Source organism: Rhincodon typus, chromosome 19 (assembly GCF_021869965.1).
Source record: "Rhincodon typus isolate 14 chromosome 19, sRhiTyp1.1, whole genome shotgun sequence".
NCBI lineage: Eukaryota > Metazoa > Chordata > Chondrichthyes > Orectolobiformes > Rhincodontidae > Rhincodon > Rhincodon typus.
In genome coordinates, this window is record NC_063350.1 from 51048062 (window position 1) to 51120150 (window position 72089).

At 43.4% G+C, this 72089-nt stretch overlaps 1 protein-coding gene across 2 annotated transcripts; it reads right to left on the bottom strand.

Moving 5' to 3' along the window:
• Nucleotides 1-3499: 3499 nt before the first annotated feature.
• LOC109913578 (tumor necrosis factor receptor superfamily member 5-like) lies at nt 3500-59569 on the bottom strand. Of its 2 annotated transcripts, XM_020513114.2 has the most exons (9): nt 59130-59568; nt 42593-42677; nt 31109-31237; nt 22826-22969; nt 20809-20905; nt 13061-13122; nt 11441-11539; nt 10016-10053; nt 3773-9115 (listed from the first exon to the last, which is right to left on the bottom strand). In XM_020513114.2, exons 1-9 carry the CDS (start codon nt 59169-59171, stop codon nt 8885-8887), a joined length of 927 nt encoding a protein of 308 aa, XP_020368703.1. In that variant the 5' UTR covers nt 59172-59568; the 3' UTR covers nt 3773-8884. The 2 variants fall into 2 exon arrangements, with proteins under 2 accessions (XP_048464062.1, XP_020368703.1); XM_048608105.1 differs by lacking the exon at nt 10016-10053 and having other exon boundaries at nt 3500-3889; nt 59130-59569.
• Between the last annotated feature and the right edge of the window lie 12520 nt (nt 59570-72089).

Sequence of the window (72089 nt, forward strand, 5' to 3'; positions counted from 1 at the left end):
AGTTTAATTTGAGATTATGGTCGGCATGGACTGGTTGGACCAAAGGGTCTGTTTCTGTGCTCTATGACTCAATGATTCTAAGTGATACTTCACTTGTTCTCATAACATATGAATTAGAGGTGAGTAATGAAAGATTCAATAGATGATCATTACAGCTCCTGATATCTACATAGATTACAGTCACAGGCACATGTCTGAGCAATTTGGTTACAAACTGTTACACATTTCCCTCAGCATGTCATGCTGCAAGTGATCCCAGTGAGATGGAGACTGAGGTCATTATACATTCAGGTCCCATGCTATGGTACGCTGATAATATTTTGAGTATTTCTATTAAAGGGGTGTCATTACTAGCTGTGAGGTATTATAACACAAGTACAGTCCTGGGCCTGGATCAGCAGTGAGCAATGCCAGGGATAGAAGTTAAGAATCTATTTCATCTGATGCAGATATCAAGGGCGTAACTTTAAAGTCAGAACTTGGCCTTTGAATAATGAAATCAATAAAAGGATCAATGAAATCTAGACAGCGCTCCCTCCAAAACATCTGACAACTGAAGCTTTCAATGTTGAGTTTGATAAATTGGATATGGCACGAAGGCAGGAAAATTAACTTCCTGCACAGAATGAAATGACAGGAAAACTTGAGGATTAGCCACGTCTCATTCCTAATGTCCCAAACTGGTTTTCATATGTTTCCCCTGTGCTGGGAGAAAGAGCAGACATTATGATAAAAGACAGCACTCAAAGACCAACCAGTTTGTTCAAAGGAGGTCCTCATTATTTATGGAAAGTTAGTGCTGTTTGGTAAGAGTAAGGGCATTGTTCCACTTTAAATGTCACAATATAGTGCAGCTCCAATTTTTAAATTCTTTTATGATAATAGGTGTCACTTTAGTCTGGCCCTAACTGCTGAGTAGCTTCCCAGGCTGTTTCACAGAGCAGTCGAGCCTAAAGTCACATGCAGGTCATACCAGGTAAGGACAGTAGATTCCTTTCCCCAAAGGGGTTTAAGTGAACTAACTGGGGCTTTTATGACAATCACCATTTGTGAGTCTAGCTTCCAATTCCAGGTTTTATTGAATTCAAATTCCACCATCGCCATGGCGGGATTTGAACCCATGTCCTCAGCCTCACGTTCTGAATTGCTAGGCCAGTAATGTTACCAGGCCATCATCCGTCACCCCAACTCCAGATCAGAGTGATTGATTTGAAATTCCACCAGCTGCCAAGGTGGGTTCCCAACCCAGGGTATTGAAGAGGAATCATACCTATCTCAAAACATTACCTTTCATTTCTCTCTCTCGACAGCTGCTGCCATACCTGCTACATTTCTCCAAATATTATCCGTGTTTGTTTCAGATTTCCAGTATTTGTAGCATTTTGCCTTTACTTTAGCAGGGGCATTATATCACTAGTCAGTGATATTACCATCTCCCCTCATTTATTCCTAATATGTGACACTCATCGGTCTGTCTGTGCCATCATCCCACAGCCATTGAAACACGTCTACATCCTGCTGTGACATGTGTCATCATCTTCCTGCCTCCACTTTGCCTGTAGAAGCGAGTACTCTAGCTTTTCAGCTCTGATCAAATGAATCACCACCTGAGAGTCAAACACCAGAAAGTGCCATCTTCAACAGACGGAAAGAAAGAAATACTGTTTGAAAGGGTGCGGCAGCAAAAAGATGGATGGAATGCATACAATGGCACAAACTGTAGGAGCCCTTGAGATAATACAGCCATATCAATCGATGAAACATTGTAACATCGAGGTAAAGAATGCTTTGAAATTGAGTACTGGAAAAACTCCAGGCGTAGGTGCAGTAACAACAGTACATCTAAAAACCTTTGGAAAAACAGAATTAGAGGTGGTGAAACCCAAAATTTGTGAGCCAATAGATACTAAAGCATCTATTCTAAATGACTTGTACTATTCATTATTGCTGTTACCCAGGAATCTTAAAGCAATGGATTGCAATAATTTTAGAACCACAATGAGTCATTAGGGATCCTGAAAATTATAATAGAAAGTAAAAACAACATTTTTAAAGGGTTCAGACTTGGAGGAGGAACAAATGGAAGAATATTTGATTCAAGAACAAATCTTAGATAAATGTCTATGTGTAAACAGGAACATTTACAGTTACTTCATTACTTCAGGTTTCCAGCTCTAAGTTGGAAGTAGTTGATGAATGATTGTATTCCCTTGGCTCAAAGTGAGAGAGCTTTACTTTTATGTTTTGTGTCCATCTGCCTCCATTACTTTCTTCCAGCTCAGTGCCTTTTCAGCAAACCCTTGATTGCTGTAGACCAGACTGTGCCTTTACATACCCAACATCAGGGTATTTATGACAAGCCCAGTGATGAAGGTGAACCTACCCATGCCAGTTGTGTTAGTGTAGCAGTGTATCACTTGTACAAAGGTTATTGTTACCAAAGTGTTCAGACAGCAAAGTTATGGGATCAGGTGAAATTTTTGTTTTCCATCGATACTACTCTTCACTGACTGCAATGTTGAGTGATACAGCCATCATCCTATCCAATCAAATCCACTTCCCTGATGCGTGGATTTGGTTAAAATTACCCCTGCTGATGTGATGATACTATGGCTTTAAGAGATGTATTTTGCCCTAGGGTTTTTTTTTGGAAGAGTGGTTTCAGGGCAGAGCTATTAGCGTAAACAGCTTGCATTTTTTAAGTTAGAACAATAGAAGCAGCCTGAATGGGTGTGGTCAAGCTCCCATAGAACCAGGATTTCTAGGGGTTTTTTTTTAAGTTTCTCAGAAGCAGTTACTCCTAGGGTCTTGAAGATATGAAAGCTTTTTTTTCCCTCTCTTGGTTACAGCTAAAAGCTGGGAGTTCTGTTCCTGCTGCTGGAGTTACATGTGAGACAATCTGTTTTTACTGAATTTGCCTTCTGCCAATGGTGTGTTTATGGGATGTTACTATATTGGAACAGTTACTGTTTAGCAGTACAATAATCTATTATTCCGTTAAGTTCTCCAATAGGGTTACAGCTAAACCAAATCTTTTGTGGTATTTTATTGTTTAGGGTGGCACGGTGGCTCAGTGGTTAGCACTGCTGCCTCACAGTGTCAGGGACCCAGGTCCGATTCCAACCTTGGGCGAATGTCTGTGTGGAGTTTGCACATTCTCCATGTGTCTGCGTGGGTTTCCTCCCACAGTCCAAAGTTATGCAGGTTAGGTGGATTAGCCATGCCAAATTGTTCAGGAGATGTGTGGCTTTGGTGTTATAAGGGGATGGGTCTGGGTGGGATGCTCTAAGGGTCGGTATGAACTTGTTGGGCCGAAGGGCCTGTTTCCACAGTGTTGGGATTCTATGATTTTAACTATAGTGTATGAATAAAGTGTCTTTTGCTTCAAATCTGATAGTTTGATCAGTCAAATTGCATCTGAAACACAACACCTTTACACCTTTTAACATAAGAAAAACACTAACTTCACAAAGAAGTACAATAAACATTCAGCCAGACCGCAGGTTAATATATAAAACTGTCAAAACTGCTTAAATAGTCAAGTGAACAGCAGCAAAGATAAACAGCAAATTTACAGCAATGTACAGACAAATATCTCTCAATGGAATACAGGAATGTTTTAAAAGGGTTAAGTCATTTGCATTAACGTTTCAGGGAAAATTCATTATTATAACCTCCCTACACCTTTCATAGCAACTGAATGCTAGCCTTCTGTGGTGTCTTGTGGTCTTAACTTTCTCTGTTCTGGTTTCAAGCAGACATTCAAAGTCCTCTGAATGAAGACGGCAACAAAAGATTTTGAAAATTTTTTCTTCTGTATTGAAATCAAGTTCCAACCATAGACAGACATAAAAAAGTTGTTGCTTGAATTGAATGGGTGGACTCTGGCCTGGGAAAAAAGTATTTTTAAACATTTAGGAGAAGATGCAAGGCACTTGTCTTTACGTAATGATCCCTAGAACAATCAAATAGTTAGTAACAGCATTTTGAAGACATCAAACATATGACACAGAGACATAGGCTTATGGGTTGTAGCCTTCCAACTGGTAAGATGATGGCTTGGACAGTGGTTGTCCACTCGGTTTCCTGTGGAATGTTAATGCCATACAGCAAAACTGGAGTTCTCTCTCGAGGGCACAATCTCAGGGAAATTTACAGAGATCCTAAATTCCATGGGCTCCCAATCAACCTCATTGGTTGAGTCTAAAGAAGTGTAAAGCACCACATTTGGCAGCAAAGTTAGCAGAAAGATGACATAGTTAGACATCAGTCAACAATTCTGGAACAGAGCCCCCAGAGGCCAAGTCAGGGTTTACAACCTTTGCCTTCTTCTCTCCCAAGATATTCATAAGACAGTGGTCGTGCTCACCCCTCGACGGGAGGCTTGGTTACTGAGTGTCAGGGAGACTCCACATGCTGATGGGCTGCACAATCTACTTTTGGTTAATATCAAGAGAATTGAATACGACTGTTCCACCGAAACTAAAATGGGACTTGAAATGTTAACTCATTTCCTCTCTCCACAGACCTCTGCTGAGTTTCTGTAGTGCCTTCTGTTTTTATTTCATGGGACGTGGGTGTGATTCAAGGTGAACATCTGTTGCCCATCCTTAAGTGCCCTCAAGAAAATGGTGACCAGGCCCTTTCTTGGATTGTTCCAGTTCATCTCATGCTAGTACAGCCTCCGTGCTGTCAAGAAGGACATTCCAGGATTTTGACCCAGTGACAATGAAGGAATGGCAATATATTTCCAAGTCAGGATGGTCAGTGGGCTTGGAGCGGAATTTGCAGGTGGACTTGAAAGATGGTACCTAAGGAGCCTTGCATTGTATCTTGTAGATTGTACACGCTGCTGTTACTGAAGGTCAGTGGTGGAGGAAGTGGACATTTAAAGTAAATACTCCCAATTAAACTGGTGTCACATATTGAGTGAGTCAATTGGCTCAGTTTTTGCCTTTCTTTAACTGGTAGATTTTTTTTTCTGATAATTCAGTTAGAGTTCTAATTTTTTGCCCCCTTTACAAAGAAGAGATTTGAGCTACTCCTGAAGTATAACACAGACTGATGGTAATTGTTTAAGAGACGCTTGATAGTATTCCAGTTTAACATGAGTGACCCAGGCATTAATTTTAAAAATACATACAAAATGCTGAGCAGCTACCCATTGTAGTCTTAAAGGGGCAGGGCACGTACACTTTTGCACCAGAATTATAAATGTACATTACTTGACATATTTCTTTCATCCTGATGAAACAGTACCACAGAAAGTTTATTTGTAACATATACATAAGTTCATGTTTGTACACACTTACCCTCCAGACATCACTTTGTTGACATAAATTAGAAACTGTCTTAGTCAAAAGAAACAATGAGAGCGGTTGCTGAACTGCAATCTGAAATGTACACATTATCTACAATTATCTGATGTTCAACTATGCTCTTGAAGGGACAGGTCAGGTCAGCAGCTAAACACTGTACCCACCTTCTAAATGATCCAAGAATTCACTAGTGTTATAATGGCTGACTTTTACATTATTCAAAACTCTCAATAAGAACACAAGAAGTTGGAGCAGGAATAAGCCATTCGAAATAACTTGCAATTTCACAAGAGGCTGCTCCACTGAGACCTCAGAGGTCCACACACCAGAGAAGAGAAATTAGAGCAAGGATCGGAGAGGAGACATAGTCGTTAGTCTGTGGAATTCTCTTCCCAAGAAAGCTGGGAAGACCAAGTTACTGAATTTATTCAAGGCCAAGTTAAATAGGTTCTTGACAAACAAGGAGTGTCAAGGGTTATGTAGAGCAGATGGAATACGAATCTGAGGCCACAAACAGATTAGCCATGATCTTATTGAATGGTAGAGCAGGTTTGAGGGGCTGAATGGCCTATTCCCACTCCTAAATCCTCTGTTCCTAATCTACTCAATCTCACTGTATAGTTCAGCCCTTTCATCCCAGGGATCATTCTAGTACATTCTCTGAGACAAGTAATTCCTGCCTAAGGAAGGGAGACTAAAACTGTACACAACACTCCAGGTGCAGTCTCAACAAAGTCCTATACAACTCCACCAAAACTTCCTTCCTTTTAAAGTCATTACTGGCTACACTTGCATATTAACTTTCAGTGTTTCATGTAAGAAGCCACAAACTCTTCTGAACAGTGCATTTACTAGCTTCTCAGTTTTGAAAAAAATATTCTGCTTTTTCATTCTCACTTTCAAAGTTGACCATTTTCCTGCCTATTCATGTAAACTATCCATATCTTTTCACAGTTTCTTTACATCTCCTTCAGCGTTGACTTGCCCTCCTCGCTTTGCAGCATCAGCAAACATTATTCTTGGTTCCTTCATCTAAGGCATTGCTGTAGACCCTAGTTATGGACTTGATCACATCACAATCAAACTCAATAGGAAACTCTTTCAGATTATGATCACTCTTGCCTAGAGGTTCTTCCAGTTTATATAAAAATTGAAGTTCCTCATAATTACTGCACTCATCTTGCTCCATGCTCTTCTAAATTCCAAATCTATACTCTGTCAACAATATGATTACTGTTAGATCATCGTAAACTACTCAATGTTGTCTACGCTCCATTATTTCTTAATTGCAAACATACAAATGCTACATCCTGATTTTCCAGGATAAATTAGTTTCTCCTGTTGCCTTTACCATATCCTTCATTATTGGAGCTGCCTACCACTTCTTTCATTTTGCCCATCTTTTCCAAAAGAAGTCACATACTCCAAATGTTCTGTTCCCAATCTTGGTCACACATGAATGTTTCAGTAACAGCTATTAGATCAAACCATTTACCTCTATTCATGCCATTCATTTATCTAACTTATTAAGAACACTCCAGATAGTCTGGTAAAGCACCTTTACTATGAATGATTTACTATTTTTCCTTGACATGACTGGAGTCACTAATGCTCTATTAAAATTAATATGCTCTCTGTCCCCTCCTGACATTATCTGCTTGATTTTACCCAAATTGCTACTTTGCTTCATCGTCTCAACTTTTCTCTTCAGACTCATACAATGACCACTATCTGTAATCTCCCTCCCAGCTGAGCTAAGCCTACTCACTAGAATACTGGTGACAGCTCAGCTTAAAGGAAATCTATCTTCACAGAACAGTTCATTCCTACCCCACAACCGTATCCTGTGATGTTGGAGGCTGGTGTCGAACCTACAGGTCCTTCAGAATTCAATTGATAAGCTTAAGTCCCCAGGTACCCACTCTGACTTCCATGTCGAGAATTCTCGAAGTTAAGCTTGTTTAACACGTTTAGTAAGGTAGGAAACTGAATATTAGTAATGCAATTTGTGGCATTAATGAGGCACCTAACAACCAATAACCCCTCTTAATCGGCAACTCCCTGCTACTAGTGTGAAACTCACCACGTTACTCGGCAAAAGCATAAGATACGCAGTGAGGAACTCTAGACATTGAGATAGTCCTGGATGGACATCTTGTCTGATTTTCCCACAAAACTTACCATAGCTCACATCGTTTAGACCACTATAACACTCCACCCACAGTCACTGCCATAATGTCGGAAATGTAGCAGCCAATTTACACACAAGCTCCAAAACAACGTACACAATAACAACTGGATTAGCTACTTTTGTGATGTTGACAAGAGGGATAAATATCAGGCACAATACCACAGGTAACTCCCCGTTCTTTTTCTGAAATAGTGTCGTGGAAATGTTTTTCTACATCCAATACTGGAAAAGGCCTCTTTCCACTCTGCACCAAATTCCCAATTGCACCAAATTCCCAACTATCCACTTGGTTTACTGTACAATCCACTGATGCATCCCCCCAGTGAAACAAGATAAAATTGCATAATCATGGCATTTACTGCTAATATCATCAGGTCTGACTCATTAACACAGGGAACTTTGTTGACTAAACCAGCAAAAAAAAATCCTCAATGAAAGGTAACAGAATCAGGCTGTCACTGATCACCCAATCAGCTATGGAGTTGTGCTGTGCATATTTGGATCAGTAAGAGCAAATATTGTAGTTTCTGACGATTTTTATCAAGAGCGATTGTGAAGCTCAGCTGGTTTCATTGCCACCTGAAACCCCGGGCCGGGATTACATTCTTGTTATCATTATCGTCTATTTAATCTCACTCCTTTTCCTGACAGAGACAATTCCTGTTAGGGTACAGTTCCATTTAGTTCTCTACTTCTGTGGCCCCATGAGCTCTCTGTGCCTCTCATGCACTGGCAGCCCTGCACTGGAGCCTCTCTAGTAGCCCTCCCTCACTGGCACTTTCGCTGGTGTCTCAGCGATGCAAAATCTCCTGGCAGATGCTGCCCACTCTCGAGCCACAATCCAGATCGATGGGAGTGAACAAGTAACAAGTGCTGGGAGGTGAGGGGATGGTGGGATTCCAAGCCAAAGCATATTCTGCCTAGCAACCACACCAGATTAACTTCCATATGGGATTTGTTGGGCATTGATGATAAAGCCCTCAGCTGAGTACCATTGCTAGGTTTCTGCACCTAATGCACCCAAGTTCTGACAAACGTAACAGCACCCTTTATGCAAGATTCACCAGTTATGGACACCAAAGACAGAACCAAGAAACATCACAATCCGATCTGTTTTAAGAGTGACCCATCTGTACAGTGGTCACTGATAACAGTATTGGTGTCCTTCGTTGTACTGTTCCAGCAAGTAACCCTTCTGGTGACTTATCACGCATAGAGGTCAAGATTACAAGGATTTAGAAAAAAATGCTGTGAATGCAGAATGAGACCGTTATACGGTATGCAGTCTTGAAGCAAGTTCTGTAGGAATCCAAGGTCAAGTCTTTGAATCCTGGATTTGTTGGTTTCAGGTTCCGACTCACAACACCGCTGTTCCTCAGTCCACGCATACTCTCCCTGCATTCCCATTGGCACTAGCCCCATACACATAGGAGGTGTCTGATGTGTTAAGCAGGGTCTGCCCTTCCTCCTCCGAGGGGCGGCTGTCCTTGCCTACTTCCTGGACTGCCGCGTGCATGCTAATGCTCCCTCCTTGCTCCATCTCTGGGCTGTGAATTGGATCACCCGGATGAGTTTCCTGGGCGACCCGCTCAGGGTCATTCTCCTTCTGAAAAAAAAAAGGTACATAGAAAGGGCCTCCTTGAGACATTGTATAGACAATGGACAACTTCTGCTGCAGAATCAGCATTGCAGGGAGATTCCACAACATTCAAGGAATCATTTAACCCTGCAGTGCATCTGATACATGAGGAGCTGTCGTTTGCCACTGCATCCGAGATGGTGGTGCAATCCTCAAATGACCTGGACACACTGGCATTGCAGGAACGTTGCAATGCTTGGAAACATCCCGGACATGTTGAAATTGCTACACTCCCTCCCCCTCCGGAATGGTTTGGCAATATCGCGGAATGAAACGGGATTCTGACTGCTCCCAACGGATTGGGAATGTCCTGGATGGACCGCCAAGGCTCAAACCTCCGATGTTTGGTGTTATTCCATTTGGGGTTTAAGGCCCCGACAGACTCAAACAGGCCGAGTTTCCACAAAACCTCGCAAGCCACTCAAAAAGCAATGGAACTCTAGCTCTGCTGCCTCTAGCGGCATCAACTGATAAGTAAAATTCAGCTTACTGAGAAGGCTGAGGCCCTCACCAGCTCACTCTTAACCATTTCAGCAGCACGATGGCTCAGTGGTTAGCACTGCTGCCTCACAGCGCCAGGGACCTGGGTTTGATTCCAGCCTCAGGCAACTGTGAGTGGAGTTTGCACATTCTCCCTGTGTCTGCGTGGGTTTCCTCCAGGTGCTCCAGTTTCCTCCCACAGTCCAAAGGTGTGCAGGCTAGGTGGAGTGGCCATGCTAAATTGCCCATAGTGTTCAGGGATGTGTAGATTATTGGGATGGGTCTGGGTGGGATGTTCTGTGGATCAGTGTGGACTTGTTGGGCCGAAGGGCCTGGTTCCACACTGTAGGGATTCTATGAATCTATGAAGTAACGGAAGACACCGACCTTTCTTTGAATGAAATCAAAAACTTGATCCAGATAACCTGTGGAAAAGGACATGCCTGTTACTGGGATATAAGTATCCTGACACCCTCTGAGTGACTGAATTCTTTTCCTTTTGACTTCTTCCCAAGTTGACATGTTTACAAATTCTTTCTCGATCTAAATTACGCGACCGGGAGAAAAAGTGGTTCCTCCGTCCCAACCCCTCTCAGAATAATCTTCCTCAGGTCATCCATAATCTACGGATCCTCAGGCAAAAACATACACAGTCCCTCATTTTGGCTCATCCTAGATAGTGGAGATATCCATTCTCTCTCCCAAGCCAGTGATGTTCATCCTGGGCTGAGCAGGACAGTTCAGGTGAGGGATGAACAACTATCTGCAATACTAGGGGGAATTCCACTTTACTTTGGTAATCCAAAGAAATCTTCCAGCGAAGACTGTTATCCAATGGGCCTTTCGGAACAGCGTTTCCAGCGTCAAGCTACCTTTTAACTGACTGGCTGATAAATTCCATCATCAATTTTATAGTCCTGGATTCAATAACCCAGGACTACCTCCTTGCTATAATGTTGCTACTCCTGCAAAGCAGCTTGGGATGTTTCACTACATTAGAAGGCCTTTACACAAATCTGACTTATTTGGACCATGGCATTCAAATGCAAGATTCTTCAATGAGCTGGAAAGAAATCTAACTTGAACACATCCAATTCTTCTATAAAAGCATTGATTCCCTCTTTAGTTTTACATAATATCTTGGGGGCAATTTCAACCCAAGCTGTTTTTACTTTCTGCGTTTAGGAGAGGTAATATTACGTATGCTTTGTCACTAAAACTTGGTCCACTTTGACCAAACAATGTGTGAGTTGGAATAGAAGATATCCCTGCAGTATGGGGTAAGGAATTGGACACCCTAAACTGAAGCACCACAGCATCACTACTGGTGGGAGGTTGCAATTACAATGTGACAAGTTTAAATTAAGCAATTTCCATTGTATATGCAAATACAGGGATTGCCACAAAAGTGTGACATAAATGCCAGTAACAAGAATTAAGGATTTGCAAACTGGGAAGTACAAGTAGGTATAAATGTTTTAATAAGTTAGGGAAGGTTTATATTAGCTAGGATCAAGCCTCAAGTCTCTTCCTCTGGAATACTGACTTAGAATCTCACTGTGACACAGTGAATAATTTAGCCAAGCTATTATTTTAAAGCATTTCGATCTCTGGTTCACTTTTCTATAGTAATTTCCAGATTTTTGAGTCAAGATCTAATCTAGTCTAAAAATCGATAAAGTTAGTTAACCAGCAGCTTGAAGCAGTGTGTCGGATAATCTATATTGCAGCTTTTGTTAAATACCTGGCTAAGCCAAATCTATTGTAAAGCCCCCACAACATTCAGTGTAACTATCAAAATTGAAAACTTACCCAGCCTGCTGCAGATAAATAAAGCTATGCACAAGATAAGCAGCACAGCCAAAAAGCCAATTGCAACTTTGTAGGATTCATTGCTCTGGTATGGGATACCTGAAATGAAAGGTCAATGTAAATGGATTTAATATTTCTTTAATTTAATGATTTTTTAAATGCTCCCAGATTGATGTCATTGACCAGAACCCCAACTGGACCCAGCTGTAAAAGACATAGCTACAGAATTAGATTGTCAGCCCCTTCCTTGTACTGCTTGAGAGGTCTTCCTCTTAAACCAATACAGTCTAGGGGCGCAGGCAGCCTAACAATGCTGATAGGAAGGGAGAGCAAAGATTTTTGACCTAGCGACAGTGAAGGAATAGTGATATATTTCCAAGTCAGGATGGCAAATGGTTTGGAATGGAATTTGCAGGCCTGGTGGTCCATGTATCTACCGCTCTTGTCCTTCTAAATGGTGGTGGTCACAGGTTGAAGGAGCTTTACTAAGCTGCTGCAGTGCATCTTGTAGATGGCTCACATTGCTGCCACTGTGCTTCAGTGATCACAGAATCCCTGCAGTGTGAAAGCAAGCCATTCTGCTCATCAAGTCCATTCTGACCCTCCAAAGAGCACCCCACCCACACCCACACCCACACCCTTACTCTATCCCTGCAACTCTGCATTTCCCATGGCTAACCCACCCACCAACACATCCTTGGACACTATGGGCAATTTAGCATGGCCGATCCATCAAACCTACACATCTTTGGACTGTGGGAGGAAACCGGAGCACCCAGAGGAAACCCACGCAGACATGGGGAGAATGTGCAAACTCCAGACCGTTGCCTGAGGGTGGAATTGAACCCGGGTCCTTGGTGCTGAGAGGCAGCGGTGCTGACCACTGAGCCACCATGCCACCCTGATGGAGGGAGTGAATGTTTAAGATCCTTATCTCAACCTTCCCAGATCAACATGAAGAATCACTCTTCCCAGCCCCGGAATCAGTTCCACATTGTAGGAGCAGCAATTGGAATTCTGGGCTAAGCAGGAATATGTCATTTGTTTCTTTGGGTTTGCTATACCATTCGGTAAGATTATGGCTGATTTAATTGTGGTCTCAAACCCACTTTCCTGCCTGCACCCTTCTCCCTTTGATTCCCCTCTCCACCAAAGATCTAACTCAGCCTTGAATAAAGTGCTCCAACCTCCACTACTTTCGGGGGGGGCCAGAGAATTCCCCAAAGTAACAACCCTTGAAGAGAAAAAAAATTTCGCCCCAATCTCCGTCGCCCCCTCTCTCTCAAATTGTGTCCCTTAGTTTCAGTCACTCCCACAAAAGGAAACATCCCACCTTATCCAGACTACTCAGGATCTCATACATTTCCACGAGATCACCTCTCGTTCTTCTAAACTCCAATGAATATGAGCCCAACCGTTCCTCATAGGATAACCTCCTCATCCTGGGAATGGATAGGGAGTTTTCCCTGGGTTCTGCACTCTCAGTTTGACACACAAAAGATGGGCATTTGGAAACCCAGAGAGAAGATCCCATTTACAAACCTACTAAATGAATTTTATTTAAATTGAGGGATTTCAGGTCATCCATACAGCAAGCAGCAGGTGGTGAAGAGGACTCACCGCATTCAACATCGCTCTGTGTGGTGCCTGCTCTGACTTCTATCAGACTGAATGATGAGCAGCTAAAAAGAAAGCGATAGCCATTAGCAACAACAGAAACTCCCCAAACAAACCTCCCCATCCCCACCCCGAGAATAAACTCTGCAATCTGCAGAATCAATCCCAACTCGACACCTTCTGAATCTTTGATTGATATGGAGGTGGGAAGTTACATGAGGTCTTAGCACTGCTGGCTCAGGAGAGGGGGACATCCAGTCAGAGCTGCTGATAGCTAGCAAGGAGCATGCAAACATGAACATCTGGAAAGGACTGGATCAGACTCAGCTGCCAGCACTTCGTCTTTTTTTCAACGCCATTCCCTTCTCCTCAGACCAAGGTGTGATGTGGAGCTGCCGGTGTTGGACTGGGGTAGACAAGGTCTGAGGTCACACAACACCAGGTTATAGACCAACAGGTTTATTTGAAAACACAAGCTCTCGGAGCGCTCCTCTTTCATCAGGTGAAGTGGAGGGAAGCACAAAAGCACGGAATATAAAAGCGGAGAGATCATTGCAAGGTAATTCCAGATGATTAACAGCGTCAAAAGATAGTACAAATGGTGTGAGTGGAGCTTCATCAGCTGAATCACAAGTGAAGGAATGATCTATGAAATAATTAATTAAGGCCGAGAGATAATTACAAATAATCAAAAATATGATGGTGCTAGAGACAAACTAAATGGTTGGAACAGGAGTAAGGTATCAGAGTCACAAGGTATCATTCTCCTGGTGCTATTGGACAACTCGACAAACTGATAAGAGGTGTCATGACTCAGTTCTAACCATCATTTATTTTCATATGTACACATGGACAGCCAGCCTTATTACTGTGAAGTGTAGAACTAACTCAAGTGCATTCCCCAGCTTCATACAAAATATTACAATATACATATTGCAATTCCCACATTTCTTTGTCCATGTGCCTTATATTATCCACTGTTATCCCACAGTGCTCACAGGCATTGTATGTATTTCATCCAAGGATATTATTATTAAGAATATTATTAAGCTGGAGAGGGTTCAGAAGAGATGTACTAGGGTGTTGCTAGAAATGGAGGGTTTGAGTTAAAAGGAGAGGCTGGATGGGCTGGGACTTTTTTCACAGGAGCATAGGAGATTGGGAAGCAACTTTTATAGTTTATAAAATCATGAGGGGGTATAGGTAAGGTGATTGGCAGGCGTCTAATCCCAGGATGGGAGATTTCAACACTAGAGGACACATTTTTACAGTGACAGGAGAAAGATTTATAAAAGACATAAGGAGCAATTTTGTTTTACACAGAGAGTAGCTCGTGTGGAAGTGGTGGATGCGAGTACAGTTATAATGTTTAAAAGATATTTAGATAAGGACATGAATAAGAAATATTTGGAGGAATATGGGCTAAGTGCGGGCAAATGAGACTAGTTTAATTTGGGATTATGGTCAGCATGGACTGGGTTGGACCGAGGGGTCTGTTTCCGTGCTGTATGACTCTATCTTACTGATAGAAGTGAAGGAGCTATGTTATCTTTGCACATCTGTGGTTCCCATTTGTTTTTAACGTAGGTCTGAAAATTTAACCCTTTCATAACTGAAACTAATTCAAGCCCTTCACAAATCTGCAATGCCTCTCCTGGTGCCCATCCCTCATGTGGCACCTGAAATGGTGCATGCCAGACGTCTGCCCTACATGGAAGATATGGCTAAATACAGCTTCATTCTTACCCAACATCTGCACCCTACGCACTTTTAAGCAAAGGTTCCTGATTAGCAATCACTAGCAGCCTGAGGTCACAGAGATCAGTTGAGGTGAGGGAACCCAGCACAAATAAACAATACCTCAAATCCACAAACTTCTACCTCAATGTAACTCTGTACAACACCCAGCCATGCAGCTGAGCCTAAACAGAAATGATGAGAATCTCACAGCCACACTCACAGCCAGTTCTCAACCCCGCAAAGGCATCAATCAACAATATTCCTGTTTAACAGTGTTATTGAAGTGGAAAGTCAGCTTGAAGTATACAATTCGGAATTTAACCACTTTTGTTTGAGTACCAAAGGTTTACTTCTTGCAGCCAAACAACAGTAATATGTTAAAAATAGTATACCCTGTTACAATCTGTGTCTCGAAAGCTTCAATTTCTGCCACTAGTGCCCACCTTCCCATTATAAAAGCCTCACTGATACACTTACATTGGAAACTGACTATGTAAACATGTCACACTGTAATTACACTCTCCTGTCAGCAGGGGTGCCAATTTGCTTCAATTTTGAGTCTCTACAGAGTCCACTGCACAGAAGCTCTTGTTTTACAACCTAACCCACTTGAAAACTGCCATGAGGTTTACTGAATTATGATCTTAAGTCAAAGTTGCACATAAAAATAATAAAATATTTCATTATAAGAATTTACTTATGCACATCTGACATGTAGTTTTATTTCCCCTGCATTTTTCTAACCCCAGCTCTGCTAAAGGGCCCATCATGTTGCAATACTGTGAGAAATTGACTAATGTTGCTTAGTCTGCAGACAGCATTCTCAAAAACATACATTCTCAGTCATGTTTTTGAAACTGCTGGTATGTTTTGATTATGTAATGCACACAGCAGGAATTCATTGAGATGTCCAAGTTTCTTAGCATGGCTTTGCTTGCAGTGGGTGTAATGCGGGTGAAAGGCCATTTCAGGGGAGATTGTTATGCTTTGTGACCAGTAAACAGTTTTAAGAGGAAATGGTGGGTTGTGTTGTACTGCCCGCGACTCCAGACAGCTCTTGCTGCTGTGACACTGGAACTACATTGCCCTGAAGATGGCAGCAAAGCACAACTGCCAGAAACTTCCATAAGAAAAGGCAATGATTTTAACTAGGAGATAGTAGGAACTGCCGATGCTGGAATCAGAGATAACACGGTGTGGAGCTGGAGGAACACAGCAGGCCAGGCAGAAAAGCTGACGTTTCGGGTCGGGACCCTTTGAAGGGTCAACTTTCCTGCTCCTCCGATGCTGCCTGGCCTGCTGTGTTCCTCCAGCTCCACAATGATTTTAACTAAGCTCCTGTACATTGTTGTCCTCAGATACATTTTGGTTCTCTGTTCCTGCAGACCTTTGCGATGAGAATATCACAAGGTCGCTCAGATGCATGGCTGGGTGTGGCACCATTAGCTCATTTTGCTTATTCTAATATAATTTAACAAGTGATAACTCTTCAAGATTTTGTAATAAGATAGATAAACACTATACAGGCCATATTTTGGCATACCCCAACACCAAACCCCGACGCACACACATATATAAAACACATACACAGACAAGTTTAAATACAAATGCACACAAGTAGATATGCACATGTACATTTAAACATCTGAACATCTGAACATGTGGACATGCACACACAGGCATATACACACATGTATACATACACATGCATATATACACATGCATATATCTATATATAATTATACTAGAATACACACACATACACATTCAGGGATTGCTGCCTTGCTCCAGATTTAAAAAATACTAACTAATATATAATAATTTAATAACCAATAATACTGCAAGATTTAACAATACAATAGCTAAAACACTATGCAGTCCACACATAGACATACACGCACATACATATAAAACATAGAACCTACCACCATTGTGTAAAAAGCTTGCCTCGTACATCTCCTTTAAATTTTCCCTGTCTCACCTTAAACCTATGCCCCTTAGTAACTGACATTTTCTACCCAGGGAAGAAGACTCCAACTACCCACGCTATCGATTGCACACACAATTTATTAGACGCATACAAACATATGGATACAAGCACATACACATTGACACAAGCGAGTATGCAGACATAGACACATTCACATGTGCACAAGTATACATATACAAGTGCACACATGCATACACAGTCCCGATCACTCAGCACTGTAAGCCAGAAGCAAATAAGCAAAAAAAGGCATTGTTTCAGTATCAATTAAGTTTAGATAATAACCAATCATAAGAGATACTTGTTAGGATCACAATTAGTGTTTATCCTTTGTGTTTTTCTGTTAGGGATGGACGGGCAATGTGCGCAGTATGTGCATATAGATATAAATGTACTTCTCATATATGGGTGCGTACGCACATGTGCCTGTGCATTTGTGAGAAAGATCATGTGCAAAAGAGAAAGGAGTGCAGTGGGTAGGGTGTGTCTGTAGTTACTTTCAACATGAAATTTAAGAGAAGCTTGTCCTTTTCGGGCAGCACGGTGGCTCAGTGGTTAGCAGTGATGCCTTACAGCAGCAAGGACCTAAGTTCAGTTCCAGCATTGGGCACCTGTTTGTGTAAAGTCTGCACATTCTCTCCCTGGGCCAACATGGGTTTTACTCCGGTTTCATCCCACAGTCCAAAAATTGTGCAGGTGGATTGGCCATGCTAAATTGCCCATAGTATCCTGAGATGTGCAGGCTAGGCAAGTTAAGCCCTAGGAAATGCAAGGTTAACAGGAACAAAAACAGAAGTTGCTGGAAAAGCTCAGCAGGTCTGGCAGCATCTGTGAAGAAAAGTCAGAGTTAAGATTTTGGGTCGGGAACCTTTCCTCAGAACTGTCGGAGTGAAGAGCAGAATTTCTTCAAGGTGGGCATGCCTAGAAGACATGTGGCAATGCGTTAAGTACAAAATAAAAACCGAAAGAACCGCGGATTACAGGGGTATGGTGGGGGATGGGATGCTCTTCAGAGAGTTGGTGTGGACTGAATGGCCTGCTTTCACATTGTAGGATTCTATGATTTTCCTGGATCACAATCCATTCTACTTTTGGCTCCTCTTCAGCTCACATGTACCAGGCATTTTTTTAACCAGTAGAGGAAGCAAGACCTGGGGGTCAAATTATCATTGCTTGGTAGACACCAAACTTTTACAATGGCCATGTCATCAAATTTTAAAATGTACTTGAACAAAAGAATAGACCAGAGAAATCCTACTCCCTCTCACATTTTAAAATTAGCTGTTAACCTCATTACCCAACACTATTTCCCATGCTCAAGCAGCATCATAGGAGCAGAGAGGCTGACGTTTCGGGCCTAGACCCTTCATCAGAAAAGGAGGAGGGGAAGGGGGTTTTAAAATAAATAGGGAGAGAGTGGGAGGTGGATAGAAGAGGGATAGAGGAGAGGATAGGTGGAGAGGAAACAAACAGGTCGAAGAGGCGGGGATGGAGCCAGGAAAAGTGAGTGTAGGTAGGGAGTTAGGAAGGGGATAGGTCAGTCCAGGGAGGACGGACAGGTCAAGGGGGCGGGATGAGGTTGGTCGGTAGGAGATGGAGGTGCGGCTTGAGGTGGGAGGAAGGGATAGGTGGGAGGAAGAACAGGTTAGGGAGGCAGGGACGAGCTGGGGTATTCATTTCAAGCCCACCGACTCCCACAGCTACCTAGAATACTCCTCCTCCCACCCACCTTCCTGCAAAAATGCTATCCCCTATTCCCAATTCTTTCGCCTCCGCCGCATCTGCTCCCAGGATGAGGCATTCCACTCCCGTACATCTCAGTTGTCCTCGTTTTTCAAGGACCATAACTTCCCCTCCTCGGTGGTCGAGAACGCCCTCAACCGTGTCTCCCACATCTCCCGCACCTCATCCCTCACACCCCGTCCACGCAATAAAAACCAAAAAAGAATCCCCCTCGTCCTCACGTACCACCCCACCAACCTCCGGATCCAACGCATCATCCTCCGACACTTCCGCCATCTGAAATCTGACCCCACCACCAAAGACATCTTTCCCTCCCTACCTTTATCTGCTTTCCGGAGGGACAACTCTCTCCGTGACTCCCTTGTCCGCTCCACACTCCCCTCCAGCTCCACCACACCCGGCACTTTTCCCTGCAACCGCAGGAAGTGCTACACCTGCCCCCATACCTCCTCCCTCACCCCCATCCCAGGCCCCAAGAAGACTTTCCACATCAAGCAGATGTTCACCTGCACATCTGCCAATGTCGTATACTGCATCCGCTGTACCCGGTGTGGCTTCCTCTACATCGGGGAAACCAAGCGGAGACTCGGGGACCGCTTCGCAGAACACTTACGCTCGGTTCGCAACAAACAACTGCACCTCCCAGTCGCGAACCATTTCAACTCCCCCTCCCATTCCTCAGACGACATGTCCATCCTGGGCCTCCTGCAGTGCCACAACGATGCCACCCGAAGGTTGCAGGAACAGCAACTCATATTCCGCTTGGGAACCCTGCAGCCCAATGGTATCAATGTGGATTTCACAAGTTTCAAAATCTCCCCTCCCCCCACCGCATCCCAAAACCAGTCCAACTCGTCCCTGCCTCCCTAACCTGTTCTTCCTCCCACCTATCCCCTCCTCCCACCTCAAGCCGCACCTCCATCTCCTACCGACCAACCTCATCCCGCCCCCTTGACCTGTCCGTCCTCCCCGGACTGACCTATCCCCTTCCTAACTCCCTACCTACACTCACCTTTCCTGGCCCCATCCCCGCCTCTTCGACCTGTTTGTTTCCTCTCCACCTATCCTCTCCTCTATCCCTCTTCTATCCGCCTCCCACTCTCTCCCTATTTATTTCAAAACTCCCTTCCCCTCCCCCTTTTCTGATGAAGGGTCTAGGCCCGAAACGTCAGCCTCTCTGCTCCTATGATGCTGCTTGGCCTGCTGTGTTCATCCAGCCCTGCACCTTGTTGTCTCGGATTCTCCAGCATCTGCAGTTCCTACTATCTCTGATCCACTATTTTCCATGCTAATGGGATTTATTTTTGCAGAAATCTACTCTCAAACCTCAATGACCAATACATCCCAACATTTGACAACCCAATGTCCCAGATGTAAGCTGTTAACACCCACTGCTTCGGTTCATAGTTAGGTACCAGGCAGCAATAACTAATCCCACTACATGGTCACCAACTCTCCAGGAATTAATAGATAATCTCCAGCACATGACTGTCAGTAATTCAGGAGAAAACCCACAGGCACAATAAAAATTGCACATTTTGATTCTCAAGCACGTTGATGAGGCCTCTTTTGGAGTACGGTGTGCAGTTCTGGTCGCCTTGCTTTAAGAAGGATATTATTAAATTGGAGAGAGTTCAGAAGAGATTTACCAGGATGTTGCCAGAAATGGAGGGTTTGAGTTACAAAAATAGGCTGGGACTTTTTTCACTGGAGGGTAGGTGGCTGAGGGGTGACTTTATCGAGGTTTTTAAATGAGGGACATAGATGAAGTGAATAACAAGGGTCTTTTCCCTAGGGTGGGGGAGTTCAAAACTAGGGGGCACATCTTTAAGGTGAAAGATTTAAAGGGGGCATGAGAGGCAACTTCTTTTACACAGAGAGTGGCTCGTGTTTGAAATGAACTGCCAGAGGAAGTGGTGAATGCTGGTATAGTTACAACGTTTAAAAGACATTTGGAAAACTACATGAATAGGAAAGGTTTGGAGGGATATGGGCCAAACGCAGGCAGGTGGGACTAGTTTAGTTTGGGAACATGGTCAATGTGGACTAGTTGCACCGAAGGGTCTGTTTCCATGCTGAGTGACTCTATGATGAAACCTGCATGGACATGTCCAATTGCAGTCAGACATAACCTGCCGATCATTAGTGTGACTAAGTTTCTAATTAATTGACCATGCTATCTAGCAACGAGGGGAGGCAAGAGCTGGACCATCTACCACGGGCGCTCTCTCTTCCGAAACAGGCATTTGGAAAGCTGGTTCCAGTCAATCCAGGTGCTTACTCCATCCATTTCTTGCAAGGTTCCGTTAAAGACGTCACATTTGAATAGAATCCAGTTTCGCAATCCTCGCAAGTTGTTGCCTGAAATTTTCGGTCACCTAGTCCAACAATGGGAGAGAATGACACCATTACCAATTAACCAGCAACCATCATCACACCTAACTTGCTGGCTTGCTAACTAAAAGGTTTCAAATGGAGCACTGGAGTGAAAGTACCTGTACAAAAGGCCATGAACATCAGAAATCTAAACGGACTCAATAATCCATAGAATCAAACAACCTATTCTGTCGGTACTAGTTCATTGGAAGAATCAGTTCCTCTCCTCTGCTCTGCCCCCATCCCCATGCAATTATTTCATATGAGGTTGTAGACATGCTCGCTGAGCCAATGTATTTGATTGCAGACGTTTCGTCACCGCGCTAGGTAACATCGTCAGTGCGCCTCCAGTGAAGTGTTAATGTTCTGTCCGAAAGTAATACCAACCCCCCCAGCAAACTGAGGCATATAAATAACAAGCGGGATGGAACACCGACGCTTCATCGGAGGTGCACTGATGATGTTACCTAGCAGGGTGGCAAAACGTCTGTAATCAAATACACTGGTTCGGCGAGCAAGTCTACAACCTCATCCCACAACCCGAGCTACAACTCTTCTCATAAACTTTAATTATTTCATTTCCTTGTCAAATCTACAGCCAATTTCCTTTTGGAAGTTACTTCTACTCCCCTGCTCCAGTTCCCATCACCCTGCAATTATTTTATTTCCTTTTCAAGTCTATAGCTAATTTCCTTTTGGAAGAATTAGTTCCACTCCCCTGCCCAGTTCCCATTATCCTACAATTATTTTATTGCCTTTTCAAGTCTATAGCCAATTTCCTTTTGGAAGTTCCAACTGAATCTACTTCCTCCGCCCTTTTCCAGGACATAGCAATTCAACATGTAAGATTAATTCTCCTCAGCTCACCTCTTGTTATTTAGCCATGTATCCTACAACTGTGCACTTGAGCTACTGACTCTCCTGTCAACGAAAACAGCTTCTCCTGACATAAAATATCGAAACCAAAAATTACTTATTCAAAAGATAAATTTACCCAAAGCCTGATACTGATCAAAAAAAAAAATAGGGGTCAAACTTTCTCATTTTATGTCAAAGGGTTTCCGACTTGCAAACTAATCAAAAACACAAGGACTATAGTGAGTGGATGTAGCAGGTACATGTAGGCCTGGCCTGCACTGTTCCTGTAGGCCAAGTGACAGCTGGTATCTATGGCTGAGGTTAGGTAGGCAAGGTAATGGGCAGAGGGGAATCCGTTAAGATTCCCAGTCAGAAAAGGACCAACTGTGATGCTCCCCATTGCTGAACAGCATGCCATCACCCAGGCTTACACTTCTGGTACCTGTGGAGCTGTATCACAAGAGGCAGCATCCTGGAGTAAAGAGAAAGAAGAAATCCAAATGGATGGCCTTGCCTGATAATCTAACCCATGATAACAGGACGAACAAACCTTCTTTCGGATCCCAATGCCGTACTCGCTTAGACATAAACACCGTGTTTCTCCTGGGAATTGATTGTGAAGATCTCCTCCTTAAGCTGGTGAGGCGATCAAGTTGTGAAGTGTGTTAAACGACTGCCAAGGAGATCGGGTTTTAACATTCCCTGGGCCGCACTGGCTGAAAGAGCCTGACTGTTGCCTCTGTTCATGTCGCTCAATAACTGGGGCTGAAGCCTAAGGTGTAGGCCTCACTTCTGTTTGATATCCTGCTCAGTGACAGTATGACGATAAGCATCAGGGATATCCCACTCTCTGGCACATTAAGGTCAACATCACAGGATGTAAAACTAAAACCCGGGACAGTATGGACTTATCAAACGTGCTCTTTCCACAGAGCACGACTCCCCATTAGTAGCTGCCCTGATGGTGCAACCTCTCGAGTTAAATTGTTCCATAACAGCTCCTTAATCCCAAAAGGCCTTCAGCAAAACTGGAGGCCATTTTACCCGATATACTGGCACCTCACCTGGAATTTTGACTCCTTGACCAGGAGGACATGCCGTATCATGCTCACAGATCTCACAGTCTTTATTAGGGCAATGCATCCCTTGTTTACACAGACACTGCACATTTCTCACCCCGTCACCAACTTGCATGATTTCAAAACCACCTAAAAAAAAGACAAGGTAAGTGCAGACATTAGTTCTCCAGCGCAGAACATCTAATCCATCGTCTCTCCCAATTCCCCTCACTTCATCATCAGGCAGCATTCATTTTCCCACGAGAACATTTAAACTGTATCTGTGCTGCTGAGGAAGGGTCTAGGCCAAAAAGTCAGCCTTTCTTCCCCCAAGATGCTGCTTGGCCTGCTGTGTTCATCCAGCTCTGCACCTTGTTGTCTCGGATTCTCCAGCATCTGCAGTTCCTACTATCTCTGTGCTGCTGTACTGGGCAGAGTGAGGGGAAGGAGCACGACACTGTGTCACCTTCACCCGCCAGCAGAAAATTCTCACACTGCCCAAACTCTCCTCCCACAATTACCTCTTTGTGTGCCATGCAGTCATACAGCACAGAAACAGACCCTTTAGCCCAACCAGTCCATGCCGACCATAATCCCAAGCTAAACTAGGCCAACCTGCCTACACTTGGCCCCTATCCCTCCAAGCGTTTCTTATTCATGGACTTATCCGAATGTCTTTTAAACGTTGTAACTGTACCCACACCCACCATTTCATCTGGCCATTCATTCCACACGGGAACCACTGTCTGTAAAAAAAAATTGCTCCTCATGCCTTTTATTAAAATCTTTTTCCTCTCATCTTAAAAATATGCTCTCTAGACTTGAAATACCCCACCCTAAGGAAAAGACACCTGTCATTCACCTTATCTATACCCGTCATGATTTTATAAACCTCAATAAAGTCACCTCTCAGACACCTACAGTCCAGTGATAAAAGTACCAGGCTATCTTTATAACTTAAACCCTCCATTTCCAGCAAAATCCTAGTAAATCTCTTCTGAACCCTCTCCAATGCTATCTGGTGATGTACCACTTATATTATTACCCATTGCCATTTGCACTCACCTCCAATCCACCTACAACGCTCAGCAATCCTGTGGCACTGGCATTTTAAGATTCGGCTTGATTCCCAGACATGACAACAGATCTTAACATCAAATACTTACGGGCATATTGACTTTTAAATAAAACAGATTGTTTTGATGTGTTTTTTTAAGAAGGGACTTACAAGCCAGAGATAGATAAGAATGTAAATCAGTGACTGCCTGGAAGATTGCCGTGTGGATAGAGAAGTGGCGGGGGGTGGTGGGGTGTGGGGGGGCAGAGAGAGAGAAATGTTGCAACAGGAAGCCTGTCAATTTCACAGAACCACTTCTAAGAAAGAGATATAATGCAGAAAGTTGGACCATCCCTCTCTAAGTTGTATGCCCAGATGGTGGACATTGCATGAGTTAATAGAAAGCAATCTAGTGAAAGGCTATATTTCCCCTGGCAGGAATAGACAGGAAAAGGGATTTAAAATTAACTGCACCTCTGAGGGTATGTGTGTGTGCACGTGTGTGTGTGCACGTGTGTGTGTGTGTGTGTGTGTGTGTGTGTGTCCTTATCTGGTGCTGTAGTACTGGTGAGATAATCTGGTGTTTTAATGCTACAAGGTTAAAGTGCACTGTAAATATTACAGCTGAAGACCACATCTGCTTGTCAGGCTTATGCCTGCAGATAAATGGGAAAAGGACAAAGTACTCTCTCTCCCTCCTTTTCTGATTGTTGAAAGCAAGTCACCAGTCAGAGAGTCAAACAGGAACAGGACATCAGCTATCATCAAATCTACAGAATCCCGAATCTCCAAACTAACTGCTCAACTGCCAGAGTCAATGCTATTAGAATTACCAAAACTGAACAGCTATAACATACCATCCTCTCCTCCACAAGGACAAACCAAAGACTGATCTGTGCATCTTTTTAACTGTTACCTTTTCACTCCTCAGTTCTAATCCACGTGTTTGTGTGTTGCATTTATTTTAGCAACTAATAAACTCACTCTCTTCCTTTAACTCAAGTAAGCCTGATTGAATTGAGTCCTTTCAAAAGGTAAAGGTGTTCAGATTGGGAAAGGTATCCACTATAGAAAGAATCCTTTGACGTTAATCTTGCTGCCACCAACACAAAGTGGGGGTTGAATAAAGAAAAGGAAGCAGCTCCTCCCACCTCACCCAGGTTCGAATTGGTGACCCTGACTGGGTGACCAGTCATAACATCCCTCCATTGTCTGCAATAGTGCCGCAAAGAAAACTTTTCCTGAACTATCTGCCTTTGACTCCATCCACCAGAACGGATCATCTGATTTCAAAAATGGCCACTGCCTGCCACAATGAAACCAAATCAAAATGAGCATCACAAGACAAAACTATGGTCAAGACCCACAATCCACCACTCTGTACTGTTGCATGTAGGGAAATTCTTCAAAGTTGTCAAAAACTTCACTCCAAACTGTGGCCCTCAATATAGTGAAACTTGTCAGAGCCCATTTTGGGCAGAGCTCATCCTTAGACTTCGTTGAGTTCCAAGTGTCTTTATTTCATTTTCACCTTCTGCTTTGTAAAAACGCCCCAGGTTATTGATTGCATTTTTTAATACTCGGATGTCAGCAAGAAATATTCTTGCTTGCTGGTCAGAAAGTTGAGCACTTTAACGTGCCTCTGTTGTCGGAGTAATGTGTGGGCCATGCATATCCAGGGACTTTCATTCCCAGAGATAGTAGGAACTGCCGATGCTGGAGAATCTGAGATAACAAGGTGTAGAGCTGGATGAGCACAGCAGGCAGACCCGAAACGTCAGCCTTCCTGCTCCTCTGATGCTGCTTGGCCTGCTGTGTTCATCCAGCTCTACACCTTGTTATCTAACTTTCATTCCCAGTTTGTGTTGATAGCTATCTGGTGAAATGGTAGAAAGGTGAAGGAAATAAAGATCTATATTTAGACTAGAGCCAACAAAAAGCACAGGGAGGCTAAGGTGGGAGCGGGGAAAGGCAACATTACAGAGGTGGAAGTAAACAGTCCTGATGTAAAAGCTAAGTTACAAAGGTCAGAAAGTTCTCGATTCAGTTCCTGCTTTTTGCTGAATTTACGGATCTTGTTAGGGGGCTAACAAAGGTTTCTGTTCATCACAGGTTCATGACCCCTGCTGGATATGAACAAAGAAAATGATAATTTGTAATTACAAAAAGTTTTACACAGCCGCAAAACATCCCACAGTGCTCTAAAACAAGCTTAGGACTTCTAAAGCATTTTCACTACAGTAATGTAGGCATCACAGCAGCCAATTTGCAAACAGCAAGCTCCCACCAACAAGAAAAGGGATAATGACCATCTGTTTGGCTGAGGAATAAAGGCTGACAGGTGAACCCTCTCCATGGAAAAAAAGTTTGACCTGTAGGTCCCTTCATCAGAACAAAAGCAGGATAGAAACACAGGGGTTAGGAAATGAGCGAGAGGAGAGGGAGTGAAGAACAAAAGAGAACATTGAAGATTGAGGACAGAGGGCAGCAGAGACTAAATGACAAAAGGGTTTGCAGTAAGGGAAAGAAACGTAGGATGCATTCAAGTGAGATGCAAATGGCTGTTAAAGTGTAATGTAACAGAATAATAAAAGAAATGAGAAAAACACACATTGTGCGGCAAAAAGAAAAGTAAGCACCGAGATAACCCTCCAGACCGGGGCAGATCTCCGCCTCAGTTTCAAGGATTGAACCTGGGAAAAGGTTCCTGGTCATCACAGAGCTCCACGTCACCTCTTGCAAGAAACCCACGTTTGCCGACAGAAACGGACTTTAAACAAATGGAGACAACAAGGTGCAGGGCTGGATGAACACAGCAGGCCAAGCAGCATCATAGGAGCAGAAAGGCTGACGTTCTGCAGTTCCTACTATCTTTAAACATATGGAGTCCACTTTCACACAAGCTGTGTGGGTGACCTCCCCCGAGACAGACCAACACGCTGTCAGCCCCATTCTCCATGTTAAAGGGGCAAGTGAGAGTACAGGCTGGTGGGGATTTCCACCTGCAATTGTTTGAATGCTGAAATGAAACTCCCAATCACTCTGCACAAAACATCATTCCACGTAAAGGCTTGCTGGAAGGTGATGAGTGACACACTACAACGAGAGATTTGCTGACAGCGAGGTCTCAAACCCACTGCATCCACTGACGACCTGTTCCACTCTGGCCTGACAGAGTGCATTTTCTCCCTCTACATCAAAAAGCGAATCCCCAGAAGTGAACAAGAATGTAATGAGGGCTTCTGTCGATTACAGGAAAGAGCGAAGCTCATTATCACTCAAGCCCTAACAGAATTGTTCCTTCAGCCCATCAGTTACAAGCCTGAAGAACTGGTAGCAGCTGGTTCCTGCTGACAGGCCTTTGAAGAACAGTGGGATAGGGTGCCTGTGTGCCTCATAAGGTGAGTGCACATATGCCCAGTGTTGTACAGCACAAACCAATGGCTAGCATTGTTAAAATTGCCCCAATTCACCTTGCTGAAATAGCAGGTCACTGTGCAGATATAACAGTGCTCCCTGTGGCTAAAGCTGACAACTCGATTATTTCCTGTTCAAGGCTAGGGCTGTCACACACCGAACCCAACCTTCCTAGTTAATGTTAGCAATTCTCACCCAACACATTTTGCACTGAGGAGAAGGGTACGGTCAACGTTCTCACACACTGTAATCCGTCAGGTATATCCACTCCCATTGGAGGTACCCAGAGCCAAGGGGGCGCCGCACTGTCGGAGGGTCAGTGCTGAGGGGGCGCCGCACTGTCGGAGGGTCAGTGCTGAGGGGGCGCCACACTGTCAGAGGGTTAGTAGTGAGGGAGCACCGCACCGTTGGAGGGTCAGTACTGAGGGAGAGCTGCACTGTCTGAAGGTCAGTACTGAGGGAGCGCCGCACTGTCGGAGGGTCAGTACTGAGGGAGAGCCGCACTGTCGGAGGGTCAGTGCTGAGGGAGCGCCGCACTGTCGGAGGGTCAGTGCTAAGGGAGTGCCGCACTGTCAAAGGGTTAGTAGTGAGGGAGAGCTGCACTGTCTGAAGGTCAGTACTGAGGGAGCGCCGCACTGTCTTCAGTCATTATTGCATTGCCAGTTGTGGCATTTCATTTGTAGTCAATTTCAACATTACAATTGTGACTACATTCCAAAAGTACTCCAGTGGCTGTGAAGGGTTTTGGGACAACATAAGGTCACGACAGAGTCTATAAAATTGCAAGTCTCTGCCTTACCATTATACCCTCCCAATTCCAGAAGTATCAATTCTCCATCCTGCTTATGTTGACAATCCCCTTCTCTGGTCTGTGTCAACCAAATCCAACACTTTCAGGTCAGTTGCTGGTATACATAGTCAGCTGATGGGCAGATTGGCAATTCCAGTCACAGAAACTCTCCTGGCCAGCACATAGAGTGCAAATGGCAGAGGAGAAAAGATTATGGTCGCAGTGAACAAAGAACAACACAGCACAGGAACAGGCTCTTCAGCCCTCCAAGCCTGTGCCGACACATTTTGCCCTTCCATACTAAAACTGTCTTCACTTACAGGATCTGTATCCCTCTATTCCCTTCCTATTCATGTACTCGTTCAGGTGCTTCCTGAATTCTGCTGTTGTGTCTGCGTCCGTCACCTCCTCTGGCAGCGTGTTCTAGGCACTCACCACCCTTTGTGTGAAAAATTTGCCTCATACGTCTCTTTTAAACTTCCCCCCTTGCACCTTGAACAGGTGTCCCCTAGTAATTGACCCCTCTACCCTGGGAAAAAGCCTCATAATTTCCACTCTATCCATGCCATTCACAATCTTATAAACTTTTATCAGGTTGCCCCTCAACCTCCTGTGTTCCAGTGAAAACAAACCCAGTCAAACCCTTTCTTCATAGCTAAAATCCTCCATACCAGGCAACATCCTGGTAAACCTTTCCTGTACCCTCTCTAAAGCATCCACATCCTTCAGGTAGTGTGGTGACCAGAACTGTATGCAATATTCCAAGTGTGGTCTAACTCAAGCTCTATAAAGCTGCAGCATAACTTGTCTATCTTATACTCAATGCCCCTCCCAATGAAGGCAAGCATGCCATAGGCCTTTTTTACTACCTTATCTACCTACACTGCCACTTTCAGTGATCTGTGTACCTGTACACCCAGATCCCTCTGCGGATCAATACTCCTAAAAGGTTCTGCCATTCACTGTATAATTTCCACCTGTACTTGACCTTCCAAAATGTATCGTCTCACATTTGTCTGAATAAAACTCCATCTGCCATTTTTCTGCCCTTATCTATATCCTGCCGTATCCACTGACAATCCACCTCACTGTCTGCAACTCCACCAATCTTTGTATCGTCCACAAACTTACTAATTAGACCAGCCATGTTTTTCTCCAAATTATTTATGTAGATCATGAACAGAGGTCCCAGCGCTGATCCCTGAGGAACACCACTAGTCACAACCCTCCATTCCAAAAAGCATCCATCCACTGCTACCTTCTGTCTCTCTGGTGAGGGGCTGGGAGTCAGCATGGGATCAGGAGATGGCGAGGGGCAAGGCGACGGTGAGGGGGTGGCAGTGGATAGTGATGGGGGTGCAAGTGGGAGTTCAGGTGCAGTATTAAAATACAGAGTAGCCCTGAAGGATAAAGTGCCCAATGATAGTGGTGATAAGAATAGACTCTTGATGAGGAGCATTGCAAGGGGTGTGTTTGGGTGTTGGAGCCTGAGTGACACAGAAGTGTGTGGAGAGAAGGGCTGATAAGTAACACAGTGGACCAGCAGAGCTGGGAATCACATGAGGAATGCAGCCACAAGTCGAAGTAAGGAATAGCATTGGGAACCAGATCAGTTTCAATCCAGCAATTCCAGTTCTGAAGAAGTGGCATATCGGCCTCAACTGTTTCTCTTTCCACAGATGCTGCCAGATCTGCTGAGTTTCTCCAGCACCTTCTGTTTTACCTCAGACCTCAAGCATCAGTGGAACTTTGCTCCATTAACAATATTTTTGTTTTATTTTGTCTTTTGTCATCAGTGTAGAATAATCTCGCAGGAGGCCCCCTACCTCCTGGAGAAAGCAAGAAACTGTAGCCCACATTGGTTCGAGGTGAATTGAAGAGCTGAGGAACTGTGTTCGAGGCCTCTGCTCCCCGAGCATCTGCACCCGACTTACCACACTGAAAAAAACACATTCACTAAAAACCAACACCAATGCAGCACATCTGTACTCCCACCTCAATGTGATATACCACATCCTGTGACAGTCAATTTTAGAAGCAGCATTTGAGTTACTAACAGTCATCAGGGTGATTCTGATAGTCAGTGATTCCCTCACTCTCCACATGACTTTCCATTTGTAAGACTCTTCTCCCACAGATACTGCTCGAGATCCAGTAATGGCAGCTGGCTTCTATCCAGCACCCTTCGCCACCTCAGGATGTCCTCACAGGCACACTGTACAGCCAGCAAAGTGCTTTCAAAGTCCTGTCATGGCTGTAATGCAGGAAACGTGGCAGTCAATTTGTGCACGGTGAGATCCCACAAGACCGCAACGCGATCATGGCCAGGTCATCTGTTCCACTGATGTTGCTTGTCGAGGCAAATGTTGGCCAAACGAAACGTAGGAAATAGGAGTCGGCGTTGGCTCTGAGCCTGATCCACCATTCAATAGAATCGTGGCTGATTGTCCAACTCAGTCCCCTGTTCCTGCTTTCTCGCCACACCCTTTGATCCCTTAAGAACCATAACTAACTCCTTCTTGAAGACATTCAACTGCTTTCCAGGGAAGACAATTCCACAGGCTCAGCACACTGTGGGTGAAGAAATTTCTCCTCATTTCAGTCCAAAATGGCCTACCCAGTATCCATAGGCTGTGATGCTGGTTCAGGTGAGAACTCCCTTTCTCTTTAGTGAAATAGTGTCATGAGATTGATACAATCTACTTGGGAAAACAGATGAGGCCTCAGTTTATAATATCCAATCCAAAAGACAGCACTGCAGCAATCCCTGTACTACGCTGAGTTTGTAGCCTGGATTCTATGCCCACGGCTCTGGAGTGGGACTTGAACTTAGAGTTTTCTGATCAAACAGCTATCCACTGAACCACAGCTCATGGCTGCCCCGAGAGTTGAGACAGGAGGAGTTCAGGGGAAGCCAGACTTAAACAGATAACTGAAGCGGAGGAAACGCTAAAGGAGAATCGATATAAGGATGGGAGACAGGGGGAAAATTGACGACAAGTTTATTTGAGAAAAATAAAAGTACCTTTTGAATCACAAACTGTGTGTGGTTGGCAATGATCCTCCATGGTCCAGACAGGTTGGTAGAAGCCTCTCTGGCAAGGTTCACAACTCGAGTATTTGTTCGAATTACATTTCGCCGCCAAGAACGAACCTGCAAAATATAAAACACCCGCCTTCAAACCACCCAAAAGGTTTAACAATCAACCTGCTCCGCAATATCTATTTTGGAGTTTGGCTCAATCCCATAACTCTCTATTCCTGTATAACAATAATAACCTTTGCAAACAAATAAAAAATCTGTCTCTCTTATTAAGGGTACCTGCTTCTTTGCCAATTGCCATTTTAGTTCTGTTCTCCCCCACCTCTTTTTATCACTATCAATTCCTCCCTCGTTGTTCCTGCTCTAGTTTATTTCCCAATCTCAGGCAGAAAGCATACGGGTGAGCTAAATCAGGGCCAATAATGAGAATCCACAGCCTGGCATTACCTCCATACAGGATCACTCCTCCAGGAACTCACTGCCATTCCTGAAGGATTGGAGGCCTGTGACCAGCGGTGTGACACAAGGACCAGTGCTGTGCCCACAGTTTTTCATCATTTACACAAACGATTTGGATGTGAATATACGAGGTATGGTTACTAGATTTGCTGATGACACCAAAATTGATGGTGTAATGGATAGTGAAGTCAGTTACCTCAGAGTACAAAGGGACCTTCATCAGATGTGCTAATGGGCTGAGGAGTGGTAAATGGAGTTTAATTTAGATAAATATGAGGTGTTGCATTTTAGAAAGGTAAATCAGGCCAGGACTTAACGGTAGGGTACTGGGGAATGTTGCTGAATAAAGAGACCTTGGAGTGCAGGTTCATAGTTCCTTGAAAATAAAGTTGCAGGTAGACAGGATAGCAAAGAAGGTGTTTGGCACGCTTGCCTTTATCGGTCAGGGCTTTGAGTATAAGAGTTGGGAGGTCATGTTGCGGCTGTACAGGACATTGGTTAGGGCTCTTTTGGAATACTGCGTTCAATTCTGGTCTCCCTGCTGCAGGAAAGATGTTGTGAAACTTGAAAGGGTTCAGAAAAGATTTACAAGGATGTTGCCAAGGTTGGAGGGTTTGAGCTATACAGAAAGGCTGAATAGGCTGGGGCTATTTTCTCTGGAGTGTTTGAGGCTGAGGGGTGACCTTATAAAGGTTTATAAAATCATGAGGGGCATGGAAAGGATGAATAGACAAGGTCTTTTTCCCAGGGTAGTGGAGCCCAAAGCTAGACGGCATAGGTTTAAGGTGAGAGGGGAAAGATTTAAAAGGACCTAAGGGGCAACATTTCACACAGAGGGTGGTGCATGTATGGAATAAGCTGCCAGAGGAAGTGGTGGAGGCTGGTACACTTACAACACTTAAAAAGCCATCAGGATGGGCACATGAATAGGAATGGTTTAGAGGGATATGGGCCATATGCTGGCAAATGGGAATGGATTAATTTAGGATATCTGTTCAGCATGGACAAGTTGGACTGAAGGATTTGTTTCCTTGCTGTACATCTCCGTGACTCGATAACTGCACGATACTCACCAATGTATTTAGTCACCTTTACAAAAAACTCAATTAAATTAGTCAAGATAGGATCTGCCTGGAACAAATTCACATTGATCAAGGATAGTCAATCTGTCCAAGTATTAATTAATCCTGTGCTTCAGAAATTTTTCCAATAATTTCCCAAACACTAACGTCAGAGTAACTAGAATGTAATTCCCTGACCAAAGCCTTTCTTGAACAAAGGAACACCATGAGCTATCCTCCTGTCATCTGGCATTTTGCCTATGACCAGCAAAGTATTAAATATCTCCACTAGGGCCCCAGTAATCTCCTCCCTTACCTCCCAAAGCAGCCTGAGATATATCTCATCAGGCGCTAGGGATTTACATACCTTTATGCCAATAAAACATCTAATATCTCTGCCTTATAATCGCAACATGTTCCAGAAGGTCACCTTACTTCTTACTCTAACGTACTTATAAAAAGCCTTGGAGTTTTCCTTTATCCCACCTGACAAAGATTTTGTGGCCCCTTTTAGACCTCCTAATTTCCCTTTTAAGCAACCTCCTACATTCTCCATACTTTTAAAGGGCCTCCCTGTTTTACAATCAATAACTTCCTTCTTTTTCTTCATCAAAATTACAAATATCCCTTGACATCCAGGATTGCCTGGACTTGCTGCCCTTGCCCTTCACTAGAGAAATACGCTGGCCCTCAATTCTCACCATACTACTTTCCAAATGTACACTTATCTGCAAGTACATGCTCCCAATCTACGTTTGCCAGATCCTATCTAATTGTAATGAAATTGGCTTTCTCCAAATTTAGACATTTAACTCCACCACTATCCATAATGACTCTGAAACTTACACAGTTATTGGTCACTATCCCCAAAATGCTTGCCTACTGAAACTTCAACCACTTGATCGCCTTCATTATCTCGGATTAAGTCTAGCATTGCCCCACTTCTAGTGGGACTATCTATGCACTGGCTCAAAAAGCAATCCTGGATACACATTTAAAAATTCCACTCTGTCTAATCCCTTCACGCTAAAGTGATCCCAGTTAATGTTAGGATTACAAATATCACCCTGTTTCTCCCATACCTTTCTGGTGATTTGCCTATATATCTGCTCCTCTATCTCCTGTGACTGTTGGGAAGCCTTTAGTATAATCCCAGCAAAGTGATCACCCCTTTGCTTATTTCCAATGTCTATCCAGAAGGCCTCATTTGAAGGATGTTTTCCCTCATTACAGCAGTGATGATTTCCTTTATCAATAATGTAATGCACCCATCTCTCTTACATCACCCCCTATCATGCCTGAAACATCTAAACCCTGGAATATAGAGCTGACAGCCCTGTCCTTCCTTCAACAATATCTCAGTAACTGCACTAATATGATAGTCCCACATAGTGATCAATGCCCTAAGCTCCCCCACCTCACCAGTCAAGCTTCTTGCGTTCAAATACACACACTTTACCTTTCTGGCCCTTACGTGTGCCTTATCCAGGCCAGTGTCTTCCCCACCTACTGGACTGTCCTAGCACACCTTCAATATCTGATTGGACCTTGCTCCCACCTTTACATCTACTCTGTGCCCCAACTGCACCCCTCCATCCCCCCAAGTGCCAGATTAGTTTAAAACCTCCACATTAGCATGAGTAAACCTCCCTTTCCAAATTCTTTGTCTGTAAGTACATTGTGGCATGAGGCAGGACAACTTGAGAAGGCTGTTAAAACAAGCCTTTGGGATTACTGGAGTAGGAAATTTGATGTTTTGGTCGGGACCCCGTTTCTGAAGAAGGGTCCAGACCCAAAACGTCAGCTTTCCTGCTCCTCTGATGCTGCCTGGCCTGCTGTGTTCCTCCAGCTCCACACTGTTATCTCAGACTCCAGCATCGGCAGTTCTTACTACTCCTTTGGGATTATTGCTTTTTTTTTTAAGAAAGGAGTAATGCACAAAAATAAGCAAGTTATCATAAACATCTATAAAGCAGCCAGCTGAAGAATTGCTCCCAACATTGGGGCGCAGTAGAAAGGATGTCAGCTCATCAGTTATGTGGACAGTGTAGCAGAGAAGCTTATGAAGAGATTTGATAGAGATGATCAAAATCACAAATGGTTTTTAATCAGCGATTGTTTCTAGCATCAGCAGTGAGTAACCAGAGACCACAAATTTAATGTGAGTGACAAAAAGAATCAAAGGCTGCCAACAGAAACACTTTTACTAGTGAGATAACACAGTGTGGAGCTGGAGGAACACAGCAGGCGAGGCAGCAGAGAAGCAGGAAAGCTGACGTTTCGGGTCGGAACCCTTCTTCAGAAATTTACAAGTGAGTTGTGACTGGGACTACAATGAGTGAGAAGTTGGCAGAAAGGCGTTTAACAAAGAAGGAAATAAATGCTTTAAGTGAAATTATATATTAAGAAAAACAGGTCTTTGTGAAAAAAAAAACAAGCAGCAGAGTGGGGTAAACTGAATATCCACCCGAAACACAGTGAGCCAAATAGCCTCTTTTTTTCCACACTATCATTTTATAATTTTGTAAACATTCAGCTCATAACGTATCAAATGAACTGGCTCCACTCAATACACATTTGAGAAAATGCTCCTGTCAGTGTCTTGGTTTAAGTCTAAGATGACTCAAGTATTTGATGGGGTAGCTAGATCAAAACTACTTTCAAGAAAGAGGTGGCACTATCGTGAAGGTGGAGATAACAGGAAGTACCTCAACACCAAGTGTATACAGTCGTGAAAACCAAACTCATTTCCACAGAGAGAGAAAGAAGAGAGGGTGTTGTTTGAGAGAGACAGAGACAGAAAGAGAGAGAGAGAGAGAAGGAGAAACAGAGAGAGAGAAGCAAGAGAGAGAGAAGAAAGAGAAAGGGGGGGTAGGGAGAGAGAGAGAGAGAGACGGAAAGAAAGAGAGAGAGAGGAAAGAGAAAGGAGGAGAGAGAGAGAATCACCAGAGATAGTAACCGACACCTTTAGGGGAGAGAGAGAGAGAGAGAACTGTGTGCTTCTGAAACATCATGAGAGAGAATGGGGACAGCAGCTGCATAAAGAGAGGAGCAGACCTGCATGAAAAAGTGGCAGGAAATGAAAATAAAACAGTGGTAGACAGCCCCATCAACCCCAGTGACACAGTGTAACATCGCAGGTAAACAAGTAACTGATAGGTATTTCTTCTGTATCTCATTTCATCGGCCAGGTGGTTTAAATCAGGAGATATTATTGCAGCTGAACAGTACAACAGAGAAATTAATTTTTAAACCATTTACCATCCAATTTAATTCACAAAAAATAACAGAAGTAGGTGGGTAGGTGAGACATTGCAACTGCAGTATGTGGGAGGTGGTAGATCCACAATGACCAAACCTGCAGCAAGTGTTGGCTGTTCAGGAAACTTCAGTTCTGAGTTATGAGCTGGAGTCCAAGCTACAAATACTATGGAGTGAAGAGCTACCAGGATATCGCTTCAAAGGGCAATCACAGCCTTTAGATTAATTACATCAAATCTGGTGCATGGTCAGGGGCTGGAGGGTGTGACTGTGAGTGAGACAGGTGTGGGAATGCAGAATTTAGCTTTGGAGGGTGTGGATTCCTGAGAGGAGGAATGAACTGTCCAAAGCAATATGATCCAGAGCACATTCAAATGGGGGGATAAAAGAGAAATGTAGCAGTAAGTGGGGCTATCACAATTAGGGTAAAAGATACTTCTCTGCAGCAAAGGCAGAGAGTCCTGATGCTGTGTTGCCAACCTGGTGCCAAGATCAAAAATACTCTTCTGGGCTGGAGGGGAAATTGCCATGGGAGGTGAAGGATCCAGTTGTCGTGGTCCATGTAAGACAACAATGACAAGCGTTGGGCTGGAAATGATGCCCTGCCGAGGGATTGTGAACAGCTCAGAGCTAAATTAGAAAGCAAAACCACAAAGGTAATCATCACTGGATTACTACCTGAATCACATGTACGTTGGTCGATAAGATTAGAAAGATAAATGCTTGCCTCAAAGATTCAGGTGGGAGAATGTGTTCCGACTCATGAGATACTGACACCCGTACTAGGAAAAGTGAGAGAGCTTCCAATAGGGCGGCCATGTTGAGGCCAGCATCCTTGGTAATCACATAACTAGGGTTGTAGGCAGTGTTTTTAACTAATTATTGGGTGGTGTGTGGGGAGGGGGGTGTTCAATTCTAGGAAAGTCTTTAAAAAAAAAGACAGCAGAGATGCAGATTAGTAAAGAAGCAAATGATAAATAAAGGGTGAAAGAAGCTATGGAAAATATATGCAGTGGAGTGCAGCAGAAATCAGAACCAGAGAGAGTAATAACGGTAAGGAGTTAAAGCTTAGGGCTCTTTTTCTGAAAGTGCAGAGCATTTGTAACAAGATAAAGGAGTTGATGGCACAAATAAGTAAAAACGACTATTACGGGCAGGTGGTTGCAAGGTGACCAGGACCGGGAATTTAATACTGCATTCCTGGGATGGCAGGACTGATGTATGAAGAGAGGCTGGATTGTTTAGCACTACAATCACTAGAGTTCAGAAGAATGTGAGGATTATTTCATAGCAACCTATAACATTGTAACAGGACAAGTCAGGGTAAAAACAGGAAGGATGTTCCTGAGGGCTGGAGCAGTTCCAGAACTGCAGCCACAGTCTAAAAAAAAATGGAGTAGGCCATTCAGGACTGGGATGAGGAGAAATTTCTTCACCCAGAGAGCAGTGATCCTGTGGAATTCTCGGCCACAGAAAGCAATTCAGTTATGTCTTTACACACCTTTGGATGGGCGTTGAACCAGGGTCCCCTGGATGCTCATATTTTTCCCATTCCAGATGTCAGGCTAAATGCCCTCTAATTCCCTGTTTTCTTTCTAGCTTTTTATTTAAGCAGTGGTGTTACATTAGTTGCCCTCCAATCCACATGAACTTTTCCAGAGTCAATAGAACCTTGAAAGCTGACCATCCATGATTTCCAGGACCTGTTCCTTAAGTATTCTGGAATGTAGATTATCAGATCCTGGGGAGTTATCAGTCTATGATCCCATCAATTTCCCCAACACTATTCTCCTACTAATACTGATTTCCTTCAGTTCCTCTCCATCACTAGACCCTTTGTTCCCCAACATTTCGGGACATTATTTGGGTCCATTATGGAAACAGAATTGAATTGTATATTGAATTGGTCTGCCATTTCTTTGTTCCCCATTATAATGTGCACTGTTTCTGACTGTAAGGGGCCTACAATTATCTTCACTAATCTTTTTCTCTTCACATATTTAAACAATCTTTTACAATGCTCTCCACAAGCTTATTTCCCATACTCTATTTTTCACCTCTTAATCAATCCCTTTGTCCTTCTTAGCTAAAATCTAAACTGCTCCGTGGCGAGCCTGTGGAATTCTCTGCCACAGAAAGTGTCTCAGGATAAAACAGTGAATGTTTTCAAGAGTTTGTTAGCTACAGTTCTTAGGGCTAAAGGGATCAAAGGGTATGGGAAGAAAATGGGAACAGAGGACTCAGTTAGACATAAAGTCATGATCATAATGAATGGTGGAGCAGGCTCGAAGAGATGAGAGCGCCTCATTGCTATGTTTTACACAACCAACCAGAGCTGACATGGTTTTAAGAAAGGGAAGTCATGTCAAATAAATTTGCCAGAATTCTTTAGTCATAACAAGTCGAATCAATAAAGTTTAACTGGTGGGTATAATGTATATGGATTTCCAGATGGCATTCAGTAAGGTACCACATAAGAGGTTATTGCACAAGATACAAACTCATGGTATTGGATGTAAAGTATTGGAATAAATCAAGGATTGGTTAACATACAGAATTCAGAACCACTGACTTTTTTCAGGTTGGAAAGACATAACAAGGATCCATCCTGGACCCTCAATTGTTTCCCATCTACCTTTAAAAAAAAATTTGGATGAGCTTTCCTTGAGATATCATAACGTTCAGGAATGTGAGACAAGTTCAGCAAAATGGGATTATATTGATTAGCTGACAATACAAAAATAGGTGATACAAGAGTATTCATGTGGATATAAAGGAATCTGTAAAGGGGTTTTACATGGGTTTGGTAAGTGTGTGAAAAGGAGGCAGTTGGGATTTAATGTAGGCAGTGTGAGGTCCTGCACTTTGGTAAGACAAATCAAAAGGCAGACTATCATTTAAAATTGTAGCACAGAGGGATCTGGGCAGTCTTGTGCATGAAACATAAAAGGTTAGCATGCAAAAGAAGCAAGTATTGAGACAGCAAATGGAATTTTGGCCTTTATTTCTAAGGGGCTGAAGTTTAACAACAGGGAAGTCTTGCTACAACTGTACAGGGTGTTGGCAAGGCTGCACCTGGAGTGTCTTTTACAGTTTTAGTCCCCTTATTTAAGAAAGAACGTACTAGCATTAGAGGCAGTTTACTAGATTCACTTGGCTGATCGCCAGGATGAAAGGGTTGTCTAATCAATAACAGCTAAATACGATAGGCCTTTATTTATGAGAGTTTAGTAGAATAAGGGGTGATCAAAATATGCAGGACCCTGAAGGGGTTTGACAGGTTGGATATTGAGAAGATGTTTCCACTAGTTATACAGGGTCTCTTAGTCTGAAGAAGGACATGCTCGCTATTGAGGGAGTCCAGCGAAGGTTCACCAGACTGATTCCCGGGATGGCAGCGCTGACATATGAAGATAGACTGGATCGGCTAGACTTGTACTCACTGGAAGTTTGAAGAACGCAGTTGGGGGGGATTCTCATAGAAACATATAAAATCCTGCTGGGACTGGACATGCTAGACCGGGAAGAATGTTCTCAATGTTGGGGAAGTCCAGAACTAGGGGTCACAGTCTAAGAATAATGGGTAAGCCATTCAGGATGGAGATGAAGAAGAATTTCTTCACTCAGAGTTGTGAACCTGTAGAATTGTCTGCCACAGAAAGCTGTTGGGGCCAATTCACTACATATATTCAACAGGGAGCTGACATGGCCCTTCCAGGTAAGGGGGTCAAGGGGTGTGGAAAGAAAATGGGAGTGGAATCCTGAAATTGCTCGATCAGCCATAATCGTATCAAATGGTGGTACTGGCTCGAAGGGCCGAATGGCCTACTCCTGCACATATTTTCTGTTTCTATGTTTAGTGGGGGATATTTCAAACTAGAGGCTATAGTCACAGCAGAAGGGGACGACACTCATTCGAAACTGAGATGTGAAGGAATTTCTTCTCCCAGGGGACAGTGAATATCTGGAATTATTAACTCCAGAGAGTTGTGGAGATTAGATCACTGAAAGTATTTAAACAGGAGATAGATAGATTTTTGAAATACAGACTTATTGAGGTCTACAATGAGCTGGTAAAAAGTTCAGAAGTAGGGATGTCTTACCACAGTTACACAGGGCCTCAGTGAGATCACTCCTGGATAACATGTACAGTTTTGGTCTCCCTACCTACGAGACGAAGTACTTACCATAGAGGGACTGCAGCAAAGGTTCACGAGGCTGGCTGGAATATCCTATGAGGAGAGATTGGTTCAACTGAGTCTGTACTCACTAGACTTTGGAAGGATGAGAGGAGATCGGATTGAAAAAATATAACATTATAATAGGGCTGGACAGACTAGGTGCAGAGGGAGTGTTTTCCCTGGTTGGGGAGTTTAGAGCCAGAGGACGCAGTTTCAGGATAGATGATAGGCCATTTATGATTGGGATGAGGAAACATTTCTTCACTCTGAGGGTAGTGAACCTGTGGAATTCTCTGTGGAGGCCAAGTCACTGAATGTATACAATAAATAGAGAAGTCTTTTTCTTTTAAGACTTTAAAGGCATCAAAGATTACGGGGGAAAAGTGGGAACATGATCGTACTGAAAGGTGCAGCAGGCTTGAAAGGCCAAATGGCCCTACTGCTGCCCCTAGTTTCTACAGAAGTGGAGTGGAAGCCTGCAGCTGTGATCTTATTGAATACAGGGGGCAGGCTTGAGGGATCAAACGGTTTAGGCCTGCTCCTGGCTTCTCTGTTCTTATGTAACAAAACAAAAATGCTACTGAGGCTGAAAGCCAGATTTTCAGCTCCCGATGGAGGTGGGAATGAGAAAAACATGTTAAGATTTTTGACTGCAAATTTCTATTGGCAGCGCCGTCCTGATCTCAAGCTGTTTCTCTGTGGCCTTCTCATAGGTCAGGAAGTGCAAAACATGCGCACACGTCATCCACAGTCAGAACGCCGTTGTGAAGACCATAAGAAATTTCAATTCCCTTCCTCACATTATTTCCACGTGCTAGAAGAATTAAATAAACATGCCAGATCTGAGTGTGCATGACCACTGAGGGAAACCTGCTCTGGAGTCTGAAACATTCTGACAGGAAGTGGTAAATGGTTTAACATCTTCAAATGTCACCTAAGCTGCTGCATTTTAATGTGGATCTGTTTTTAATGCAAGGATTCATCATAGCACTCTGTCCTGCAAACACAAATTGACCATTGTAGTGAGCAAGTCTTGACATGCATTTCTGTACTTGTCCCAATGGAGAAAGCACACTGAAAACTGAAGATATGCCAGCAAACTCTTGTGTCATGTATGCCATTTTATTCAAGAGGACATTGGATGATTATTTAAATAGAAACAATGTGCTATGACATGGGGATAAGGAAAGAGAATGGCACTAAGCCAAGATGCTCATTTGGAGAGCTGGTACAAACACAATTGACCGAATGGTCTCCTTCTACGCTGCATCACTGTTGTATACCTATTATTCTGTGTTGGACTGATACACAAATGTCCACTGATCTTTAGTGTTGATAAAATATATTCCTGCAGTTTAACAATAGAACAAGCTAAGCACCTACTACACTCCATTGATTCATGGGAAATCCACTTCAAAGTGGAAATGAAGCATCATTTGCAGCTTTTAAAAAATGCCATCTAGGGTTTCAACTTCAACAGATTGCATTACTGACATGTTCCAGGGTTAGCTGAGGGTATTAGGAACGCTTAACTGAGTCATAGAGTCACACAATATGGAAACCGCCCCTTCGGTCCAAAGAGTTCATGCTAACCATAATCCCAAACTAAATTAATCCCACCACTGCACTTGGCCCATATCTCTCCAAACCTTTCCTATTCATGTACCTATCTAAATGTCTTTTAAACATTGTAACTATACCTGCATCCACCACTTCCTCTGGAAGTTCATTCCACACACGGACCACTCTGTGTAAAAAAACTGCCCCTCATTTCTTTTTAAAATCTTTCTCCTCTCACCTTAAAAGTATTTCCCCTAGTCTTGAAATCCCTCACCCTCGGGAAAAGATGGCTGCCATTTACCTTATCTATATCGCTCATGATTTTCTAAACCTCTAAAATGTCACAACTCAACCTCCTACACGCCAGTGAGAAAAAGTTCCAGCCTATCCAGTCTCTCCTTATAACTCAAACCTCCATTCCCGGCAACATCCTGGCAAATCTCTTCTGAACCCTCTTCAGCTTATTAATGCCTTTGATAATAAAGTCTGGAGGGATCTAGAACCACTTATCCCATATTGGGGCTGTGTTTACATTTGATTGATGGTTTAATAGGTTACATATCTTTGATACTGTATGTTTTACAACAGATTAACAACTTTACAATCCTCTGTACTCTCCCTACAAATACAATCACAGAGTCATTAGCAGGAAACTGGTTTAAAAAACCAACTGAGAACAAGAAAAACACTGGAAAACATCTAGTGGGTCACTCGGCCTTTGAGGTATATCAAGAATATTTTGTCAATACTTTTATCAAACAAAACACTCTCGTTGCGAATGAAACTTCACTTCTCAGTTTCAACCTATCTTTCTTCTTCAATTGGTACAGATAAACACTACAGGTTTTTTCTAGTATTTTCCATACTTATATTAAGAAAATGTTTTGTTTTTGTCAGTAACTCCCTTATCCCTCCCTATTTAACCTCCACCCACTTGTACTCACCAGGACCACATTTGAAACAGCACTTGCCACCCTCGAAATACTGGGTCTTGTCATCACAGTCACTGGAGGAGGCACACAAGTAAAGCTGCAAATCAAACAGATACAGGATCCTCAGTACAAGGTGCTGACCTTTTCCTCAAGCTCCCTTCTTAATGAGAATTGGCTTCCTTCAACTCTCATTGATCAAGGCCAGCTGAAGTACACCAAACTTTCTACTATCGGGAATCTATGGGAGCAGAAGCATGCCAGTTGACCAAGTATCCTGGATAATCAAGAGATCCATGTTACAAACACAAAGTAATAAAAATGTAATGCAGGAGGTATACATATCATTGTCATATTTTATTTACATCATTAAATAATAATGCAACTTTGCCTTAAATAAAACTTACCTGCAGAGAGCCCTCTTACTCATATCCTCAACTGACAACTCGGACATTGCAACAATGCGGTAAATTTCTGGCATTTCAGGTATATAGCTTTTTTTTTGCCAGTTTATCAAGCACAGCACTCACAAGTTAAACCAAAGTTTGCTGTACAGCAACCCGCTCCTTCAAGTTCAGTGGTAGTTGTACAACATTACTGAGGTTATGAGGAAGGGTCACCGGACCCGAAATGTTAACTCTGTTTTCTCCTTCACAGATGCTGCCAGACCTGCTGAGCTTTTCCAGCAACTTTGTTTTTGTTCCTGATTTACGGCATCCGTAGTTCTTTTGGTTTTTAAGACTCAGGAGCATATTCCCAGCTACACAGATCTCAGAGTTTAACCCAGGGAGGCGCTTTGTTTTTTTAAAATGAAGGCTCATCTCTGACAACGTTCTTCGCCTCAAAATAAAAACAATCGGCAAGTTGTCCCAGAGGAAGGAAAGAGAGTAGCTCATATGGCCATTCACAGCCCAGGGAACCTCAGTCAAGTAAGTCATGTCAGCAGAGATGGAGAGACTTTCTAAATGAGTACAGGGCAATAAACAGGTCACAGAACAGCCTTCTAGGATCTAGAGCCGAAACATTTCAAGTTGTGTTTCTTCTCGTGTCAGTGTTCCCATGCTGGCATCTCCCAAGGGGAGTTTAATTTTATTCTTCAGCAGAATTCTCAATGATCTGAAGCAATAAGACATGTTTTCAAACCCAGCTTGCTAAACCAACTCTTTACAAGAAGATTAACCATATTCTTTTGTCCCCTGCTGTACCAACTGCTGCACTGTCATCAAGAAGGGTATTTCCCAGACTCTCAAATGATCAGCCTGTGAACAATGTTCACCCCCTCCTAGCCTCACTCCTGCTGACTGATTACCTGCCTGACTCAATCCACAGAACTGTGAAAGAAACCACTCCAAATCATCACCACTACAACACAAAGAAAGCCTTCACACCCAGGACAGCATCAAATGTCTCAATTTCTGCACAAACAAGTCAATCTCTTTTAAAGTTATTTCTCTGCTTCACAGTTGATGTTTGTAAACTGGGTATCCATACCTGGAAAATGTATACTTTTTTTTGTACAGCCCACAATATCTGCCAAACACATTTGGCAACCATCTAGCAGCAGAACTCTGGGTATTGTAGTTCAGCAGACTTGGATGATCCCACATTGTCCATGATGCACTTCCTGATCACTGTTACCATTCTCACTGATGTTACGAGTCAGATCCCAGAATGAAATCTGGCTTGACAGATTTTATTTTATTTGCCATGGAGGTCATTCACTGAAGCATAGCCACACAAAGTTGCAGATTTTCTTTAACAATAAAACAGATCACACAAATGTCTGAAAATAAAACCTGCCTACATACAGTACACAGTTTAAAAAATCTTAAAGCAAACAACAAAACAAATTCTCATCTATTTTCTCAACTGCTCCACTTTACAGCAATCCAGAGAAATGACACATCTATACAAAATCATTAGGTTCAACTTAACTGATTCTCCTTAGTTCAGTGGCTCAGTGGTTAGCACTGCTGCCTCACAGAGCCAGGGACCTGGGTTCGATTCTACCCTCGGGCAACTGTCTGTGCAAACTCCACACATTCTCCCTGTGTCTGTGTGGGTTTCCTCCGCGTGCTCTAGTTTCCTCCCACATTCAGTCCAAAGGCGCACAGGTTAGGCAGATTGGCCATGCTAAATTGCCCATAGTGTCCAGAGGTGTGTAAGTTAGTTGAATTAGACATTGGAAATGCAGGGTTATGGGGAAAGGGTAGATGGATGGACTTGTTGGGTCGAATGGCCTGTTTCCACACTGTCGGGATTCTATGAAGTTCCTTCCTGTGAACTCTTCTGATGCTCACAAAACACAAAGCTCAGACTTTCTCAATCTTTTAATAATCTGCACATTTTTAACCAAACACTCCCAGGTCTGGAAACTTCACAAATTAAACCTTTACATCAAGGTAAACGTGCTTTCCCTGAACAGTCCTATACTCCTTTCTTGAAGAGAAACCAGACTTATTTCTGATCCTAATTAGGTCTCTTCCAATGCTGCTAAAAGCATTTACTGTCTGGGTTTTCTGGGCTAAAATTTGATCTTTGATTATTCTAAATAAAAGATAAGAAAATGCCTTTCAATGTTTACTCCCCCTGACATAAACCCCACAGTGACAGCAATCTTCCATCAATACTCCAAGGTGTTTTGCAGTCACCTGCTCTCAGATACATACAGGATTAGTGACTGTTTCAGAAGGACACCCCCTGAACTTGTTTCTTTCAAACCCTTCACAAAGTGATATGCCAGTAGGTTGAATTCTAAAGTTTCAATAAAAATATTTATATGTCACACACCTAATTTATCCACAAAAACTCTTTGCCCTCAGTACACTTGGCCCAAAGGACACTCTCTGCTGTCTTTCTCACAGTTTTAATTCCTCATTTGCCTGCGTCTGTTTTCCTGTTTAACCTCTCTCTATGACTCACACGCTTCTAATGACTGTCTCTATTTTACACATGGAAAATAGTCACACTAAAGAAATTGACATAATCTGACTGTGATCACAGTGGTTAAGGCACCTGTTGGGGACATTTCAGAAGATGAAAGATAAATATTGGCCAGGCTACTGGGAGAACTCCCGTGTCGTTCAACAAAATAGAAATGGCCGATTTGACATCCACCTGCTGGTTTTAGTGGCTCGGCCTGACCTCATGACCTCAGACTTCCTCATAAAAAAGCTGCTGCAAACAAGATTTATTTATTATCTGGGCCATTGTGCAGCGCATCAAATTGCTGGACTGTAACGAATAAATAGCTTGTTAGAGAACTGTCCGAATATCAGTGAACAGTTCTCAACACTACTCCACACTCATGAATTGTTTTATTTTGTCTGGCATTTTTTTCTTAGTCGCTGATTCTAAGATTTTAAACGACGGTGATGCTTACTAATACTGCTCACGCTAATTTGTCCAGGTCTCCTTGTCCTTACATTCAAGAAATCAAAGCGGATGACCTGCAGAATCTGCTCCAAATATCTTCCATATGCTTTATATTTCAGGTAAGCTACAAGTAACTTGCAAAAAGACGCACCTACAGCAAGTCTCACTCGGGAAATGGCACGTCCATACAGTTTGATTTCCTGTCCAGTAATGTAAATGGCACGTGCATACAGTTTGATTTCCTGTCCAGTAATGTAAATGGTAGGTCTATACAGTCTGGTTTCCTGTCTGTTGAGTTATACAGATGACCTACTTGAGCTCTCCCTCCAAGAAGTTGTTCTCAACTGGAATGTCCATTTAAGAAATCACCTCTCTCATTTGGCAATCATTTTGTCAGCAGGACTGAATTGGGCTGTCAATTCAGTAGCTTCTTGCTTCCTCTAATTAAAATTATATTTTAGCGCGAAATAACAGTGTCAGTTTAACCTCAGAAAAAGTTCAACATCTGCTTCAAGCAAAACAAGCAGACGTGCTCTTATGTCTAAAGCCCAAACAAGACTTCCTGTTTATAGATGAGAAGGTAGCAGATATAGGTTACATGACATTAAAGAACAATCTGGCTTCTACCACTGTGTCTCTGGTATTAACCAAACACAAACTCTTAAAACAGCCATGGTGGGATTTGAACATGTGTTTCCTGGATTTTTACTCCAGTCTCTTAGTCAGTAGCGCAATAACAAGCACTATCACTGTATTAATTTTTTCTAATTAGCACATTAAAAAAAAGCTATTTTCCTCCAACTTCCCCTTCAATGCACTCATTCACAATGGGCCACAACTTTACTCAATGACATTTTGATATGTTTTAGGTTTGTGATTTTTTTTTAATCCTAAGGCCCAGCTTGTATCTAAAGCCAGCAATTTCCAGCAGCTATGTTATACAACAGGAAGTGGCGATTCCATTTGAAAAATGGTTCCTCTATTATGAACGAGTGAATAGGATCGTCAAATCTCACAGCAATGGAGGAGGCCATTCAGCCCATTGTGCCTTTGCTGACTCTTTGCAAGAATTCCCCTCTATCAATCCTGGGGGTTACCACTGACAAGAATCTGAACTGGACCGGTCACCTAAATATCCTGGCATAAGAGCAGGACTCCTGTTGCAAGTGACTCACCTCCCGACTCTCCACAGCCTGTCCACGAATCTACAAGGCATGAGTCTCCTCTTGCCTGTATGAGTGCAGCCCCAACAAAACTCAAGAAACTTGACACCATCTGTACAAGGCAACCTGCATGATTGGTACCACATCCACAAACATCCATTCTCTCCACCACTGAAGCTCAGTCGCAGTAGTGTGTACCATATAGAGGATACACTGCTGCCACTCACCAACACTCCTTCGACTACTTAGAAGGACAAGGGCAGCAGGTACATGGGAACGCCGTCACCTACAAATTTCCAACCAAGATACTGACTTCCTGACTCATAACCATGTCGCTGCTCCTTCTCCGTCCCTGGTTCAAAATGCTGGAACACACCCTACCGGCACTATAGGTGTACCCATACCTCGTGGCATGCAGTGGTTCAAGAAGACAGCTCACCACCACCTTTCCAGGGCAATTAAGGATTGGCAATAAAGGCTGACCTAGCCAATAACCGGACAATGAATGAAAGAAAAGCAGCCAAATAAATGCAGCTCTCTCACTCTTTGTAGCTTTGTGCATGTGAACATACAAAGCAAAGCAACTGTAGCCTTACAAATGTGACTGGAGATTAGCATCCAGGAGGACAAAAAAAAACCCTATCATATCAATGTCACTGTCGTAAAGATGTGATCTGCTCTCTAACTTTGTACATCTCATGAGATCATGAGTCCATCTGCAGCGCTGAAGTCAACTGAACCAATCACTGCTGGTTGTTCCAAGGAGCTTTGTAGCCTGGGCTGTGCTAGCTGAAGGTTGCACACATCATTTGTAAAAGATTACTTGTTGCAGCAACACAATGTCAAGACATTGGTAGTCAGACAAACACAACTGTCACAATGCCTGAATTACAGAGAGCCCCCATACACAAAAACTGGAACAGGCTAATTGTACAGTTCTGTCTTTTCTTCCCGTTAAAGGAGATGAAGAACTGGAATTGTAGTTATTGCACTGTCGAATAGCTGCAGACCCGGATCATTAGGCAACTGGGAGTAGATTCAACAACCAAGAAACATGTTCATAGTGCTAGGGAATGGGTGGCAGTGGCAACTCATTCATTCATTCACTGATCTGATGGAGAGCCCACATGGTAGCGAGTACAGGGCTCTTCATACGTTTGAGAGGGGGAGCCCTGAGTTAATGGAAACAATTTATCAGCTGATGAGCTATCCTCAAATAAATCGATTCAAGAGGAACTAACTTATGAATTGGCATTACTAAGTTTTGTCTGTAATATTTTACTCAAGTTTCAAAAATAGGGACTGGCAACAATCAATTCCAGGAACAGCCAGATCTCTGAACTCGTGTCATTACCATCTACTTCAACAAATGGTCAATCAAACTCTTTCAGTTCTTAATCTTTTGTCTTTTACAAATAAGGTGGCAGTGACAAAAAGTGAAGGGGACATTTAGAAATGCTATTGGTAACTCAGGGATATCACAGCTTTGATGATTCCATCCTCATTCTGATCATTTTTAAGTACAAATTAGGGGGAAAGAAATACAATGATCACAACTAGACAGCCCTGGGGAGAAATCCATACAGGCAGGTTGCAGGACAGACTCAGTACGCACTCTATCATAGTAATGTATACCCAGACTGTAGTGCTATTTCTATTCCTCCACAACATTCAGCGTTGCGGAGTGCTTGGTAGGTTACTGAACATTTTGTGTAATTTTTGTTTTATTCATTAACGGGATGAAGGCATCACTGGCCAGGCAGCATTTATTGCCCATCCCTAATTGCCCAGAGGGCAGTTCAGGGTCAACCACATTGCTGTGGGTCTGGAGTCACAGGTAGGCCAGACCAGGTAAGGATGGCAGTTTCCTTCCCTAAAGGACATTAGTGAACCAGATGGGTTTTTCTGACAATTGACAATGGATTCACGGTCATCATTAGATTCTTAATTCCAGATATTGCATCAAATTCAAATTCAACCATGTGCCCTGGTGATGTCACTCAGCACCGAAAGACTGAGGAGAAAGAAGTTGGGATTTTCTTCTGGACCGACTGGACTTATAAAGAGGTGATATCAGAGTGAGGCACATGGAGCAACGTGGGGAGTGGTGGACTTTGGCCCAGCTCAACCTGACTCTAGCCCCACATCCACCCCGCCCCAAGTCAAAGGTCAACTCCCTTCCATGAGGGAAGAGTCAGCAAGCTAGTGAGCTTATTCATTGGTGGAGCACTGATAGAAGTGACAAAAACAAAGGCAGAACCTTTCTGTGAGCAACAGAATCGTGTTCTTACAGACACCTCAACAGACACCATGACCTCCACCCATTGTTGGGATTAGACTGTTTCTCTGGAAAGGTGTAAGGACCATAACCAGCGCATGTGAGGCCTACCACCAGCTTCTTCCTAGAGCACTGGCAGGACCACATGTGGGCAAGCTGCCATGGATACAGTCCTAGTCTCTCCTCACACGCTGCGCTCCCACACACACGTACAGAGCAAACCAAATAGGGGCACTGATGGTCCAGGATGAAGCTGGAGGAAGGAAATTCCTCTTAGGAGTGATGGAGAGCCCACATGGTAGAGAATACAGGACCCTTCGCTACATTTTCCTGAATTGCCACAGTGCAAAGTCTGTTTCTGCACAGCAAACTCCCACAAACAGCGGTGTTTTAATGAAAAGAGAACCTGTTTTAGTAAAACTGATTGAGGGATGGACTTGGCCAGCACACTGTGGAGACTCCTCCTGATATTCTTTTAATTTTACAGGCACTGGAGAGGACAGCCAGTGAATGTCCCATTCAAAACACAGCAACTAGGGAAGAGAAGGGAAGCCCAGGGTTTGATGGAGCGGAGACATTTGAAAGAAATTGCAGGTCACAATCTTTCGGGCAACTGGCTCCGAGTCACTGTAAGCCGAGAGATTTCGAGATAGAATCTTTTGTGATCCCACCTACGAAGTGGAAACCCTGTTGAACTCACTCCAGTTGGGTTCATTCTGTTTGTACAAACCTCTCCCACAAACGATAACACTATCTCACCAGAGAAACCACAACACTCAAGAGAAAACTACCTTAAACATCTGATATCCACTCCTGGAAGTGTTTATCAGCTTTTCTAGACCTCATACCTCTCTTTATCCCATTTCAATATTAATTTCGCTTTCTATTCGACAGATTACTTCCATTTTACCTTTGAAATGTAATCATTTTCCTTCTCTATGTTTTAGGCCTTTTTTTAAAAACTCATTCCCATATATCCTCCATGCTATTTCTTTGTTCTTTCCAATTGACTTATTAATTTTCTTTTCCTTTGATTCCTCTCATTTCCCTATCTGCCAGTTTTCTCTCCTGAGGTTCTCACAGGGCTGTTTAGGTTTTTTTTGAGGCCTCAAGTGAGGTTTGAACCTTTGCTTTGTTTCAGTCGGCTATTTGAATGCAAGAGCCATTGCTAAACATGCTCCCACTTCCAACTGGATAGTGATTAGAACTACACAGAGAAAAGGAGTAGTAATCCAATGGGCTCCTAGAGCCTGCTCTGCCATTCATCTAGATCCTGACAGATCTTAGATTTTTATCGCAAGGAAAGAGGTCCTTCTGCCCATCATCAATCACCTATTTACTCTAGTCCCATTTCTAGTACAGCTATTTGCTCTGTAGCCTTGTATGCTCGGCACTTCAAGTGATCATCTAAATATTTCTTCAATGTCATAAGGGATTCCTATCTATACCACCCTTTCAGGCAGTGAGTTCCAGACACGCTCTGGGTGAAATAAAAATCTTCCTTAATTCCGGTCTAAACCTCCTGCCTTTACCTTAAATCTATGCCCCTTGATTACTGACCTACCATTAAGGGGAAAATATTCTGCCTATCTATCTTGTCTGTGCCCCTCATAAGTTGTAAACCTCATTCAAGTCCTTGTTCAGCTATCTCCGCTCTACGGAAAACAATCCCAGCCCATCCAGTCTCGTTTCATAGCTGGAACACTCCAGCCCAGGCAACAACCTTCTGGAATCTCTTCTCTTGTGCAATTATTTCATTTAATTGTGTGAGCAAAACTGCACACAATACTCCAATTGTGGCTAACTAATGTCTTATACAGTTCCATCATAACCTTTTATTTCAATGCCTTGACCAATCAAGGCAAGTATCCATAAGCCTTCTTAACCACCTTATCCATCTGTCCTACTGTCTTCAAGGGGATGCACATCAAGGCCCCTTTGGTCCTCTGTATTTCCTAGGGTCCTACCACTCACCATGTACTCCTTTTCCTTGTTAGTCCTCACACTTTTCAGGATTAAATTTCATTTGCCATCGTTGTGCCCAACGGACCAGGCTGACAATATTGTCCTGCAGTCTAATGCTTTCATTTTTGGTATTTGCTACATCACCATTTGCAAACTGACTGATCAAACCTCCCACATTCAGGTCTAATGCACACAACACACAGCAAGAGATTCAGCAACAAACTTTGTGGTACGTCACTGGACGCAGGATTTTAGTCACAAAACCAACATTCGACCATCACCCTCTGCTTCCTGCCACTCAGCCAGATTCAATCGTGATGAACATTATCTCCCCCTGAAAGAGTCATACTGACTCTCCTTCCCCACTAAGTGGGCATTAAGGCTGTCCCTCAGAATGTTTTCCCAACAGATTCCCTACCACAGATGTTAGATTCACTGGCCAGTAGTTTCCTGGTATTCCCTTCTTGAATAATGGTACCACATTAGCTGTCCACTAGTCCTCTAGAATCCTCCTGGGGCCAGAAAGGATTTGAAAATTAAAGTCCGAGCCCCTGCAATCTCCTCACTTGCCTCCCACAGCAGCCTGAGGTCTGTCTCATCTGGACCTGGGGATTCAAACATTTTCAAGCCTGCTTAAACTGCTAATACCTCCTCTCTCTGAATTATAATTTATTCAAGTATATTGCAGTGCTATTCCCTAATTTCTATATCTACATCGTTCTTCTCTATCATAAATGTGACATACTTACTTAAAACCTCACCTGTGTCTTCCAGATCCACCTTCAGTTTGCCACTTGGGTCCTAAATAAGCTCCAGTCTTTCGTTGGTTTAATCTCTTTCCCCTAATGTTCTGATAAAATGCTTTTGGATTTTCCTTTATTTTACATGTCCCCTCTTCACTTTCCTAATTTCATTTTAAGTGACCCCCTGTACTACCTACATGGAAAATCATGCTGAGGTTGTATGGGACATTGGTGAGGCCTCTTCTGGAGTACTATGTCTGGTTCTGGTCGCCCAGTAATAGGAAAGATATTATCATGCTGGAGAGGGTTCAGAAAAGACTTATCAGGATGTTGCTGCGTATGGAAGGTTTGAGTGATAAAGAAAGGCTGGACAGGCTGGGACTTTTTTCACTGGAGCAAAGGAGATTGAGAGGCGACCTGATAAAAGTTTATAAAATAATGAGAGGAGAGAGATTTAAAAAAGACATAAGAAGTAAAGTTTTTATACAGAGGGTGGTTTGGTGGATGCAGGTACAATTACAATGTTTAAAAGACATTTGGATAGATACATGAATAGGAAAGTTTTGGAGGGATATGAACCAGGAACAGGCGGGTGGGACAAGTTTAGTTTGGGATTATGTTCAGCATAGACTGGTTGCACCAAAGGATCTATTTTTGTGCTGTATGACTCTATGACTCCACCAACTGCACTATCAAACCTGCCCACAAGGAAGTTGGTCCCGCTCCAGTTCAGGTGTGACCTGTCAGACTTGCACAAGTCTCAGCTTTCCCAGAAAGGAACCCAGGCATCCAGGAATCTAAAGCCCTCCCTTCTGATCCAACTCTTCAACCACACATTCATCTGTTCTATCCACCTACTCCTATACTCACTGGCATGTGAGACTGGGAAAAGCCCACAGATTACGAGCTTTGAGTTCCTGCTTTTTAATCTGCTACCTAGCTCCTTTAATTCTTTTTATTTGTTCATGGGATGAGGGTGTCACTGGCCAGGCAGCATTTCTTGCCCATCCCTAATTGCCCAGAGGGCAGTTCAGAGTCAATCACATTGCTGTGGGCCTGAAGTCACATGTAGGCCAGACCAGGTAAGGATGGCAGTTTCCTTCCCAAAAGGACATTAGTGAATCAGATGGGTTTTACCGACAATCAACAATAGACTTATGGTCATCATTAGACTCTTAATTCCTGGTTTATTTTTCTGATTGCAGGACCTCATCCCTCTTTCTACCTACATTGTTGGTCCCAATGTAAACCATGACAGGTTCACCTCACCCTTCAAAATGCCCTGAATATCCTTCACCCTTTCACCAGGGAGACAACACATGATCCTGGAGTCACATCTGCAGCTGTAGAAATACCTGACTGTGTCCCTAGTGAGTCTCTTACCCCTTCTGTTCTCTCTTTCTCTCTTTCTCTGCTCCCTCCTTGTGCAGACAGATTCTGGCTGCACTCTCTAGAGGTAACATCACTCTCACCATTTTCCAAAGAAACTCTGCTCTGCAGTGAGATGCGCTCTAGGGCTGCCTAACTACCTGCCTGTCACTCTTCTTCTGACTGATGGTGACTCATTACCTCTCTGACTGCACTGCCATACGCTGCTGGGTGACCATATCTAAAACCGTGCTCTCCATGTTACTCTGATCTCTGTTTTGGATGTGCTCAAAGATTGAGCTTCTACAGCTCTTTGGGGGCAGACAATTCCAAAAATTCACCAGAAATTCCTTCTCATCTACACACACACACACACACACACACACCTCTTCCCCCTCCCACAAGAGGAAACATCCTTCCTGTCCACTTCGTTGAACCATCTAGAAGTTGAAACATACACAATGAGATCACCTCTTGTCCTTCCAAAAAGAATACAGACCCAGTCTCCTCAATCTCTCCTCACAGGTCAATCACTCCATCCCATGGAACAATGAGAAGAGGGACAATAAAGCTCAGTTGATTCTTTTTCCCTCGTTCCTCACACCAAGAGTTCTGAAGTTCAATGTACCTCCACTCCTGCTCCTCCTATTCCTATTCACCGACATCTTCAACCTCTCCCTCCTATAAGCCAAAGTCCCCACCTGCTTCAAGACCACCATCATCCCCATGCCCAAGTAAGCACATGCAACGTACCTTAATGACTACCACCCAGTGGCTCTGACCTCAATAATCATGAAGTGCTTCGAGAGGCTGGTCATGGCCCACATCAACTCCAGTCTCCCAGCCCACCTCGATCCCGTACAATTTGCCTGCTGACTTAACAGGTCCACAGAGGATGCCATATCCCTAGCCCTGCACACATCCCTGGAACATCTGGACAACAAGGACACCTACGTCAGACTCCTGCTTGTGGACGACAGCTCGGCCTTCAACACCGTTATTCCCTCCAGACTGATCTCAAAACTGTGTGACCTTGGTCTCGGCTCCGCCCCCTGCAACTGGATCCTCAGCTTTCTGATCCATAGACCACAATCAGTGAGGATAGGTAACTGCACCCCCTCCACAATAACACTCAACACTGGAGCCCCCTCCAAGGATGCGTCCTCAGTCCCCTACTGTACTCCCTGCACACCCATGACTGTGTTGCCAAATTCTGAATAAACGCCATCTGCAAGGTCGCTGACGACATCACCGTAGTGGGACGGATATCTAACAGCAATGAGTCAAAATACAGAAGGGAGATAGAGGGCTTGGTGACATGGTGCAATGAAACAATCCATCTCTCAAAGTCAGCAAAACTAAAGAACTGATCATCGAATTCAGAAAGAAAGGAGGAGAACACGGCCCCATCTACATGAACGGAACTGAGGTTGAGAGAGTGAACAGCGTCAAGTTCCTCAGAATGACGATAACTGACAACCTCTCCAGGACTTCCCACGCAGATGCAACAGTCAAGAAGGCACAACAGTTCCTCTTCTTCCTCAGGCGACTCAGGAAATTTGGCATGTTCATAAAGTCCCCCACCAACTTCAACAGATGCATAATTAAAAGCCTACTGTCTGGGTGCATAACGGCCTGGTATGGCAACTGCTCTGCCCAGGACTGTAAGAAACTACAGAAGGTGGTGTGCACAGCCCAGACCATCACGGAAGGCAACCTTCCACCCACAGACTATATTTACACGGCTCGCTGCCACAGAAAGGCAGTCAACATCATCAAAGACCCATCACACCCCGGTAATGATCTCCTACAACCTCTTCCATCAGGCAGAAGGTACAGAAGCCTGAACACACGCACCAGCAGGTTCAGGAACAGCTTCTTCCCAGCCATTATCAGACTGTTGAATGGACTCTAGCCTCAAATGTAACATGTATGCTTCTAAGTCCTTTTGATCTGTACATTCTTTGCTAGCTGTTATCTGCCTGTACTGCTCACAAACAAAGCTTTTCACTGTGTTTCGATACACATGACAATAAAATCAATCAATCAGTTACCCTCAGTCAATTCCTCAGAAACTGGAGGCTTCTCACCACAATACTCAGCAGCTCAGTTACCAAGTGAACCGTAATGTTCTCATTGAGACAGGAGGTGACCTCTCAGACCTTGAGCCTGTTCCACTATTCACTTAGGTTCAGTGGCAGATCTGTATCTCAGCAGCAGTTACTCTTCTCAGTCCCATACTGACTCCATCCCAGATTCAGTGGTCTCCCCTTCCCTTCCACAGTTGGCTTTCCCATTCACAGTCACTGCCCACAAAAGGGTGACCTGTTCTCAAACAATCAATGTTCTCAACATTTGGAGAAGCCCTGTACATACTGAAACTTAAATAAAAGCCAAATCATGTGGAACTGTCCTGGCCAATCTCCTGCTGTTGATGATTAATCCCAAGGACACTAATGCAACCAACGCAGAGGAAACATTGGAGATGTATTAAAAGGTGTTTTTCATTTTCTTTTTCATGTTTACTAATGAGTTATTAACAAGCTATCATGCAGATGGCTGGAGAGGAGTGAAGAAGTCGGAAGAGGCGTGAAATTTAATGAAATCTCCCGGAATGTGTCAACAAATATTAGTGAGGATATCTCACACCCTCATAAGACTGGTTCCTTCCGCTTTCCCTTGGTTAGAATCATAGAATCCCCACTGTGTGGAAGTAGGACATTCAGCCCATTGAGTCCATAACCACCATCCAAACAGCATCCCACCTAGACCCACTTCCCCACTCTATCCCTGTAGCCCTGCATTTCCCATGGCTAATCCATCTAGCCTGCACATCCCTGGACACCACGGGACAATTTAGCATGGGCAATCCACATAAACTCCCAACTGTGAACTGTGGGAGGAAACCAGAGCAAACCCACACAGACACAGGGAGAACATGCAAACTCCACACAGGCAGTCATCCAAAGGTGGAATTGAGCCTGGGTCCCTGATGCTGTGAGGCAGCAGTGCTAATCACTGAGCCATCGTGTTGAAATACCCAAGATGAGAACTGAGTCTTCAAGTGTTTTATTCAATAGATCCACTGGATTTGCTGTTCCTCAATGACTAGGAAGGGGATCACAATGAAGACAATGAACATGTTTGCCAATTGCATCTGGGCAGACACTGGGATGAGGTTATGATTGCATTTATTGGTGATGCCCACTGCAGTTAAACAGTTAACAAATACACATCAGCGCAAGAAGAATGGACACACAGTTGAGGCATCAATGGGAGGGAAGCATCTCCACTCAATTCCAGATCTTGGAATTCTTGTGTAGGATTTAGACTTTAACTGGATTCGGTTGCTACAGGCCTTACTCTCCTGCTAGGATGCAAATTACCAAAGAGAAACCTGGTTTCCATTTATTTTCAATATTAAGATTTTGTGAAACTTATTAAGAACAGTTACAGCCTGAGAGGATAATGGCAGCTTGAAAATTTCACAGAGATTAATTTAGCAAAGTGTGTTCAGGGGAATTCCAGCCTTACACAAGAAGCCAAATTATCTGACCAGATTTAGTAAAATATTTAAAACAGAACTGTTCCCTTCACACAGTAATCCTTCTAGAGAGCCATTTTGAAAATAAAGATTTGAAAAAAAAGTCTTCAAACCCAGCCACAGGAACATAACAAAGAGCTATCAAAGCTTTCATTTAGCAGGCACTGTTTGGGAGATGAACTGAACAGAATACTGAAGAGATACAGATTACTGACACATTAGCAACAAAAGAAAGCATTTCAAACCCTCCAGCTTACTCTGCCATTCACCTGAATCATAGCTCGCCTGAATCTTAGCTTCGTTGGCAAATATCACCCACTACCATTAAGCAGCTAAAATCTAGCAATGTTAATACTAGAAACTCTTTAACCCACATCTTTTATTTGTATAATGGACGAAGGATTTACATACAAATGAAGTTTCACCTTAGAGATCCTTCCAACAAAATGCAGTTACAGTTCAGGTACACTTTAGATCATTTTTTTTACACATGCACAGCAAAGTTTACTTCATCAGACTCCATACAAACTGAAATGTGGCATATGGATACGGTTATCATCACAAGACAAACAAGACATTGGTACAAATTCATCTCCCACAATCCAGACAGCACTCCCTTGGTACTGCACTGGAGTGGGCTCAATTCTCTTGTTGTGGGACTTAGAGACACAAATAGGAGACCTGCCCCATCATAAGACCATAACATATAGGAGCAGAATTAGGCCATTCGGCCTATCCAGTCTGCTCCAACGTTCGACCATGGCTGATATGGTTCTCAACACCCACCTCCCCTCACCCTTAATCTCCTTACTAATCAAGAACCTCTCTGTCTTAAATACACTCAATGACCTGATCCCAGCCCCTCCCCCACAGCCCTCTGCAGCAATGAGTTCTACATATTAACCACTTTCTGGCTGAAGAAATTCCTCCTCATCTCAATTCCAAACGGTCATCCCTTCACTCTGAGGCTGTGCCCTTGGGTCCTAGTCTCCCCTTCTAGTGGAAGCATCTTCTCCATGTCCACTCCATCCAGACCTCTCAGTGTTTTGCAAGTTTCAATCAGATCCCCTCATCCTTCTAAACTCCATCAAGTACAGACCAAGAGTCTTCAACTGCCCCTCATACAATGAGCTCTTTATCCCTGAGATCCTGTAAACCTGTTCTGGGACACCCCCTCCAATGCCAGCACATCCATCCTTAGATACAGGGCCCAAAATTGCTCACAATATTCTGAATGTGGTCTGACCAGAGCCTAACAAAGTAATGCAGCAGTACGTCCCTGCTCTTGCATTCTCGCTGTCTTGAAATGAATGCCAAAATTGCATTTGCCTTCCTAACTGCCAAATGAACCTGCATGTTAACCTGAAGACAATCCTGATCTAGGATTCCCAAGTCCCTTTGTGCTTCAGATTTCTGAAGGCTTTCCCCACTTAGAAAACAAAGTATGCCTCTATTCTTCCTGCCAAAGTGCATAACCTCACATTTTCCCACATTGTATTCCATTTGCCACACTTTGCCCACCCTCCTAGTTTGTCCAAGTCCTTCTGCAGCCTCCCGGCTTCCTCAACATTACCTGTCACCCCCACCCCATCTATCTTTGTGTCATCTGCAATAATGCCCCCAGTTCCTTCATCCAGATCGTTTAATTGTACACAGTTTCCGTCAGTCTGGAATGAGGGCTACACAGTTGATGTTCTGTAGCTGTCTGTGAACGCTAAAGCTACAAGCCTCAATGAGACAAATACAACAAGACACACAAGTGGGCGTAATACCCTGGAAGGGTAAGAATCGAAAGTGAAAGGAACGTTTTCCGATATATTCCTTCAAATGGGCTCCATGTTTCTTGTAAACAAGGACCCTGTTAACCGTCCTATATAAATCTTCATATAATCCCACCACCCCCCAACCCCAAGCCCTCTCCAGCTGGGGGAGGAGGTTGTATAGTCCTGTGTAATCCACGGAGGACGGGAAATGTTGGAGACTTTGTTGTTGGGACTTCCTCATTACAAAATAAAACACACAACAATGGGTCTTACTTAATCCAGACAGTTCCCTCTCAAATTCGCATTCCCAGTGAAACTGGGCACACCGAGGGTCCACAGCTTTTAATACTTACTGGAATGACACCAGACAATAGGATGAGGGTCAGTGAATCCATTGGTCCCGGGGATTGTGTCTCTCTGTCGGGTATCACACTGCAACAGTTCCCCTTTTTCCACGATTCGTAAACACTTCCACCCGTTTCCCTGCAGAAACTGACAGTTCCGAGACTGGATACTGAAATTTCTCCCTCTCTCTGCTTTGTCCTTCGCCCATGCACCGGGCTCACGGACACAAAGTGTTCTGAGAAGCCACTACCGGAACAAAAAGAGTCAGACCGCAGCCTTGTTTCTCATCCTCTCTCTCATACACACACAACCACCCCCGCACCTGCAAACCGGACACTGCCCCAGTGCAACTAAAGACTGGTCACAGCGTGAGTCTGTGCTGTCTACCAGACCAAAGCTGTGTCCAGCTACGATAGGAAGGCATCTTAACATTGACACGTTGAGCAACCAATGAAGGCAGGCTTGCATTGGCATAGCGCCTCTCATGACGCTGGAAGATTCCCCGCTCTCCTTACAAGCTCTTGAAGCCCAGTTTGAAGTGTAAGCATCATGCAAGGAACAGGGAGGTCACTTCATTGCAAAGCTAAACCACACAGGCAACAAAGCCACAGTAATCAAATTGCTGTTTGAGGTACAGTAACTGGTGCATAGTTTTAGGGAACTTGAGGATTTTTTTTCACCCAGAGTTGTGTGAAGGCAGGAACCCTGAAGACATTTAAGAAGTATTTGGATCAAAACCTGAAATGCTGTAGGATGTGAAGAGCTTTGGTGAAACAGTGGTAATGTCCCCACCTCTGAGCAAGGAGGCCCAGGTACAAGTCCTACTTGCTCCAAAGGTGTTTCATAATATCTCCAAACAGGTTGATTAGAAAATATTTATCAAAAGCTGCACGTCATAGAGTTGTACAGCATGGAAACAGACCCTTCGGTCCAACTTGTCCATGCTGACCAGATATCCTAAATTAATCTAGTCCCACTTACCAGCATTTGGCCCATGTCCCTCCAAACCCTTCCTATTCATATACCATCCAGATACATTTTAAATGTTGTAATTGTACCAGCCTCCACCACTTCCTCTGGCAGCTTGTTCCATACACACACCACCCTCTGCATGAAAAAGTTGCCCCTCAGTTCCCTCTTAAATCTTTCCCCTTTCACTTTAAACCTACGCCCTGTGGTTTTGAGGACTCCCCTACCCCGGGGAAAAGACCCTATCCATGCTCCTCATGATTTTATAAACTTCTATAAGGTCACCCCTCAGTCTCCAATGCTCCAGAGAAAATAGCTCCAGACTATTCAGCCTCTCCTATAGCTCAAACCCTCCAACCCCGGCAACATCCTTGTAAATCTTTTCTGAAAACTTTCAATTAATGGGATTGACCAGCCTTAACAAAATAACATTAATTTGGACCATCACTAAAATGATCCTATTCACCCTCCCAAGTGCACGTAAAAGGTCCTCTGCTGTTGTTTGAATGAAGAACAGGGGAATTCTGCTGGGTTTTGCAGCCAATGATTATTGCAAATGAGTAAAGCACATTCTTTGATCATTTTGTCATTGCTGTTACAGGAAAACTGGTAAGTTAGCTTAACTGGTCTGCCCTGTGTTTTATTCCTCTGTATTTCAAGGTGACATAAAAGCTGTTCAGTGGACATGACGTCTGAAAGGCACTTTGACCAATACCAATTCTTGGAATAATTAAAGGTGTGCTCGTGTTTTGACTGGGAGCTATTAGCTAGGCTAAGTTCTTAGAAGTGCAAGATTCATAATCTCTTCTGCTTCAAAAGTTCCAAGATAAACACATGCCTTATCTGTCTCAACATCATTTTTGGGAAGGAAGGAGTCATATTTGGAGAGTCCCCTGTCCCTTCTTTCTCAGGACATTTCTACACCCTTCCCATTTACTTTAAGTTTCATTAAGGAAGTAAAGCTATTCCATTAGTAAACACACTGCAGCCAATTCATCACACAAACCGCAAATAGGATAAATGACCTGATTAGTACATAGAATCCCCATGGTGTGGAAGCAGGCTATTCGGCCCATTGAGTCCACACCAACCCGCCAAACAGCATCCCACCTAGATCCACTCCCCCCTACCCTATCACTGTAACCCTGCATTTCCCATAGAAAATCCACCAAGCCTGCATATTCCTGAACACTGTGGGCAATTTAGCACGGCCAATTCCAACTAACCTTGGTAGACCACCTAACCCAGAGGAAACCCAAGCAGACACGGGGACAATGTGCAAACTCCACACAGACCGTTGCTTGAGGGTGGGATAGAGCCCGTGTCCCTGCCGCTGTGGAATCCTCTACTCTGGAAAAAAGACCTTGGCTAACCACTGACCAACCTGGCTGCCCCTAACTGGGTTTCATCCAGGTGTTCTGGTTTCTGCCCACAACCCAAAGATGTGCAATTTAGGTAGGTTGACCATGTGCTAAATTGTCCATAGTGTCCAGGGATGTGCAGGCTAGGTGAATTAGCCATGGGAAAAGCAAAGTTACAGGGATAGGGTAGGAGGTGGGTCTGGGTGGGATGCTCTTTGGAGGGTCAGAGTGGACTCAATGGGCCAAATGGCTTGCTTCCACACTGTAGGGATTCTATGATGAAGTTTGAAAGGACTGTTTTCAGGTGATTTTTTTCCATTTTCTCTACCTCAGCTAAGATCCATAGGTTCAAGGATGTCCCCACTACCTACCTCAATAGTTCCTCATGTCTACACAGAGAATGTTAACAGGTTAATCAACCTTTGAAGGCATCACAGATGAGCTGAATTAGGCCTTCACTCGACAGTCAAGGACTTTGAGTCAGAGTCACCAAATGGCATTTCATGGTTGCAAATCTTGCTGAATCTAACCCCTAGGTAGAGGGACGCCTTCAGTAGTTGATCAGCTAACATTTTGCCAACCAAAGATCCAACCTCAGACATCGCGATCTCTGTGGTTCAGTGTTACCCCACAGAATATATTTATTGACAAATCTGTCGGCGAGCAAAGGTTTTGTAACACGATGTATCCCAGCTGAAGATACAACAGAAAATTTTGCAACCATTCAGCAGGTCTGGCAGCATTGAAAGAGAGTGAAGTTAATGTTTCAGATTAATGGCGGTTTAGCAGAATTAGAAGGTGCACATACAGAGGCAGGGAAAGGGGGAAAGAGGAGAAAAGAAGAGTCTGTAGAAGAGATGAGGGGAAGGGGAGATAGCAGAAACCAAAAAAAAAGAGACAAAAGAAACAAAAGATGGGGCGTGTTGGGAGTATAAATGGTTTCAATGGTGGAGTACATGAAATTCATTAAAGAGATGACCCCCACTACCCAGGAGATAATGGAAGAAAGGCTGGAATGGGCATCAAGGATATAGACTACCCCATCAGCACTCACCCAGGCTTCTGTCTGATTCCCAGTGTGTGATGCTTCAGCCAGGATACTATCTAGATGAGACAAATAGCCCCTGACCTCTGAGAATAGCAGAGGGCTCAACCATTCTGCCCTGTTGGGTGGGTTGCTGCCAATCACTGAGGTGAAGATTAGCAAATTGACAGAGAGATCAGGTGGCTGAGAGGGTCATGAGGCTGCACTCAACTGTATCGTCGAGGAGACAAAGAAGCTAACACTGAACATCCAGTTGATACTTGCAAATTAACCAGTCTGGATGTGCTAAAGATAGAAAGTCTGCAAAGTGACAGAATCTGTTTTATGAATAGGGATATTTTTGTAGAAACATTGACGGTGACTCTACAATATGCTAAACTTTTTTTATAGAAAGGAAATCATACAGGGCTCATCACCAGCTTGATTTTAATATGTTCCTGCAGCCTTCAGAAACCAGACTTCGGTGACAGCTGTTGTTCAGTGGTCACACACTTGCCTGTCATCAGAATGCTGTAGATACAAGCTCCAACCAGGCACTTCAGCACAAAATGCATGCCCTCTCTTCAATGTTATACAGAGGCTGTGTTGCCCTGTCAGAATTGCTGTCTCTCAGATGAGGTGCTAAACTGAGGGCCCTTAGGGGAAAGCAAAAAAATCTCATGGCCACTATTTCAAAAAGCAGGAACGATATCCCACTGACCTGGCCAACACTCATTCCTCAAACAACTGACTATCTGAGAATTGTCTTATTGCTGTTTGGGGAACAATGTTATATGGCAGTTGACTGGTGTATTTCCTACATTGCAACATTCCAAAAAGCACTTTATTAATTGTAAAGCACTTTGGGGTGTCCAGAGACTATACAGAAAGTCAAATGCTTCAGTGAAACCCTGATCTCATTCCAGTTTTCCACCCATAGATGAACTTCAAACTGAAATAATTCTACGTGCAAGTACAAAGAAGAACTTGTTACATATTCAGTAAACTTAATACAATTTGGGTATAAATGAGGTTTCCTGGGCCAGACTTCTCCATCTCCTGAAGGTGCTGATTCGTGCTGAGTACTGTTCTCCAACCATCAGTACAGTGTTGAAAGGCTATTCACCTGTGAAGGCCTCACAGACAATCCTGATCCTCACTTAATATTCACATTCTCATACATGCTCTCCACTAAATGAACGATTGGATAGAGGAATAGCGGCTGGGGGCCCACAGCGGGGACTTTGTTGGCTGCCCACGAGATAGTTGGTGTGCCCAGGCAGAACACTCTGGTGGTTGGTAGATACGTGGAAGTGGCCAGGGGCCCACAGCAGCACCAGAGCGGGAGTCTGGCAGGCAGCAAGGTGGAGGCATGGGGATTGAGCCCAGCATGGAGTGACTGCAGGCCCTAAGCTGAGGAAGTACTGTAATTTGGTACTTTTAACTTTATTTCTTATTTACTCCATTATACTCACAAAAACTGAAATGTTGAACTTTTAATTCATTTCTTCGTTTTTCTACTTTTTACCTAAGATTTTGAACCTAAGTACCTTGTACCTAAGATGACACCATTGTAAACTTTTCACTGTACTCCTGTATCCTGTACTCGAGTACATGTAACAATAAAATCTAACTCTAATTCTAAGAGTAACCCACATTGCTATGGATCTGGAGTCAGATGTAGGCCAGGCCAGGCCAGACGAGGATGGCAGATTTTCCTTCCATGAGAGCATTAATCAACCAGGCAGGTTTTTACAACAAGGCTTTCATGGTTATCATTAGACTAGCTTTGAATTCCAGTTTGATTAATTGAGTTCAAATCCCACCATCTGAACATCACCTGGGTTTCTGGATACTAACTAGCCCAGTGACAATACCATTACACCCCCGCTTCTCTATGGCTTTGGCTTTGTAGTGCAATGGATAACATATTGGACCTCTAATGAGTAGCCAGTAAGCCCTGGTCAGTGTCAGAACCACATTTGCAACTGGCTACGCATTTACTGAACTATAAGGGGAACCACATGCAGTCAGGTTATATTGACCTTCTTAATCAGTCAAAAACAGGTAGCAAGAATATTTTTAATAAAGATACAACATTACAAAAAAGTCTCAAGTTATCCAGGGTCAAGCAATGCACAGCCATTGTTTTCTGTAAAGACTGGATGAGGTACTGTTAGTAATGTAAGATGAAGATTGCCAATTCTGCTCGCACATATTCGGAAAGGTTTCATCATTTGATCTCCCATTTCCAATCACCCACCTATGAAAATGACATTCCCCCACAGCCAATCTTGTATTAATGAATGAATGAATGCAATCAAAGAAAAATGTTTAAAAACACCATTTTTGTTATGCGCCTGTGATTTTTCTCCCAGGTGTCAAAGGTAAAAGACCGAGATTCCTATTTATATAGCACCTTTCATGGTTTCCACTTATCCCAAGTTGCCTTACACCCAATGAGGTACCTTTGGAATGTAGTCACTATCAGAATGTAGCCATCAGCTTGCAAGCTCTCACAGACAGATAATTACCACATTCCATGTTTTTGTGATGTTCACTGCAGGATATTGGCTAGACAATGGGAAGAACCGTCTACTCTTCTTTGAAATTTTTCCGGGGATCAGACAGAGCCTCAGTTTAACATCTCATCCAAAATTGGTATCTCCAACAGAGCAGCAATCCATCAGTATGTCTCTGGACTACCAGCCTTGCTTTTGCGCTAAAATCCCAAGGTGGGCCTCAATCCACAACTGCAGTAATGTCTGGAAAGTGAATTCTGAATTCCTGGAGACTCTAGGACAATCCTAGTCCTGGATACAGCCCATGGAGAGTTTTCAATCAATAACTGATACTGTTTGACAGAAGGCACAGAGAGATCCAATGCACCACCGAATGTCACAGCTTTAGAGAATGTGAAAGGACAGTGATTTGGGGATTTGTGTGCATAGAACGGCAGAGGTGGCAGGATCTACTGAGAGGGTGATGAGCAAAGCATATGAGATCTTGGGCTTTATAACCAAGATATTGACTGCAAAAGCAGGAAGTTTTGCTGAACCTTTATAAAACACTGGTTGGGCCACAACTAAAGTTTTGCATCCAGTTCTGGTCGCCACACTGTTGGAATGTCCTTCAGAGGGTGTAGGGGAGATTGAACAGTACGGTTCCAGGGGTGTTGGATTTTAACACAAGGTTAATGTGGAAAGCCCATCATTTGTCTCCTAAGAGAAGATTTAATAGAGGAGTACAAGGTTATTACAGATTTAGATTAAACAAACAAAGAAAGTTGTTCCCATTAATTGGTGAGCATGATAATCATCAGCTCAAATGATGACAAGATAGCACAAGGACAAGCAAATGTGTTTAAGATGTTGAGCAAAAGATGCGGGCAGCATATGTGGAAGAACCTTCTTATATATAGCAGCGCTTCCCAAATTTATTCCTACTGTGTCATGACCCGTCGGTGAAAACTGAGAGCATGGAGGTTGGGGGGGGTGAGAGAGCTGAGGTCTGTGAGAGCAGGAGAATAGCTGTTTTAACGCTGTCAGAGCTCCACAGCAGTCATTGGTGCCTCAGAGGTCATAATCCCAAAGTTTCAGTTCACAACTCTACTAGGAGTTCTAACCCCTAGTTCAGGAATCCTTGATATACAGCAAGTCACAATGACATTGTACTCATTGTCTATAAGGATGGTGGAAGCAGAGACACTGAGTGATTTCCAAATGAAATTGGATGGGACTAGAAGGAAGTGAATTACAGGCTATAAGGATAGAGTTGGGAATGGTATTCTTCTCTGGTGTCCAAGCCAATGTTATCCTTCAATCAACAATGCTAAAATAGTTTCGTTAGCCGTTAATACATGTGCTGTTTGCAGAAGCTTACTGTGCACAAGTTACCTGCCATATTTCCCTTGCAGTGTTTGCAATTTAATTAGCTGTGAAGTGAGATAAGTAAATCATCCTAAGGTTGGGAACAGCATCAATGTGGTTCTTTCAGTTTGGACATTTTGCTTAGTAATGTGTTAGTTTTTAATGATGCCTCAACCCAGTGCAGTTGGCTACGAACACATTCTACCACAAGAAGTCAATGCACTTTGATCAGGATTGGAGACCTTGGCTAAGTCCCCACATTGTGAGCACAAGGATAGACTGGCTGAGCTGCAAAAACAACTGTTAATACTAAATGGTCTTAATATTTTCATTGCGTCTACTTGTTATAACCAAGACCTGATAACTCATAGTATACCCACTCTAATAATGCTATCAGAGTAAGTAAGGTGTAGTCTGAGAGAGATCTGTGTTGGCGCACTACAATAAAGTGGAAATTGCTGGACAACAGAAGACCAAAATCTGCTAATTCATGTTCTGTTTTCCTGGTCATCATATGATGCAACAATAATGCAGTTGTGGGCTAACTATAGCAATCAATCGCTAATAATCCACTTGGGACAGACCATGATATGCAACGAGGGAGATCTCAATGGTGGAGACTTTTTTGGAAACATAGGTCCAAATTTAACACAATGTTTTATACTGAACACATCACGGCTCAGAAATTGCTGGTAAAATAATGGTGAGTTCACATCACATGGCATTATTAGTGTCATAATCCCAACAACTTGTGCTGAGGAAGTGGTGCACCGTGAGTTGCAAATTGCAAAAAGCTGCCAGATGATTGTTCGTTTCATGAAATTGGATCTCATGGTTGATCATCCATTGGGTGTCAAGATATGGCTGGACTCATGTCATAAATTCAATGTTAACACACCTCAACAGTTGGCCTGCTGTTTGACAATGTAAGAATCCCTTTAATATTGTAATGAAAGGTCCTTGAATGTTACTCAACCTTAGAGGCCCAACAAGGGAATAGTTGAACTGGAGTCTCCTTCCTGTAGTTGTAAATTGGTCTCAGCAAATATTTCTAATTTGAATTCCATTTCCTTCTTGACCTTTCCATCTTTTATTTTTCTCCCTCTGCCTTACACTTACATTTGGGGTAATCAAAAACTGGGCTGTCTGTATTTTAACTCTCACCATAGCCCTCGTCCTCTATCATTCCTGAGTGTGTTCACCTACACTGGCTCAAAGCGAGGCGATGCCTTGATTTTAAGGCTCTCAAATTTGAAGTCAAAGACCTCACTCCTCCCTATCTCAGTAATGTCCTCCAGTCCCATAATCCTCCAAGAGATCTGCACTCCTCTAATTCTAATCCCGAGAGGATTGCACCTCAATAGGTGGGTGCTGAAAGGATGGTTCCCCTTGCAGAAGAGACTAGAACTAGACATTTTCCATTTTAATCTCTCCACTATTGGTGGGCAGGCCTTCAGTTGCCCTAACTCTGGTGTTCTCTCCCTGCAACTCTCCATCTCACCATCCTACTTTAAAGCACTTCATAATACCACCCTCTCTGATCAAGCCTTGGTGATCTGCCATGCCTTCTGATTTAGCTAAATATCATATTGTTTTATAATATTTCTGTGAAGCACCATTCGGCAGTTCATTACATTAAAGGTGCTACACAGGTTGTTACTGTGAACCCAATCTCGCTTCTCCTTGTTTTATTTTTCTTTATACATCTATTTATCTCTGATTCCGTCTTTCCTTAGGATGGTGGGGTGGTCCTATGTAAGAGATCATGGAGTCTGTGATTGTATTCTCTGGAGTGTAGGGGAGTAAAGGTGAAACTATTGAAACATTAAAATATTCATGCAGGGCTCCACAGGGTGAATACAGGAAGGATGTTTTTACTGTGAGTGTGTTGGGTGTGAGTACATCTAGCGACCAAGGGACACGGTTTCAGAGTAAGGGATTGGCCATTTAGGATTGAAATAAGGAGGAAATTCTTCACTCGAAGGGTAATGAATTTTTGGAACTGAGTATCCAAGAGGACTGTGCATGCTTAATCAGTCAGTGTGTCCAAGACAGACATCAATAGACTTCTAGACATTAAAGACATCAAGGATATGAGGATAATGCAGAAAAATGTTGTTGAGGTAGATAGACAATGACAAAGTTGAACCGTGCAGAAGATTTGAGGGGCTGAATGGACTGCACCTACTCTTCACTTCTATGTGCTCTATTGTCCCCTCGGTTGTTAGCTCTAGCTTAAACATTAAATGCTTAAGGACAGAGACTATTGCAGCTCATTGACTTCACAGTGATGGTATCAGCTCACAGTTCTAACCAACTGTGACACAAAAATAATTGGAAAAATTAAATAAAAGGTGGAGAAAAGAATTGATTCAACTTCCTGTTATGACCACTGCATTATTACAGAGCAGAAGAAGGCCATTTGGCCAATCATGCCTATACTGGCTCTCCTCATGAGAATCTCACTTAGTGCCACTGTCCAGCCTTCTCCCCATAACCCATACTCAATGTTCCTTTCCAGATAACAGTCTAACAGCCTTTTGAACCCCTTGATTGAGCCTGGTTCCACCATATTGTCAGGTAGTACATTCCAAACTGTCACTGCATGAACAAGTTTCTCCTCATGTCATCTTTGCTTCTTTTGCCAATGATTTTAAATCTGCACCCTCTCGTTTTTTGATCTTTTCACGGATGAGAACAGTTTCTCACAATCTAGTCAGAGAGTCGTACAGCACAGAAACAGACCTTTTGGTCCAACCAGTCCATGCTGACCATAATCCCAAACTAAACTAGTCCCACTTGCCCTGCGCTTGGCCTGTATCCCTCCAAACATTTCTTATTCATGTACTTATCCAAATATCTTTTAAATGGTGTAACTGTACCCGCATCCATCACTTTATATTGAAGCCGTACAGGACATTGGTGTGGCCTCTTCTGGAGTACTGTGTCCAGTTCTGGTCGCCCTACTACAGGAAGGATATTATCAAACTGGAGAGGGTTCAAAAAAGATTTACCAGGATGTTGCTAGGAATGGAAAGTTTGAGTTACAGGGAGAGGCTGCAGCATAGAAGGTTGAGGGGTGAACTTATCAAGGTTTATAAAATCATGAGGGGCATAGTTAAGGTGAATAGCAAAGGTCTTTTCCCTAGGGTGGGGGTATTTCAAGACGAGGGGTTGTACTATTAAGGTGACAGGAGAAAGATTTAAAAAAGGATATTAGGGGTACAGACCCCTCCAGAATATCCCACTCCAAAACATTTTGGACCTTGATCGCAAATGACTTAAATATCGAATCCCAAATTGTTATTTTTTGGCACACAACAACTGACACCCTCACACCTTCCCCCGGCACACAATAGATTGTTTCCATCTCAGTGCTGTAGAAGGGGCTGTGGATATTTCATGAAGTGAAAGCAGGTGAAGGACGAACGTGGAGAGGGAGTAAAACAATGGGTTTTATGAACCTTCTATCTATGACTAAGTGCTGGAAAGTACAGGAGCAGTCAGTTAGGGCTACAAGTTTATCACAATAAGGAAAGATTCCACAGGAAGTCAGACGAGCTGCTTAGTTCATTGCTGTTGAGAAGAACCCTGCAAAGTTACAGACAGAAACACACTGCAATATACTTTTTGCTTGTTTTGGATAGCTCCTACTTCATGGATTGCACAGCCACAACTCTGTATCTGGCCCTTTCCATCCCTAAGAATGATGTGACAGTACCGTAATCAGCATTGAAACGCCTCAGGTTCTGATCCATCCTGCTCCACTGTTACCTAACCCTAAAGATTCCAATCTATCCCACTCGATTGCTCTTTAACCCACTCAGGTTGAAATAATAGAAAAAGGTCTTGCTCTTGCACAGTTTCTACTGATCATATTGGAGTTAACAGTTTGTCAGGATTCTCACCAAGACCTGTGGGTATAGGGGGGAGCCCTGTGAAAGTTGTTGGGGGGTGGTTAGGCCTTTCCGTTAGACTGGGCGGGTGCAACTGTTATATTCCACACTGGCAGTTGCTGACTTAGAGTCTGCGATTCTAAACTTTCACCTTGTGAATCCACTTGGCGAAGCCCTAATATAAGCTTTTTTTTGAAGTACAGTTCCAACAGGCAACAGTCACTGTTAAATGCCCAGTATGCATGAGAGAGGCCTATTGCCCAGAGAGGGTTTGACTACAACAAGCATTACAGCTGAACTTAAACTGACCCCTCAGCACAAATTACAACCAGCTGCAATCTTGGTCAACTTTCTGCCACTGAACTTAACCCCTAAAGTCTGCACAGCGATCCCACTGAGAACAGCAAACTCAATTCAGATTGGGTTTTGGTACAGGAAGTGTCCAAACCTACATTACTCAGTTACTCACTCGATTGGATATATTTACTCTTTGAACTGTCACAAGTAACCACTAATATTCTTGTAAATCCTCAGCAACTGTGCAACTGTCATGAATATCACTTGTTTCAAAACGAACCCCACCCTCCTGGTGTCTAGGTTAACTGTCATCTGCCTAAGCAATACATACCAGGGACTTGCCAAGTTTATTATCGCTAAAGGTTAAAAAGAGTGCTTTGAGCCTAACTCAATAGGTACAAATGTTTCTCGGCTTTAGTCCAACCTGACTTACTCCCCTGACGTCGCCATGGTGATGGACATTGGAACAGCTTTCTGGAAAACGAGCTGCTTATCGCTGAGCCATAAATTTGAAAACTCCCTCTTCTGACCTTGAAGATTGAAGGAAGGTTTGTCTGGAATACAGAGTTCCAGAGCGGATCAGGTCCAGGCTGTATATATACAATAAAATAATCAGGCATCAGGAAGTACAAACTAAAAACACAATACAGCTTACAAATCTCATCTAATTGCTCCATCTTCAATAACCTACTCAAATTGTACAAGGCTCCTTTATGAATCTAATCACAATGTTATATGAAATTAAATATACCATATTGTACTCATGACTACATGGCTGACAAGATGATCAAGGCATGAGCTAATTGTTGCATTATTTAGGTGGTCTATATCTAGGCTGAGTCAGGCACACAACCAGATTACACCGTCCTGTATGTTCCCGTTAACTGGTCAGCTTTCCAGTGAGGAATTTCCCAAGGTCTGTGAATGCATCTGTTAATTGGGCTGGGAAACACCCCATCAATCTTCATCCCGATTCATTGGTTCCCTCTCCATCACTAATGTGCTTCCAGACTAACGCTGGCTCCCCATCCAGAAAGGCTTCAATTTTAACGTTCTTATGTTAAGTCCTACTCTGAGCACAACCCTCCCTATAAGCTATCCAAGGCCTTCGACCCTCTGAAGACAGTATCCTTCCCAATCTAGCCTCCTGAGCATCCCCCACACCATTAGCAGCCATACCTCCAGCTGTCCAGGCTCTAAACTCTCCTTTCACTTGGTATCAACTTTTTTTTCTGATAATGGAGTCATAGAGTCATTCAGCATGGAAACAGACCCTTCGGTCCAACCAGTCCATGCCGACTATGTTCCCAAACTAAACTAGTCCTACTTGCCTGCCTTTAGCCCATATCCCTGCAAACCTTTCCTATTCACGAACTTATCCAAATGTCTTTTAAATGGACCTGCATCCACCACTTCCTCTGGCAGTTCATTCCACACACGGACCACACTGTGTAAAAAAAAAAATTGCCCCTCAAGCGCTTTCTAAATCTTTCTCCTCTCACCTGAAAAATATGCCCCCTAGTTTTGAACACCCCACACTAGGAAAAAGACC

Bases quoted from the DNA above. Each gene is read 5' to 3' on its own strand.
- LOC109913578 (XM_020513114.2), bottom strand. From the start codon at position 59,171: ATGGATTCACTGACCCTCATCCTATTGTCTGGTGTCATTCCA. The intron at 42,678-59,129 runs GTAAGTATTAAA...TTTGATTTGCAG, and splicing joins TATTGTCTGGTGTCATTCCA to CTTTACTTGTGTGCCTCCTC. The intron at 11,540-13,060 runs GTGAGTCCTCTT...CTTTCATTTCAG, and splicing joins ACAGAGCGATGTTGAATGCG to GTATCCCATACCAGAGCAAT.